This window comes from Trichosurus vulpecula, chromosome 7 (assembly GCF_011100635.1).
Source record: "Trichosurus vulpecula isolate mTriVul1 chromosome 7, mTriVul1.pri, whole genome shotgun sequence".
Taxonomy (NCBI): Eukaryota; Metazoa; Chordata; class Mammalia; order Diprotodontia; family Phalangeridae; genus Trichosurus; species Trichosurus vulpecula.
Window position 1 is genome coordinate 180,764,797 of NC_050579.1, and position 72,089 is coordinate 180,836,885.

Here is a 72,089-nt window from a genome sequence, read left to right on the forward strand (position 1 = left end):
GCCTTTGGTGTCCATCTTCACCAAGCTCTCACCTGTGGATCTAAGAAGTGGCCACATCCCAGTTAAACCATCTCAGCAGATTGGCTAAACCAAGTTGAAGGTAACCAACAGGCCTCAAATCCATTGGTGAATTAGAGGGATGTCTACCCCAAGCATGTGAAGATTTCTCCTGACAGAATGGGCAGATGAGAATTTTTCCCCCCAAATGCCATGAAGATGACTGAAGCAGGAGGTATGGAGCACCTAGAACTTGGTCAGACATCAAAAATGCCAAGGTCATATACTGCATCCTGGGTCATCACCAGACATCCTGACTTTTATTTTGCCACTGGACTTCAACAACTTTGGAAGAGTGACTGAGGCTGATGATGGTACAATTCTGCCTTGCTTAAATCCAATTCATATACAAATGAAGACATCACCCCATAATGCCACTGGTACTCTTTGAAAATGAAGGACAAATAATAATATTCTCTTTACTGGTATGTTTTTCGGGTATGAAATACCTTATATTTTCTTCTATCAGTTCAAATTTTGATGTTGTCTCAATATATCTTATTTTTCATGAAGTCATTATCTTCTATTTGGCCCATTCTAATTTTTAGGGAGTCTGTTACTTGGATAAGGTTTTGTATTTCCTGTGCTAAGTTGTTAATCCCTTTTTGAAGGCTTTAATCTGTAGCTCTCATTTTTTTTCTTCTAGTACTCTCATTTCTTGTATTATGTCATTTTAAGTATGAAGAAAAAATACTTGCTTCATTTATCACAGGAATTCAAATTGATCTTGTACCCAGGTTGTGTTTCTTTTCTGTGTAGGCATTTTAGAGTAATTCTTCTCTTCTGAGTTTCTGATGGACATTCTTGGTACTACATTAACTGTTTATCATTATCATTGGTGTTTACTCATTCTTCCAGCTTGTCTTCCTGGATTAGAACTTTGTGTTAGGGCCAGTGCTCTGGACTTGTAGATGAACTGTTGTGGCCTTTTGTGATCATAAACTGCCTTACCTAATGTCCTGCTGCTATATTTAAAGAGAATTGTATACTGAATTCTTTAAAGTTCCTAGAAGCAACTCATGTTAGGGAAACGGAATTTCAGTAGCCCCCGAAGAGTTTCCTGATCAAACACAATTGATGCCTTCTGAAATTTCCAGCCTCCAGACCCTGGTTTCTGTCTAAGCAATACAACTACACACTTATCTCTTGGTAGAGCTCCAAAAGAAAGTTACTAGTCCCAAGTCCTGTCAGCTAGCTAGAAGTTTCTGCATGGCCAAAATCATTCTGTCTGCTTATCCTTGTTCTTTGTCCAGGGGCTGAATTTATGATCCCTTCTCAAGGAGAGAGGATTTGAGGTTCTGTTCTGGTTCCTGGGCTATCTGCTATACTTTCTTCAGGGTTAGACCAGAGACATTGCAGTTCTCATTCCTTGTCCATCTATATTCCACAGCTCTTGTCCTGGTCACCTTACTTTATATAATAGTTGTATTCTTCTAGAGACATGAGGCTTTTTAAAATTTTTTCCTTGGGTTTTCAAATCTCTACTCCATTTGGAGCTCCTGTTAGATGTTGGTTGAAATAATTACTAGCAGAACTGAGTTCTACTGCTTTTTCCTACTTTTCCATCTTGACTGGTCCTCTCTCTTTACTGGTGTAATCACAGTGTCAGGAAACAACAAAGAAAACATATGAAACATTGGGCATAGGCCTATAGCAAATATATGAAAAGACATGGCACAAAAGTGGCACAAAATAGGCTAACACATTATTCTGACATGTATTATTGGACAGAAATCCAAACTAATGAGACCTCATACGCATTTTAGTATCAGATTAAATTTCTATTATGTATTTTTTTCAAATATGAATGATTCAGTAACTTTCAATAAACACTTGTAAAGCCCTTAGTAAGCATCATTGAATAAAATGCCCAATTGATGTCATCTCAAATGTACTTCAGTATAATTTTAAATTTGTGTTCCTTCTTATGTGTTTTTAAATATATGTGATTTAATTCAATTCGACAAACCCTAATTAAGCACCTACTATTGCAACTAGTTTACTTTTAGAAAAGGAACAGATTCTAATTATAAGAAGCTTTTTTATTAAAAAAAAAGTCTTTTTACCTATAAAACATCCTCAGTAGTATGCAGCTTCCATTGTAAGGCTCTCATGCTCTTTGCTTTACTTTTTGGGTAACTGTTAATTTTAATAGATCCAAGATCATTATGTCTTATGATTTGTAAAAATACACAATGACCAGGACAATGCTATCATTAAGGATAAGGAATAAGGCTTTGGTAGTAGTGAATCATTTATGGCCACTGAAATAAGTGAGTAGTTTCCCCAATGTAATCCAAGTGAACCTCTCATTTCTACTCAATTTTAGGTCCAACTCATTTTTCTTGTAAGTTGTCTTTTCAAATGTATGACATAGTGTGGACAAAATATGTTTTTATCACCTTTTTTTTAACTGTCAAGAAGGTTAGAAAAATGTCTTTCAGGACATAGTATACTTTATTAAGTCCTACATCAAAGTTCTCAAAAACATTCGGATTGTCACTAAGAATGAGAGTATTCAGGAACTCCCAAACACTCATCAATAGGAACTATTTTTTTTTACATCTAAACTCTGAATGGAATATTTACCTCACACCATAGATGGGCATATATTTCCCTGTATCACATTTCTCTTGATGCATCAACTAACTGTTCACCTCTTGGAAACATTTTAATAGTCTCTAAGTATTTTCAAAATTGTGAAAATTCTAGAATGAATTTCTTCTTTATGTAATATATGATCAGATCCAAGTGCCATGACCAATATATCTCTATTAACAACACTGACAAATTCTCAGAAGATATATTGGAATGGAAGTACCTGAGGATTCATTCATTGGCTGTGGATTAATTCTACTTCCTGCCTTCCCATATTTCCTTCAGGTGTCAACTAAAGTCCTGCCTTCTGCAAGAAATCTTTCTTTATCGTTTTTAATGCTCATATTTTCCTTCCTTGAGAGAAGGGATTATTTTGAGCCTTTCTTTGTATCCCTAGCACTTAGTGCAGCATTTGACACATAGTAGGTATTTATGAATTACTATTTGACTTGACTTAACAGAACCAAAGCTATAAACAAGTTCAAATCATAGTTGCTGCTATGGGGTCAGAGCAGGAGATGGTTTCCAGGTTAGTTAAGCAGATAAGATAAATTTCAGTTCAAGGTAATGTTGTAAATCGGATGGATCTGGGTTCATATCCTGCTTCTGATGTTTATAAGCTGTGTGAACTTGGTCACCAAAATGAAACTCCCTAAACCTCAATATTTTTTTCATATGTAATATAGTAATAACAACATCTACCTCACAGAATATGTTGTGAGGATCAAATGAAATGGTTCATATTAAGATCATTGTAAACTTCAAATGTAAAGTACAAATTTCAAAATATGACAGTATTATTAATTAGATGTAGCAGTATTATTGGCAGCAACAGAATTGTGGTAGTGGTGGTATTGTAATTGTGGTATCTTAATACGACATGTGGCACATAGAAGTTCCTAATAAATTCTTGTTTTTTACATCTATCCAGGTGGTAGTGAAAGGGGTGATGGTCATTCCAGTGGTAAATGGGTGGCAAAGCTAATCAATATCCTATGAATTCAGAGGGAAACAATTTAAAAATCAAAATACAGAGAAAGGTTTCATGTTGATTTAAAAAGTCAGTAGAATAAATGAAGTTTTTGCTTACTGAAAGCTATTTGTCTAAGCCTTAGACTCTAAGGTGTAGCAATTAGAGTGTAAAGCAGATGATGGAACATAACAATGCAAGGGAAAGTGATTATATATAAAGCATTCTATTCAGTTACTATAAGAGGCTCTGTCTTCCAGCCATAGGAATGATAGGTCATCACCTTAAGGGGAACATCTTCTGGGGATCTTCCTCATAAATACTCAGGATGAGCAGAGCCAACCAGCAGAGGCATCTTCGAGAAACTCAACCATGGGGTTTATAATTTTTGTTGTGTTATAGTAACTTAGAATGTTCACAGATCATAGATATATTTAGTCATCTACTTCCTCATTGTATAATTGAAAAAAACTGATACCCAAGGAGGTTCACTGATTTGTCCAAGGTTAGAAAAGAAAAAATTTTGCCATGAATTATGGGTAAGTATAGTATTTTAAGAGAATCAAATGGCATCATTCTTTCAAAATCTAAAAAAAAAATAACCGTGGTTCTATAATAGTTTATGAGTCAACAGCATCCCATTTCCTTTGGTCAGGCACTTTACTTCTTCTCATGCTTTCATGTAGCATTGGCTCCTAATCATAAATGTTAGTGAGAAAAAGACTCAGCCCAGGCTTCCTTACTGTCATTTAATAAAATTAAACCAATCAATCTGTAAATCTTGCCTTCCATTTTATATTAGCTCTGTGAGCATCCAGGCTGTTCTTCTGAAATGTATCTTGGGACTATGATGAGTGTATGGATCCTTCAGGTTTTATCAGTCTTGATCTTAACATACTTAATCCATACAGTGCCAGAACATGGAAAATACTTTCATTAACCACATTATGGGACCAGTGGGGAGAGAGTGGAAGGTTTTCCTTTGTGTGAATGACTGGAGTTTTCTGAATTCCTATCTTATGAACACAGTGATAATGCTGTGGCTCATAAGTGCATGCTATGTAGTCCCATGTTTAGGTTGCAACTCAGAGCTATTTAGTTGCTATGGTGACAGGAACGATAAAGCCTTATTGGAAGAAGATAACATCTTATTTGGGAATTTTTTTTGGTGAAGTGGGAGAAAATAATCCATGTTTCCCCTACAAGACATGATATTGGGTTACTTCTATTTTGATTAGCAAGTTTTTCTTTGCGATCTGGATTGTTGTGGAGAGATTTTTTATTACTCAACTACCTAAGACTTTATGAGGGATTTATTAAGCTTTAGATAGCCTAATCTTCATCTACTGGGAATTTTTGCAGCTAGCTAAGTATAAGAATTATTACATAAGAAGAAAAAGCAAATTTAATATCAAAGAACAAACATCCTAGATTCAAACATAGGGCATTATAATACATATATGCATATGTATGTATATGTATACATATTAAACATATACAGATAATATATGCATACATATGTATGTATATATATATATAATTCCATCAACAGAAATATTTAATAATACTCTATCAGCAGTTCAGAAAGCTTCAGGTACTACAAAAATAAGTGAGTCATGAAGGCTTATTTCCTTTTAATTCTATGATTCCAGCTGGAACAAGGTGTGATTGGAGAATGGTTTAATTGTTCATAGACATCTGTCTTTGAATTCAATTGAAAAATAATATCCTGGGCATAAAATGGCCTCCAGGATTTTTGACATTTTTATATCTTTCACAATCAAGGCATTGTCAGAAAGTCAGGTAGTAGAGCTCTTAAAAACTTATGGATACATTTAAAGGGGAAAAGAATAAAAACTTGGTCATATATCAATATGCACAGCTGGAAAGCAGATGTTCAATTGAATGCACTCAGTACTTAGAGAAAGCTATTAAAACTGTTACTTACTCAAATGAGAAATTCCCGTAATTTATCGTTCTCGTATTTTTTCACTTCCTTCTTTCCCCCTCTTTTAAAACAGACTTTTGATGTGTATTTTTTATTATTTTGAAGCCAATTATCATGGAAGTTGAACTTAGTGCAATGCAGTAAATGATGGCTAAGGAAAGCCCAAGGCTGCTGTCAATCAAATTAGCCAAGTGACTTATGAGTTGTTTACTGTACTGTGAAATGAAGTGATAAATGTGTGTCAACCAGTAAAATGGGGCATTTAGTATTTGATATACCACCCTTAAATAGGTTTGCATCAGCCTTATTGCTTCTCATAGTAGCTACATACAATGTTAACTAGTTATTTTGTTTTATTTCTTATCAAAGGAGACATGAGGTATTAGGCTTTAAAAAGTATGGGTGAAGTTGTTTTTAACTTGTGCATGGTCTCCCCTCACTTAGCTGGAAAGGTATACACCAGAGTGTAATGGACATGTGTATTTCCCAGGCATTTTCATCTGCTTCAGGATCAGTGGCAAGATACAATTAGCTTCCTTGAGATCTTCTGATTCAGCCAAAACAATTTGGACAGATGATTGCTGATTCAAATAATTAGCATTCTCATGAAGTAGGGAAAGCGAGTTCTTTATAAAGCAGGAGCCACAACCCATACTATGTTGGAAAATTTAAAAATATTTTGGTATAATAATTTTACATGACAGAGTTGTTTTAAGTTCATGTCTCTTGACTTCTTAGCCTGTGATTTACTAAGGGGAATTCTTTAAGGGTCACAATGGAGAGCAAGGCTGCCCTGTAGTGCTAGCAACACTTAATGAACTGCTCAAATGAGTTTGCAAAGAAAAATTCAAGCTTGGGAAGTCCCACTTAAGCTTTAGTACTGTGTCCACTTTCCAGAGGGATCAAGATGACTTTTCTCACAGTCTCTTATTAAAAACAAAAATTAAATGATTGTGAATCAGTGCTCTATGAGTCTAGCTAGCCCATCTCCCAGAAGACATTATTAGATAATTACATTTTTTGACAAAAGAGTTGCATAGTAATTCACAGTACAAAATCTGGCAAGGGAATATAATAGATACATGAAATATGCATCAATACAAATATAAATACACATATATGTATTTTACACAGACATGAGATATTAAGAGCTATTAAGACTCATTGGTGCAAATAGCTCATGGGGATTAAGCTGCATGAAGCTGCTTTATGTTCAGAAGAAAACTAAATCTCTGTTCACCTTTGTGAATACTTATGCTTCCATTATAAAATTGAACTATTATTTTTAATTTGTGGTGCTGCATGAGCTTGCAAATAATTACTAAAGGGAAGTCCCCAAAGATTTTTTTCCTGATTGAAAAAAGCCCAGAAAGATGCAATTGCTTGCCTGGATATATCAGGAAATGCAGAAGCATAATAAGTTTCATCCTTGTAACATTTTATCATCTCTCACCTAATATTTGCCATTGTCCTATCACTAACTCTCACCCCAACTGATTCTCGGAATTTTTTTATCTTCAAGGCAACCCCATCCAGGTTCAGAGAGTTCCTTTCTCACTCTTTATGAGCTACCAAGTTATGTCTCCATCCTATTACTACTCTGTCTCCCAATTATTTAAATTGGCAGGTTTTCTGACATAGGAAAGGAGACAAAATAAGCACTAAAACTATCTTTCTTTAGATTATTACTCACAAAGTGCAAACCATGCCTTTTCTGATGAGTATAATAGAATTGCCTTCTACTATTATGTTAAAAAATTCTTAGAGCAATGGCACTGGTATAAAATCAAATGAGACAAATAAACATGACAAAGCTAGACCCCTATCTCTCTACTGGCTCTTCAAAAACAGATACTTGAAGGAAAGTTTCATATTTTCTCACACGCTACCATTGGGGATCATTTTTTTCAATTGCACAGAAAAATAGTAAAGAAAAATATTCAATTTTATATTTTATGAATTTATTTCTAGTGTCTTAGCTAAATTACAAATTAAATAGATATGATTATCATGCTACTATTCAAAATTCATCACAAGTTCAGTTAGAATTTGATTATCAGAATTCTCCTTTTTTCCTCCCTTCTCTTTCCCCCCTTTCTTCCTCTACTGTCTCCTTTGCTTTCTCTTCTTCCATTCCCTTTCTTGATCACACCCACAAAATACGTATGTTTGCCTTCAAATAGCTACATTTCATTCCATGGGAGTGACAAGAGAGGCACTGAGGTAAATCTGATGTAAGGATGGTTTTAACCAGGAAGACATAAGTTTAAATAAAACCATAGACACATACTAGCATTTGACTCTGGGTAAGACATTTAGCATCCAAGTTCTCCAGGCAACTCTCTAAGACTATAAGTTATAGCGAAGGTGTTGAGATAGTTGTAAGGGGAGGTTCCTCATGGAGGGATCCCTTTGGTAATGTAATCATAGTTTGTTTTTTAAAGGAGCAAGAACAGTTTTTTTTTTAATTCTTTTTAAAGGAGAGAGATCAGAGTTTGAATGCTGCATTTATATTCCTGGAGTACAAAATAAGTAAAAGAATACTTTAGAGACTCCCAAAATTAATCTTGTTCCTGAGGTATTATCTTCATTCAATCCTAATGCAATATTTATTTTTTATTCTTAAACAAAAACATGCTTCTGGGGGAAAATATACTTAAATGGCTCACTTTTTCTGTATGCAATTATATAGTTTGCTTAGAGGATCACTGGTATTTTTAAATCATTAATTTCTGGTATTCTGGATATAATGCAAACATTTTACTTTCAAAGAGTTTTTTTGGGGGAGAAACAGTTTGGAACTTAATTTTTATCCTATAATTCATTAAAGGGGTACTGAAATAAAAAAGGAAGAGGAAATATATTCAAACACTTGACCTAATAATTACTAGCATAGTGAAATGGTACATTAGGTAAGGCAGTGACTCTGAGATTAGAGGACCTGCATTTAAATCTCACCTATGTGACCTTGAACAAGTCACTTGACATTGGAGCCAAGATGGCAGCAGAACTGAAAGAAGTACAACTTGCCAACTCAGCTCCTCTTCAAAGATTTTTAAAAAAACACACAAGATTCAATCTAATTTGTTAAATCCTCAGAAAAAGAAAAGAAAACTCCGTGAGCCTTATTTCTAACCCAGGTCAGCACAGAAAGACACAGAGAAAGATCGGTGGATATGGAGACAGGGCTTGGTCAGAGCACAGGTATATGGAGCATTCTGTTTGCAAGGAACTGAAAAAGGCCAGGAATAAGTTCCAGACCTCTACAGAGATAACAACATTGTACAGGATGCAGAAGCAGGTGTCAATTGACATCTTTGTAATTCACTACCAAGTTCTGGATCAAATATCGAGAGTAGACAAAAAATCGCAAATGAACCCAGGTGTAGCATTTCAGATTGAGTAGCCGTTAAGTCTTTGAATGTGTGCTATAGCAAAAAGCTATTTCAGAAACAAGTAGTACTTTTCTGGTTCTAACCCCAGGAGCAGAACAAGGTCTCAGCTCTAGGCTCTGTTGTTGTCATGGTTGTTCAGTCATTTCAGTCCTCTTTAACTCTCTATGACCTCACTTGGGGTTTTCTTGGTAAAAATACTGGAGTGGTTTGCCATTTCCTTCTCCAACTCTTTTTACATATGAGGAAACTGAGGGAAACAGAGTTAGGTGCCTTGTCAGGATTGCATGGCCACTAAGTGTCTGAAGTTGGATTTGAATGGGAGATTCCTGACTCTAAGCCCATCATTGTATTCACTGTGTCACTAATCAGCCTGAAAGAAATAATTCAGGTACCAAAGAGCTACTGTAAGTATCGTATAAGACTTTGAAACTATCCCCATAAAGATGTGGAGATCAGTCAACAACAACAACAATTTTTATACACACACACACATATACATATCTATCTCTATCTCTATCTATACCTACACACATATGTATGTATGTATGAATGTATGTGTATGTATATATATATATGTATGTATATAATTGCAAACAAGAATAACAGCAAAAAAAACTGAGTGCAGTCTTACAGGGGATAAAATGGATCTTTAATTAAACAAAAGACTTGCAAGCATTCCTGCTGAAAAGACTAGAACTGTGTAGAGAGTTGGAAATATGAGCACAAGAATCAAGAGAGACACAACAAAATAAACATGAGAGAACAATCATAAGAGACTAAACAAAGATAAACTTTTTTATATTCTCATTTGGGGAGAAGATATGTGTATATTCTCAGAATTCTGTAATCATCAGGAATCATAGAGATAATCGAAATAGATAGACTACCTGGGTATGGTTCTACTGAGTTTTCGTGACCTTAAAAGAAGACAGGAAGAGGAATAATTAAGTGGAGAATTAGGGAGAAGAGGAAAGATGGGGTAAATTGTATCAGAAAATTGAAGTACACAAGAAGATTATATAAAGAAGAAATAAGGAGAAGCATAATGGGTGACACTTGAACATCGCTCTTATCTGAACTTGTGAAAGATGGGAAGAATACACACAAAGGATTGGGTACACATTTCACTGATTAGGAAAATCAAAGAAAAAGGGGAGAGATGGAAAGGAGTAATGAGATGGGGTAGGTTAAAGAAGTCATTAGTTTTAAGCAATGCAAACTTTTAAAATGGTCCCAAGGAAAAGCAAAGAAAAGAAAATTTCTTACAAAAATTTCTTATTTTTATCTAGCGGAAAAGGAAAAGACAGCCTTTGTGTTTCCAGTAGTACTTTACCAATCTGAGCACATGCTTCTGGGGAATTCTTCCCTATTGCCATCACTATTTTAGTTTGTGAATGAAAAACTTGATAGGGGATATAAAATACTTAATGATTTTGTTGTTTCTACATGTTTTTATTATATTTAGAAATGTTTTGAAGGAGTAAGAGAGAAGACCGGCAAAAGGGTTAAGTTGGGGAGAAGCCACTGCTCTCAAAGCTGTCCATCAAGAAGACCCAGTTCAATACACCTCCATCAAATATTGGGTTATACTGGATCTCATCAAACAATGACTACAAATCCAGAAAAGAGAAGATAGAAGACAGTTGCTTTGAATATCAGTCTTTATCTAATGATGTTGATAGGCCAAAGACAATTCTACAATGTGATAGAAACTAGCAGAAATTTGTGAAGAATTACACCACAATCACAAGATTTTATCCCCATTGGGAGTATAAAGATAAGAATTCAATGTTTAAATATTTTGTGTCATTTGTAAGAACAGTCAGCCCTGAACTCTAGAGTATGGTTCTAGATTACTGGTAGGAGAAATATGAAAAAGAATATTATCACTTAATTAACTGTTGATTTTAACAAATCCAAGGAAGCCCTTTGTCTAATACATTGATTTCAGCATAGAGAATGTCTGCATATACATATACATATACATATACATATACATATACATATACATATACATATACATATACGCCTATACCTATACATATGCATATACACATACACTTGAATAGACTTATACACATACATATACACATACACTCATGTACATATCCATATCCACATCCACATACATGCATATATATGCATACATGTGTGTACACATAGACATATACACATACATATATACATGCATAAGAAGATACAGATACACATACATGCATATACATATACACACATAGATAGATATAGGTAAATATATAGATATAGAGACACAGAGATATGTAGATATATATAGATGTATAGATATATAAATATATAGACAAATAAACATATACATATGCATATACATACATACACATATACACATATTCATATATACATACACCCATATACATACATATGCACATATATACATGTACATATACAGATATGTGTATGTATATAAGTGTGTATGCACATATATGCATGTGTGCATATATACACATGTATATGTACATACATATATACATGAATGTACACTGTGTGCACATGTACATCTATATGCACACACATGTACACACACATATATGCACCCACATCTACATCTGCATATGTATATGCATATATATGGACATATATACATCAACATATATTCACACGCATATACAAATATATGTGCACACATATATACATATATGTATATATCTATATCTACGTCTCTATATCTATATCCATATCTATATATCTATATCAGTATCTATATCTGTATCTATATACCTATCCATCTATCTATCTATATCTAGATAGACATACAGATAGATGGATAGATAGATAGATAGATAGATAGATAGATAGATATACCAGGACAGGGAAATGTACCTGATTTTTATTTCATTCTTCTTTAGAGGACTTAGTGACAATGAGATTCATTATACTATCTTAAGTTATTGTTTTGTGCTTCAAAGTGGTCTCTTTATTGATAAATTTTATGTATAGAATATTAGTCTAACTAATGAAAGAAAATAATCCTTTGAGATAGTCTGATTAATACTAAATTGAATGTAACCAAAAAGAGATGATATTGGCAATGGCTATGAACACAATATGCAATATGGACCAGGGTTACAAGACAACATATTTTCAGATGCTCTATGCCATGGTCCCCATGCATTGGAAAACTTGGTACATATTTTTAAGGTTTTTCAAAATGTCTTAACTATGTTTACCTTCCATGTTTATCTAACTGTTGAAAAATTCAAAGAATAATTTTTTTCCTGCCTTATATCTGCTTTCATGTTAAACTTTTAAAAAACTAATTACATGACCTTCAGACTAGAGAGTATCTTTCTTATGTTATTATTTTACCATCAGTTTAAATAACTTGCTTTAAAGTAAGTTAGAAAATATAGTTATATTCCATTCAAAGAGTATTAAATGCTAAAAACTATTTTTCATTGACTAAAATATATTTAATTCAAAGCGAAAATTCTAATACCATCTTTTTCATCTTATTTTCTCCTTCTCTAAATAGAAATGAATTTCCCTGTTCTTATCATCATCTACACTTTTTGCTTAGCGCAATATTATTAATCCATTTAAATTTTGTTGTTTTTAATTTTTTATTTTACAAATGGATTTATGAGTCAACCAGTCAGTCAACAAACATTAGTAAACATTTATCACATTTCTTTTTTGGAGAAAGTGAGATATGACAGACTTCCATTCCCAACTATTAATTTTTAGATTAATTAATAAGTGGATAATAAAGCACTTGGCCAGATAAACTCCCCTCTTCTCAAAAAAATCTTATTTGAAAGACAAAACTTAAATTAGGACTATCAAGGATTTTTAGGTGATGACTATTTCATAAAAAATATGCAAATTAATAAAAAAACTTACAAATAGGAATGTTAATTACAAAACATGTATTACTATAAATTAGAGAGATCAAACAATCTATCATTAGCCTAGTAGATCCTAATTTGAAATAAGGATACATCAACCACTTTGCCAAAAATGAGAGAGAGAGGGAGGAGGATGAGGAGGGGGAGGGGGAGGAGGAGGGGGAAGAAGAAGAAGAAGAAGAAGAAGAAGAAGAAGAAGAAGAAGAAGAAGAAGAAGAAGAAGAAGAAGAAGAAGAAGAAGAAGAAGAAGAAGGCCCTTAAAAAGGGTATATATACTCTGAGAGTAGCCTTAAGCTCTCAGAACTGCAAGCTCTCAGAACTGTGGGAGGAGAGGACACAGGCAAGCAGACAGCTAGGATTTGTGAGGGAGTGTTTACAGGAAGGCCCCAGCAGAGGAGAAGTTTATGGGATGGCTTGGCTCCCTGCTGTGATATTGTGTTTTAAATTCCTTGCTGTTATGATAAAGTGGGTTTACTGGCTTTGGGATATAATTGCTGCTATGCTGAATTGGAGTTATTAGTTTTGGGATTTGATCCTCTGGTGTCTGAATAAATGTTTTATTTCTTCTGCCTTCTTCAATACAGAACTATAAAGGCATATTCATGGTCACCATCGGTATTGTGACACTTGCCTTACAGATACATTGGGAAGTGAAAAAATTCTCATCTTTGCTCCTCTGACTACCAGGAAGAATCTAAAAGCTCTCCACCATGCTTGAAGTACTCTTCATCTCATTGCTACTTTGTAGCTCCCCTGGCTTTTTGCATCTCAGCAAAAATCTCACATTCCATAAAAAGCTTTTCCCAGTTCTTCTGGATCTTAGTACTACCCTCTGAGACAGCCAAAAATTTATTGTTTATATAATTTCTCTGTATATCTCCCCCATTAGATTATAAGCTCCTTGACATCAGAGATCAGCCTTTCTTTGTGTCCCCAGTGCTGAGCATAAGTTGTGGAACATAGTAGACCATTAATAAATGCTGGTTGACTGTGTTTCCATATATCTTTCATGTTACTTTTGCCTAGACATATAATGTACAATTACTTTCTCATTATAAAAGTTTCTCTAACTTGCTGCTCAGTACCCATTGGATTGGAGGCAAGATTTCATTTTGTAACTTCTGATTGCTGTACAAATGGTAGGGTAGAGAGGAGAGAAGTGGCAGTGTCATATCCCATTATATGAGAAAAAAAAGCCAATTCCATTTTTATCAAGGTATTTCAACTCTGTTAAGAAGAAGAAAAGTTCTCCCCTAACCCAAGCCCATGACAGTGAAATCTTTTGTTCTGCTTAGAGCAAAATCTTCCTCCCTGCTCTCTACCACCACCACTACCACTACCACTACACACACACACACACACACACACACACACACACACACACACACACACACCATTCCAAATACAAAAGAGACAACGAGTTGTCAATTGAGAATTACAATATTGCCAAGAATGGTTGAGAAGGCAGATACCTAACATTTGCCCCAAGACTAGAATGAATGAGTAGCATAAGTAGAACTTAGGGATGTTCAGAATAAAATACCTTATTTTATTGCTTTTTAAAGAGAGGAAAAAGAAGGTAGACAGTAGAGGAAATGGAAATGAATGGAATACAAAATGTGATTTGTTTTTATTACATATCGTTGTTGTTGCTGGATAATTTTCTACAGTTTTGTCATCAAAATGGTGATTTTATGAGTTAAAGGTAGCTATTCCATGGTGAAGACCTGGAATCCTTGTTCTACCAGGGAAGGTATTCAGATATGTAATTTGGAGAAGATAAAATTGGTAGGTTGATGGTGGAAGGGGTCATGATGGACTATCACATGGAGGAAGGGTTAGACTTGTTCTACTTGGTCTAAAAAGGAAGAGCTTCCCTTGGATAGTAGATGGAGATTGCAAAGAGACAAATTGTTGCTTATTATTGAGAAAAACAAAATAGGAAAAAAATAATTTATTAACAATTAGAACTATCTAAAATTAAAATGAGCTGCCTCCAGAGGTGATGAATTCCTCCCTCTTGGAGGTCTTCAAGCAGAGGCTGAATCATCACTTGTGGGAATGTCAAAATAGGGATTACTTTTGGGAATAAGATGGATGAGATGAATGGTAGGTTCTCTTATATCTCTAAATTTTGCAATTCTACAATTAATTACATCTTATTTGAAATAGTCACATTCCTCTATAACTTTATTTTTTTCACAAAGGAGGGTTATAGTTATAAAGCTGTTGCATATGATAAGGGGTACATAGATTCTATCATCATCATCATCATCATTATTATGACTATGAAATTTAGACATAAGCATTCTGAATTTATTCATCCCTTTTTTCTCCTATCAAACATTGTCACTTGGAAGAATGGGGTATCAGATCACTCTGAAGCCTTATATTTCATAGTGAAAGAATATTTTTCTCCTCTGAAAGATCACCAAAAGTTTAGCTTTTAAAAAGAACAAATCTCATTTCTATGTGAGAACCACATCCTCCCCACTCTAGACACTTTGCCAGCCATGGAGCCCATACTGAGCTAGTCAATTCTTCTCTTGTCTTGAAGAAAATAAAGAAGACATACTGATATGCAAATATACTGCGGGGATCTGGCCCCTGACATATTGAAGGCCTTGACATTAATAACTTCATAACTATAACTTGCTGCTCCATTTGCGAAAACATATCCAGCTAAAACTTCTATTCCCTGAACTTATAAGTCTAAGCAATACTGCCTTATTACCTGTGTCTATACACACAAACAAATCAACCATCCTAATTAGTAAGTCAGTCAAACTGCTAGTCAATTTCATGGTCCTACCTTGGTTAAATTATTTTAGATTGACTTGACTGCAAATATGGTCTCATCAGACCACAACTGGTTTTAGTTTTATATTTCCAAATATCTGAAAAATCAGTCTCACCATACCATTTTAAGTCAGAAACAATAGTAAAACCAATTTTGTATGAAAATATGACATCAAATTCACATTTAGCTTAATGCATTTGCTTAAAAATATCACCACACTCCTTGCATATCAGGCTGAAATATCTGCTTCTGTTTTTTTAAATGCATATTTAACTATGGAAATTAATTTCTCATTTTAAAAATCCTATAGTTCCTATTATAATTCTTAGAGCAAAATTTTATATTTCTATACCAAGAGGTCTCCACTATCTATATATTTCTACTACATGTGTAATCTTTCTTTACCTACTGACTGTCTCTTTGGAGATCTGGAACAGAATTTCTTATAGGTATCTCAAACTCAACAAGTCAAAAACAGACCTCATTACATTTTCCCCCAAATCCTCCTCTCTTCAGGTTCCCTATTACTGTTGACGTCACTATGCTTTCAATCATCCTTGTTGCAACCTCTGTATTATACTCAATTCCAATCTCATACTCACTTCACATATACCATGTGTTGTCATGTCTTGTCACTTCTCATTTTCACCTTTAAAATATCACTTGTATTCATTCTCTTCTCTCCATTTACACATCCATCACTCTTTTGCAAGCTCTCATCTCATAGCTGCCCTATATATAAAAATGAAAAATTCTAATTGGTCTCCATTCCTCTAGTCTGTTCCCTCATTCATTCTACATTCAGCTGCTGAAATGATTTTTCTAAAGCACATATCTAACCATATTGTTCTCCATTCCCCCAAACTTCTATTCAGTAATTCTGGTAGTGTCTATGGCTTCCAGAATCAATTTTTAAAATAATGCTTAGCATCTAAAATCCTTTGCAACCTTTCCTTTCCTATCTTTCGTGTCTTCTTATACTTTACTCCCCTCTATACACTTTGTAATTCAGCAACACTTCCCTTCTTGCTGTTACTTAAGCTTATGACAGTCCTCTCCCAGTTCTATACCTTTTACCAGCAAAGCTCTCATTCATCTCTACTGCCCAACTTCTTTTAAGACTCAACTCTAATTCTACCATCTTCAGGAAACCTTTCCCAGTCTCAACCACTTCTAGTGCATTTCCTCAGTCACTGTCTTCCATCTACTCTGTATGTATATTGTATTACAAAATTGTGTGTTGTCTTCCCCATTACAACACAAGTTTCTTGAGTTTTTGGTTTATTTTTGCCTTTCTATACATACAAACACACATATACATCCATAAATACACATATATAAAATATGTGTGTAATAGTTGTGTCTGGAAATTGGTACATGATAATTTGTACATACTTATAAATATGTGAAATGTAAATGCATCAAATAAAACATATGCATAAATATTAAATGTGCATACAAACATATGTATTCAAGAAGATAGAAAAATAGTTTTAGGCAAACAGAGATAGTGCCTTACTGATATTTTGCACTATTATAACCACTTTGACCTAAGTGTCAGAGAGTGCTTTTCATCATCCTTAATTATATATCCATGTATGAGATCCCTTTGTTTATGCAAATAATGAAGTCAGTGGTAGACCTTGGAATTAGGACCATTATGTCTACATACAACAGAACCACAAATTGTATCTATACATAACAGAACCACAAGAAAATTGTTCCCATGACAACTTTTAATTAACAAGTGGCTAGAAATCTATAGAAGGTGTTTTTTGCATATATCATAGATCTCTTTAAAACTTTGGTGCAGGTTTTGGACCTCTCAGAATCATGTTTTAAATAACAGAAGTAGGGCAGTGGAGAGATGACTAGCATTTATTAACTGTCCACTATGTGTCAGTCAATGTGCTAAATACTTAAAAATTCTAGTTAGAGAATAATAAAAATATTTTTTATTTGTTTTCCCCCAAACAATTTATTGGACCCTAGAAAATTTGTCCAGGATCCATGGTTCCCAGTTGAAGAAACTCAAGTCCATAAAGAGAACATTTAGGTTTCTAATAGTTATTCAGATCATTGTGGTTTGATAAAGGTCAGGTGGTTTAATGAAAATTTAGAGTTTCATAAGATATGAAAGTGTTACAATAATGTGTGTATATGAGAAAAACTACAATTTCACTTAATAGATCACTATTCTTTGAATTGGAAAATTATGAAAACAGTATTTTGCCTCATTATGTGACAAAATAGGGAGGCAGTGTGGAATAGATGGCCAGCCTCAAAACTGGAAAGACATAGGTTCAAGTGACACCTCTCTGTGACCCTGGGAAAGCTGCTTACTCTCTCAAGAAACTAAGCCTAAAAGTTGCAGAGATGTTGACCTTCAATTGTAGGTGGAGTTTCCTCAAATAGGATTTCTCTAGGGAAATCATAGATCTTGTCCCTATTCCTATCCTATATCATAAAATAAGTAATGGATGTTGCTTAACTTGAATGGGAAACATAAGTCTGCCAAATGATCATTTTAAAATTTTTCCTTATGTCTACCTTCAAAGGGTCTCAGAAAGTATTTGATAACTAATTCCTGTTAACGTGAAAGATGCTTTCTAGTTCTGCATATGCAATTTAAATACTCTAACAAAATGCTTAAAATAATAGATCTTCCCTAAGATTCCTTAGAAATAATTTTCCAGAAGCTGTACTACAGTTATAATGAGAAATCAATTTTGGTCAGTGTAATAGTAATTAAGGTGGGACTTTTTTTGCTGTACACCTTTAATGATTCTGGCCTTTGAATGGGGCAGATAAAGCGGGTTGTTTTTGTATTTCTCAGCACTGAGACAATTGGGAGCCATTGATTTGTATGTGATGTGATATTGGGGGTGGGGAACTTTTCCATGCCCAGCCTGGGTGAGGTCGAGGCCCTTTTGGGGCCCTGAACAGGAAATATAAGCGCAAAGGTTAGCATTCTGGCTTGGAGCTCTGAGCCACAGCAGGAGTGGCATGTGACTCTGGGCCAGCCGTTATAATGAGCTCCCTGGCGGTACACCCATATGTTGAATTGTATTTGTTCTGTAATTCAGGGTGCTGGTTTTTTCCCCTGAACTAAGCAAATGATATTTGTATGCTGGATTAAGGTAAGATTGTTAAACCCTTAACGTTGCTTTCCTTAAGTAAGCAGATCAAAAGGACTTGTGTTGGCAGCTTTCTGGGTGATGGTTGTTGGTGGATCTTACACCCCCAAAGAAGCTGCTAGCTGGATTGTTGATATAGTCAGTGATGGAACACCTGTACAACTTATCACTTAACCAGAGTAGAAAGTAAGACCACATAAATGACATCCTCTCTCCTTTTAAGAGTTGTACAAAAAGTATTTATAATTATAGAAAGTGTGAGTTTCTGATGAATGAGACAAAATCTTTTTCACAGTAAAGATAACATATATCTCTCCAAGTTAAGCTAAATAGATTCGTGGCTTAGTGAGTCTTTGAGTGAATTCAGAAGGACCTAGAAAAACAAACTTAACATTAGAGGAAAGCTGATCTTTAAGAAAAAATGGCCTGATTTTTTTTACATATCTCGCTTCATGGTCCCTAGTGCTGCTTGTATAAGAACTCCCATTGTTTGTCTGTAGTTATTTCAATGTATCCAGAAGTCCTCCAGCAAATTTCAAAGGAAACATAATTTTATAAATTTATAATTGTATCCAAATAATTTAGATGCAGCTTTCTCCATAGAGCCTTCCCTGTTTCCATACTCTACAAGCAAGCTTTTGCCTTCTGTTCTCATGCTGTGCTTTTGACTTCCATTTCCCTAATGAACTAATCCTATTTTTTTATTAGTGTCGTTTATCCTTTATTTTCAAAGAAGACCAATGATATCATGGGTTTGGGTAAAAGAAAAAAAGTGGATGATGGATGATGCCTTGACTTTCATGTGAATTAGATTTAATTGAGGCAGAGTTGCATAAAATCTTGTTCTTCCAGAGTCATAAAGGCCCAGTGGCAGGACAAAAATCAAAATGACTGGCAATGGCCTGGGATTCAATAGATGATGATGTTGGTGTCTTTGATGTTTGACCAAGCTGTAAGGGCTTCACAGTGCCTGCTTCAGCTGCTTTCATGGCCAATGGAACAAATTGTTCTTATCTGTCCATTCCATTTGGGGAATTATTCACATAGTCGGGGTGGACATCCCCCTAATTCACCAACAGTTTTGAGATTTGTCAGTTACCTTCAACCTGGTTTATCCTGCTCCCTGAGATGGTTTTACCTGAAATGGCCACTGTGTATGCTGCATCTTCTTGGAGCCACAGATAAGATTTTGAGAGACACCAAAGGTGGAAGAGTAGCTTTGAAAAGGGCTTGGTAAGCCCCCACACCAGAGGTGCCAGTCCTCTCTGCACATCCAATAGACTCTATCTTGTATTATACTACTCTATATATATATATGCCTTTTCCCTCTATTCGACTGTAAATTCTCTGATAGCAGGAATTAGCATTGTTTTATCTAAAATTCTTATCTCTCCTACTCCCTAGTACAGTGGTCTTCACAGAAGATGGGCTTAATAAAATCAGGGACAGGAACTATATGTGCATGACTTCATTGATGAAGGGAGTGGCCAGAAGAGGGAACTGTCACTAAAAATCTGCACATTCTTTGCAATTTGTAGTCCTGGTAAGTTGTACAGCACAAAAAAGTTAAATTACTATCCCAGGGTCTCACAATCAGTATGTATCAAAGGTGAGACTTGACTTCTTGCTTTACTAGGTCTGCAGAGAGCCTTCTACCCAATATGCAACTCTGCCTCTCAAAAATAAGTATCAAATCAAACTGACACTTAGAGAGGAAATAGATCACATCAAACGTGGTTGGGAAGCGCTACATAGAGGATGTATGGATTTTGAAAGACAGTAATTGTTAAAGGTAGAAAGTATAGAAGAAGCTATTCTAGTATAATTGAGTGATGTAATAAAAATTTATTTTCGTGTTATGGAACATGAAAATACCCCTTCATATTTCAAATCAACCTCCAAGAGTTTCCATGGGGCTAAAATTACACAGAGGTAAATGTGAACTCATTTGAAAAATATAAAACCCTATTTTAAATTCAGTTATTATTAATGAACAAATAAAACAAAAATAGATTTATAAAAAATATAAACTCTTGCATGGTCATTCATTTTTAAAGTGTCACATTAGCAATTCTTTTAAATTGGAAATGTCCTTATGTATTTAAATTTTGTTCAGTTTTAAAAACTTAGATATCTTTATACCTTCAGTGTTTAGAACAATGCCTAGAATATAATAGGAGCTTAATAAATGCTTGCTGACATTCCTTAGGTTTTTAAGAACAGGACTATTGCATAAAATGAAGTCCACCAACAGGGAATAATTATCACATGAAGACAGGGGAAATAGTTTAGTTTCTAGTTTCATAGATCTTTTGGGGGTGTATATCTTAGAATTTAATGAAGCATGATACATAAAACATGCTTCAAAGTTTTGACCAGTTGGAAACCTCATTAGCACTTGATTTTTTGCCCTAAGGCATAATAACCTTAGCTTCTCAAATGAGGGGGAAAAACATGTAAGGGGTGGAGCAATGAAGGAGTGCAGGGGTGAAGCATTGGGCAATGAGGAGTGCATGATGAGTGGTCCAATCTAACATGAAATATAAATTACAAGCTAATATGATAGGAAGTTGGCTACTGACCTGTATTTCTTCCCCTTTGAAGATCATTACCCAGCACAATAATCTCTGGATCTAAAGCATTAGCAGTCATTTGTTCACTAAATTAGTGTGGATTTCTAGTTAGATATCATTTAAAATTTCATTTTGGAAATTTATTGTCAAAATTTAAGTAGCTTAAATACTTCTATATCTCTTTATATCTGTCTCTATAAATTGTATATTGTGTGTGTGTGTGTGTGTGTATGTGTGTGTAGGAAGAGAGAATAAGAGAGACAAAGACAAAGAGACAGAGACACAGAGAGAAAAAAACAGAGACAGAGAGGTTTGTTAGGTTTGAAATGTATTTATATATTGTTTATTAGTGCTAATAAAATATAAAAAAGGGAAAAAAGCAAAAAACAAAGTTTGCCAAAGAAAATTATTGCAATTGGCCCTCTAAACCTTGAGTCAAATTCAGCCCACTGTCCTGGGGCAAGATACATTAGCGCATCTGCACCAAAGGTGCAAAAGCACCAAGAGGGGAATAAAATAAATTAATCCAATATTAATCCATCAAATGAATATCTATATTCACAGCTGAAAGTAACACCAAGCAAGCAAACAACAAAAACTTTGAAGACATTATTATATGTAGGGACAAAATGTATCAAGTGAGAGTACATCACTCCAAATTAAGAAATAAATCTATACCATGCCAAGCCAGAATCAAGGGTTCTTCTTTTAAAACCTGTTTGCTGGGCAAAGGTGTGAAGGTAAACTTTCCATTCATATTATTTTACTTTAGACTGCATACAACTTTCACACACAGAGATGATGAAACACCCAGAGCTGATGAAAAATTAATAAGGAGTTTGAGTGGCTAGGGCAAAGAAGTCAAAAGAAGCAGGTGTCTGTGAATATGCCTTCACTCTCCAGTCAAGTCTTCTGAGAATCTCAATAATATTTTATTTCAGCATAATTATTTTCCATTTATGGTTAAACTGAGTTTGCTGTTATTGCTCTCATAGGGCACCATTCAGAAGTGTGTGTGTGTGTGTGTGTGTGTATGTGTTGTGTGTCTGTCTGTGTGTATGTGTGTCTGTGTCTGTGTACATATCTGTATGTGTATAGATAGGTGAGAGATAGAAGGTAGATAGATAATTTGGCATGGTCAATACTAATAGAAAACTAAAAGAAAATTTATTCTTTCTCCAAGAAATTTGAATAGATGTAAGTAGACGATGAAGGAGCATTTAAATCTGTCCCTTTTCTATCATATTCATTTTCTGTAGCACATATGTACCATAGAGAGGTATTTTCAGAAAAAAAAAATTAAGCTTCTTCTAAGTTTAGATGTCTTTTATCAACTTCAGATTGCTATTTTTTTTCTTGGATAAAATATATCTTTCACAATCTAAATAATATTCATTTCTTGGTTATAATTCTCTCCCAGAAAAGAGATGTGAACCATTGTTCCTTTTGAGTTTATGCAAAAGCTGCTTAGTGTTCTAAGGGTTAAGAGTCAGCTGACCTATAATCTCCCTTATAGGTGAATATTTGCAACACAATCCTCTCTACTAATAAACGAGCATCTGCCTTCTTACACATTACGGCAGAATCTTATTTTTTTTTTCCCAAAACCATCAGAAGCTTCTTCCCTATATTGTAATCTTCACTTCATTAGAAACATTGCTGGCCCAAATATAATTTATGTTTTTCTCTCCTCCAAAAATGGCTTGTATGAAATTTGAGTATGGTCTTAAAGCTTTATTTTTTCCCACTTTGTCTCCATGTATTTGTCTTCCCTTTCAGATTTAACAGTATAGCCTATATTCAGACCAATAGTGTAAGGTTTTCCAGAAAAATAATCAGTTATTATTCAGGAGCAAGGGGAAAATCTTTTTGGCATAGCTCAAGAATGAAACTACTTTTACTCTGGAAATGTAAAGCACATTCTAATCACATATTAATTTTAGCTCAAATAATCCCAAACCTCAGAAAATTGGAGTCATTTGTTCTTGGCTTTAGAAGATGTTTTTCAACTCATTATAGGAATATAGACTATAGCAGCAACATGCTAAGCCCAACAAGAGCTGGGCTTGAAATCAGGAAGACCTAGGTTCAGATCCCACCCTCTGCCACTTTTTAGCTTTCTAACCCCTAGGTAAGTCATGAAATTCCCTAGGATTGGTGTGCCAAATCATAGAGGGGTGGTAATATGCATTAATTGAAGTTCCCTAAAATTTAGATTTGTCTGATATTCTGGTAATTTAAAGGACTTTAAATAATAAGTCCCATGTGCAAAAGCCATTGCTACTTCGAAAGTTCTTCAGTTTCATCATTCTGTTTTCCTCTTTTTGGTCCTTTTTATCTTTCTCTAATTTTCCAAGGTAATTTGAGTTACACTTGTAGAAACAGTTGATCAGATTTTTAAACCCAGAAAGGTATAATTGTAGAACCCAAATATGACCTAGAACCTAACATCTGCCTCCTTCCAGCTTTTGTGGGGCCATAGATTAAAGAGGGGAAGTGGCAGTGTCACCAGAAGAGCTGAAGGTAGAGCAAAAGAAGTTGAGCCAGCCAATGGGCATTGACTTGCTACCTTTGGCTGGAGAATCCTTGCAAAACCAGAGTCAACATTGTACTCTCTGGGATCATGGTGAACAGTCCTTTGTGCCTTAGAGAAAACTGTCAAATTCTTGGAAGATTCCACAAATATCCTACTCTGCCCATGTAGAAATGTTCCAATGGTATAAAGTCTTGAGTTCTTCAATTAACTTCCCATGGCAGTGCTAAGGATTAACTCAATCTCTCCGACGTTGTTTGTACAATACAAAAGTTAATCATGTGCTACCTCATAATGATATTGTGTGGATTTCCTAGTTACCAAAAAGCAATGAGAATAAGTCACAGTGTGACCACACTTTAGCTCTCACCCTTGTATGCTAGTGTCAGCTTTCAATAAACATAATTTGGTTAGCAATACCCCTTAATTATGCTCTGTACTTCAAAGATTCAAAGTTTCCTTTTTGGGGGTCTCCCCTCTACTGATGCAGTTCACAAACCAACACAAGCCTTAGTAGATAGCTTCATAAATTGTTGTACCCTCTTCTTCCCTCCCTTCTCCCAAAGAATGTATGCAATGGTCAACCTTCTAGTATTTTGTCTCTCAGCTTAGTTAGGCTGGTTTCTAAGCAACAGACACACAGTCTGTCTCCAGACTCATTTTTGGAGCCTTTTTAGCTTGTTATGGCTAGAGGTTGGACTCTGTTGGCATGGCCTTTGAGGGTCTAAGATCTTCATCATATCATGATAAAGCATTAGAGTAGGCCCTTAGAGAATCAGTTATATTCTGTATTATATATTTAATTCAGTTTACTGGTGCTCATAGATAACCTGCAATAAAATGTTTTTTTTTCAGATTTTCTTTTCCTCTATAAAATAAAATACTTTCCTGTCTTTCAATCTTTTCCCCATAATTTATATTTCTGCAAATTGGGCAATTGGTCCTTACTAACTTTTTCAGTGCAGCTCTCCTGCTGGGATGAGAATCATGCTGAGAGAGTGGAATAGCTTACAAACCACTTATTTCACACCATACACCTTGTTAGAAAAATTATAACTATAAATCAATGAAATAGGTTGATTCCCCACTGTCAAAAAAACTGCTAAAACTACTAATGCTTTCTCTCCCAAGTTGAAAATTAATCTTACAAATCCAAGTGGAATATTTTCAGGAATGCAATAACTCTGTGGATGCTTTTCAATAGTAATATTTGAAATACAGGGAAGACAACTATGAGAGAGGCACACATACATGTAAAACTTGCTGGACTATGTAAACAAGTCTCATTTATTCAAATATTTAGAAATTTGGGGTGTTGCTTCTGGAAGAGGTGGTAGTTACTGATGTTATTAATACTTGTTAATATTTTTATTGTTTTCAGGGGTGGAGGTAATCGAAAACAAACACTTTTGAAAGGGGACAGGGCCAAGGGAGAAAATTCAATAAAGGGGGATAGGTTAGGAAGAGCAAAATATAGTTAGTGTTTCACAACATGAGTATTGTGGAAGGGTTCTACATAATGATATGCATGTGGCCTATGTTGAATTGCTTGACTTCTTAGGGAGGGTGGGTGGGAAGGGAAGAGGGGAGAGAATTTGGAACTCAAAGTTTTAAAAACAGATGTTCAAAAACAAAAAAAAAAAGTTTTTGCATGCAACTAGAAAATAAGATACACAGGCAATGGGGTGCAGAAATGTATCTTGCCCTACAAGAAAGGAAGGGAAAAGGGGATGGGAGGAGAGTGGGGTGACAGAAGGGAAGGCTGACTGGGGAACAGGGCAACCAGAATATATGCCATCTTGGAGTGGGGGGAGGGTAGAAATGGGGAGAAAATTTGTAATTCAAACTCTAGTGAAAATCAATGCTGAAAATTAAATAAATAAAAAAATATTTATATTGTTTTCATTATTGCTTTCATTATTTTTGTATTAAGATGAGATAAAGTCAGTATGATATAATTGAAAGAGCACTGACTACAAACATAAGACCTGGGTTCAAATCCTATATCTGTTACGTGTGTGACTTTGACCAATTAAATTTATTACTCTAGGACGCAATTTCTTCATCTGTAAAATGAGGTTATTGAAATACATGACCTCTAAGGTATCTTCTAGCTCTGAATTTATGTTCCAATGATCCTAAGGAATGAAACTGCAAGGCACAGAGAAAAGATGAGTATCAGGGGATAAAAAAAATCAGCATCATCAGGACAAGACTTTAAGAAATTCCCCATTAAAGTAAGGGCCATGGCCAGCTAGTATTTAAAGTTCTGGTTTCAACAGATTTCCAATTAAAGTAATAGTCTGTTCATATTAGCAAGCCATGGACTGGGGGAAATCACATTATCAGTTTTGTCTTACGCTCTGGTGTAGTCGAATATATAAGTAGAATGTGATAAATTCAATAAAAATGATGGACACAAAATGTAGAGAGGAGGGAAAAAAAACCTAAAACACTTTTTACATATCCTTTTGGGGGAGCAGTGACTGTGGAGGGCCAATATTTGTGATTTCATAGTTGTAGACAACTCCCAGAATGGAAACTCCCTCCATAGATGCAAATGATAAAATTATCCATAAGTTATACCCTTATATAGCTGGGCACTACAGAGTTAAAAACTAATATTTACAGAGATCATGTATCAGATGTAGGAATTGATCCTAGGTTTTCCTGACCCCAAGATCATCTATGTATCCATTATGTGAAATTAACTTTCTTACATTTGTATATGCATATGGACTGTTCCCACACTTTGAAATGAAAAGTCATGAAACAGAACATTAAACAATTCAGTTACAAATAACGTATTTACCCTTCAAACCTAGTCCTAGCCTTCTCCTCCAGGACTAGCCCCAGAGCCAGCTCCTTTGGCCCAGGGGTTACCTTTCCTCTCCTGCAGGCCATGTCAGGCAGTCAGGGGACCCCAGAGAGGCAGACGGTGCTCTGAGGTTGAGTATGGCAGTACCCTTGCTTAGATAGACACATGCTTCTTGAGAAAGGCCGTGTGCCTGCAGCCATGGCCACCATGAGGGCCTCTTCTATGAGGACTGTGGAGGTGCATCCCACCCTTAGGAGGTGGAGGACCCTACTTGAAATAACCTGGATACCTACAACTGATCTTCCTCCTTCTGAAAGGAAGTTGTGTCCTTGTTGCTCCTCTTGCTGCTTCTAGGAGCCGCTGCCCTGACCATGGGCTATGTTGGGTCTCCTAAGTTGGAGGGCATCGGAGCAGGAGAGTTTCTGGTTTTGGACCAGCGAGCAGCTCAGCACAACAAGGCTCTAGGCACTTGCTGCCTAGCAGGCAGAGCTCTTTGTGCTATTGCTGCGATCCTGCTCAGTACCTGCATGCTCTTGGTCCTGTTGACCCAGCTCAAGTCAGCACCCAAGGCAAAGCCTGTGGACAAGGAGGATGAAGAAGTGCAGCAGCACACCCATCGTATGCCAGAGGCCCCAGAGCTGCCTGGAATCTGGATCTCATGAACTCACTCTGCCACTGAAGAATTACTTGTTTTTGGAGGAGGAAACCAAGGACCAGGCTGAGGAAGAGATTTTCCTATCTCAAAGAGAGTTGGTAGCAGAAGGGGAAAATAAACCCAGGTCACCTGATTCCCAATGCAGTGCTATTTTCAATGAACTAGCCCCCAGGGGTGGAGAGCTAGGTTTTCTGGATGGAGACATGAGTGTATCCCTGGAAGAAATAGACATCTCCATGCTCTGCCCACCCAAGCCAGATTCTCAAGTATCCCCATCCTGGGTCCACCAGCAAGAAGTGTCATTTCTCCCATCATCAACAGGGGGCAACTTGTGCCCAGGACTGACATAGGGAGGGAGTTGGAGTTCATCCTGCTTATCTGAAAAGCTACCTGGATACCAGGGTCTCAGCTCCACTGGTGTATGGGGTCACTGGCCTAACCCCACTTTTGCCTGACCCCACAGCCCTCTCTGTTACCTACTTCCCCTGTCTTCTCCCTCAATAAAAAGTCAGGATGGATCTTAAAAAAAGTATTGTAAAGATTTAGAGGGGTTGTTTTTAAATGTTCTAAAATTTATTTTATTTTTGCTTTTGTTTTGGTTTATGTAAAGATCTATGCACATCCGAATGAAAAGTTATTATCATACAAACCTACTCTTCTGCTAAACTTCCCTATTTTTGTCAGAGTACCACCATCCTTCCAGATATGCAAATTTATAACCTTGATTTCGTCTCTTTTGGTCTCCCTCATACAGTGTATATACTTTCGTTTTTTAGCTTTGTATCTATAATACATAGCACAATACCTGTCTTAAAGTCCACAACTTAATAAATGCTTGTTGATTTATTAATTCCTTACTAGGCATTCCCTTTTCCCTCAAGTATTGTCACCATATAGGATTTCCTGCCAAAAGTCTCTCCCATATTCAACCCATCGTCCACATAGATACGAAGATAACTTTCCTAAAACATTTGTAATTTAGTCATTTTTCAGTCATGTCCAACTCTTTTTGATCCCACTTGGGATTTTCTTAACAAAGATACTGGAATCATTTGCCATTTGCTTCTCCAGCTCATTTTACAGATGAGGAACTGAGGCAAATAGGGTTAAGTGCCATGCCCAGGGTCACATAGCTAGTAAGTGTCTTAGGCAAGATTTGGACTCAGGAAGATAGTCTCCCTCACTTCCTGGAACCCTATCAACCTAAATGCCCCTCCTAAAGCATAGGTCTGACTATATTAACAACTTCTGCCCCACTCAATAAAGTGTAACTATTCTTTATATGTTCAGAATAAAATAGAGACCAGTCTATATGCATTCAAAGTTCTTTCAATCAACCTTTCTAGGGTCATTATAACTTATTCCCCCTCCAACCTGGCCTACTTGTTGATCATCATAGATAATACTTCTTCTTGCTTCTCTGTGCCTTTGCAGTAGCCTGTGTGCCTCTTGGACCACTCCTCAATTTCCACACTTGGAGTTTCTAGTTATTTTCAAGACTCATGTTACCATCTAAAGCATACCTCTTGTGGTCCCCTCCACCAGAGTAGTACTCTCCCCACTCTTCAAGGTTAGTTTGTATATACCTACTTGACACATGTACATGTTACCCACTCCTCTGATGCCACGCCCCCACACACAAAGAGTATTTTGAAGGCACATGCAGTTTTGTTTTTAATATTTGTATCTGCTGTACATAGCTTATTGCCTGTTTTAGGGTCCATTCTTAATAAGTGGTTATTGACTGATTGATTCTTTACCTGGCAGCCAGCTCTCATTCCATGCTGCCACTCCGTTAAGGAGTTAAACTGCTACATGCATATTATTCTACATCGTTAACATTTCTATTCTACCTTCAAAAAACCCATATTGCTCCATTCTCTAGAGGGGAATTTCCCCTCAGCAGGAACGTGCACACAGCCTGAGGATTCTGTCACTTTGCCAACCACAAAAACAGCAAGGATGAGAGCATGAATGTTCCAGGTCCTATAGTGCCCCAGGTAAGATTGCCATTGAAGAATGTCAGCATTAGCAGCTTTGCCTGCATGTATAAGAAGTCTTTGTCCTACATCTCATGGAGGGCAACTAACAGAAAATCAGCTTCCTTGTAACCTGAATTTGCCTACCTGTGATATAACTTAGCATGAAAGCGACTTCCAAGTGGGTTCAAATTAACTTTCCTGTTCCCTACATGTAAACCTATCAATCAGTCAAAAGCATTTATTAAGTATACTTTTTGTCAAACACTGTGCTAAGTGCTGGGGATTCAAAGGTGAAAACAACCCATGTCCTCAAGGAGCTCACAATCTGATAGAGGAAATGACATACCAATAGCTATGTATAAACAAGATAGAGATAGGTGGAGGGGGGGGAAGCTATGTATATACACAAGTTTTATATATATGTATAATATATACAAGTTATCCATACATGCAAGTTTATATGTTACCTATACACATGCAAGTTTTATATACTTACATATATACATGTTATACACACATATATACAAGTTATACACACATTTAATAACTTGGACATAATCTTATAGGGAGGACATCAGTATTAAGGGGGATGAGACTTCATATAGAATCTGAGATTGTAGCTGAAACTGGAAGGAAGGAAAGGAAACTAGGAAGTAGAGACAAGGAAGGAGAGAATTAAAGGAATGCAACAGCCACTGAAAATGCATGAAGTCAGGAGATAAAGTGTTTTGTGCAAGATAAAGCAAGAAGGGTAATGTCACTGGACTGCAGAATATGTGGGAGGGAGAAAAGCATAAGAAACCTAGCAAAGTATGAATGGGACAAGTTATGAAACTCTTTAAAAACCAGATGATTTTCTATTTGAACCTGGTGAGACCAGGGAGATCCTGTAGTTTATTGGAAAGGGATTGACATGGTGAGACCAATATTTTAAGAAAATGTTTTTTGAAAGACTAGTGGAGGATGGACTAGATGGCAGTGAAAGTGACTAGCAGACTATTGCAACAATCTAGGTATGAGATGATGAAGGCCTGAAGCAGGTGCTAGCAGTGTCAGAGGACAGAGAGGCATTAGTACAAAAGAGGTCATAGAGTTATAATTGATAGGATTTGGCACCAGATTGTATTTGGGGACTGAAAGGCATTGACAAGTCAGGGATGGTACCTAGTTTGCAAACCTCGGTGACTAGGAGTATGGTAATACCTTTGACAGTATTAGGTAAATTTGTGAAAAAAAAATAGGTTTTAAGGAAAAAGTGTGTTCTGTTTTGTACATGTTGAGTTTAAGACATCTATCACACATCCAGCATAATATGTTTAATAGATGATTGGTGATGTGAGTGAAGGTGAGGAGAGAGGATACGGTTAGGAAGACCACCTGCTCTGTTCTATTTGAGCTAATGTCTGTTGAGAACAAACTGGAGCTTTATCTTCAAATCACAGGGTCATAGATTTAGAACTGGAAGGGACCTCAGAAGCCCCTCAATCTAACTTGCTAATTTTACTAATAGGCAAACCTAAGCCCAGCAGTTTAAATAACTTGTTCAAGATCGTAAAGATAGTAAGCATCAAAGGCAAGATTTCAGCCTAGGCTGTCTGGCTCCAAAACCAATTTTTACCACTTTTGTGCTGCCTCCCTATAGTATAATCAACGTAAGGAGAAAGATGGAATAACTCTTGAGGGCTGAGGCATCTATTCAATTGTTTACTACATTAATCAGTTAACCATGTACTTGACAGATCATACTGCTAGAGATAGGTTAGGGTTCGGTAGCCTTCTAAATGATTGTTGAGAAAGTAGTAGCTAGTTGAATAGCTACGTGAAAGCTATTTGCCTATAGTGAGCTCACATCAGTTCAAGAAATACTGACCAAGTTGACAGAAAAGAAAAGAAACACACTAGAACTTTTCCAAGAACTTTTAGGCTGTATCTTCAGTAGATGGGAATGAACTGAATCTAATCCCTCTAAACTATAGAGAAGGTTGAAGGAAGAATGTGCAATAGGTGTGGCTTAGGAAGTAGGGGAACAGAGGTATTCTGGGCTAGCTTGTTAAAGGCAGATTTACCCTAGTACAGGGCAAATACTAGTCACAACAAAATTGTACTTAATTCAAACTGCCCTCATTGTAGATCCTTTTCCTTAGGCATTCCAGACAAACTGACTCTCATTGAAGCCTTCAGGTAGACATCCACCTCCTTCTTCTTCGTGTATTTTTTTCCCTCATAGATTACATTAACTGCTAAATCTAATAATGTTTTCAAAATTGTCATCCCTGAGCTCTCTAACTCTTTGTAGCATGTCACCTTATTGTCAACCTTAGACTGTTTATGTTCTCTTTTCTGGGTTTTGTGATGCGCTCTCTCTCTCTCTCTCTCTCTCTCTCTCTCTCTCTCTCTCTCTCTCTCTGTCTGTCTCTGTCTGTCTCTATTTGTCTGTCTATCTGTCTCTTTTGCTGATCTTTATCTTTACCATACCCCTTATGTGTATCTTTCAAGTCTCTGTCATAGACCTTCTTCTCTTCTCTCTCTATTCTATCTCATTTAATGATCGCATCAGCTTCCATGGATTCAATTAAGGTCTCTATGCAAATTTTTCTGGGATCTATCATCTAATCCCAGTATCTCTTCTGAATTTCTATACCTCATCCCCAACTGTCTCTTGGATATTTCAAATGGAATGTTTTCCAGGCATCTTAAACATAATATATCTAATAATATTTTCCCTAAAATATTGCCCTTTCATAAACTTTCTTATTAATGTTGAAAACTTCACCATGTTTTAGTCATCCAGATTTGAAATATCAAGATCATCATTGACTCAACACTTGCCCTATCTCTGTGTATCCAACCAATTGCTAAATCCTGCCATTTGTACTTTCAAAAATTCCTTACTCAACATTCCTTTCTCTTTACTCACAAAGTCAATATCCTAGGTCATATTTTCACATCTCTTTCCAGGTGAAAATAGCCTTCTAATTGGTTTCTCTGTCTCAAGTCTCTCACCAAATAAATCTATCTTCTACTATTAAAAAATATTTAGATGTCCACTGAGCATGCCTTTTTGAGTTGTCGTATTTTCCAGAAACACAACCTGGAGTATGCAGGAGGCTCTGAAGCACCCGCCCCCCAAGCTGAGCTGACATAATTTGTTTGCATCCCAACCCAGACTCCCTCTTTGCCTTTGGGAGTCAAAACAGGTTAGTTAGTCTGTTCCAGACTGACAAACTATGTGTGCAGCTTGGACCCTTGTAGATAAGCAGACTATCACATATATATTCATAGTCTAGCAGTTCCCAAGGGAAAAGAATGCTCTTTTTACCATCCTACTTACTCATGTTCCTTCTACCTTTCTTTTACCTTCACTCCTCCCCTTGGGGGAATTAATCCCTTCTCCACCCCAACTGTTCCCTTCCTCCTCCTATGCCACTCCCATTTGAGAGGGGATTGCCTTCCACTCCTTCCCTACTCATAAATATGCAAGCTTCTGACTGCATTGTGAACTCCTTTGTATTTTGTATAGGAGTTCCACATGCATGTTCATTTCTCTTGTAATAAATTTAGTTGCAACACATGTCTTATAGACTTGTTATTTCTTTTTTTTTTTTGGTTAATAAAGTTTTCATCTAGGAAACCAACTCAAGGAAGTGAAAATTCAATCACCTGACCATATTCCTCACTAAAGTTTTAATATATAATCTCTTGATAACATCATTGATAACTAGTTTGATCAATTGGGTCATGGTCATTGATTCATCAAAATTAAGTAGCCAATTAGCAGGCTATATTGAATGCACTACAAATTAGACTGTGCTGAAATAGTTAAACCAATAATTCAAAAATCCAGATTGATAACACAGCTACATTTAGTGAAGTAGAATGTAGTGTTGTTCTGTGATTCACATCCATATGAGTTTGACAGAGAGAATGGTTAGTATTACAAAGATGCACTATTATTATATTTTGAAATTGGGATCAATGGGAAGGGCCACAGAATTCACCAAAACTGTATACCTTCTTTTCCTCCTCTATTAAATATCAAACTTAGTACATTGTCCATTTGCACTACTTCATACCTGATAAGGAACAATATAATCTATATCTTATGGATCTTTAAATAAATGGGTAATAGGATTTTAGGCAAGTTGACCTACAGAAAGAAAAAAAATGAGTTTTGCTGAGCGGGAGTTATTTAATGAAAATCATCAAGTACATGGACTATTTGTCCATTTTTTAGCTGAATGACAAGGATAGAAACTCATCACAGTGACTTTTATTAGGGTGAGAAAATAATCATTAAAGATAACTATGAAGGATTGAGACACACAAACATTTCCAAAAGGAAGAATCACAAGGCATTATCTCTGGGTCTACAAAAGCCTCGACTTGAGAATACATGGACTTTGCAGCAAGCAAAGGGAAACATGGGAGGGAGATTGAGAAGGAGGGAGGCAGGTAGGGAGGGAGGGAGAGACAGAGAGACAGAGAGATAGAGAGAGAGAGAGAGAGAGAGAGAGAGAGAGAGATGAGACAGAGAGAGGGAGACAGACAGAGACAGAGACAGAGAGAGTGTATCACTTCTATAGCTTATAAAGATGATGAAGAATCTCAATGATTCTTGCTGTTCTACCCTCTCCCCCTGCCCCAACCTTAGGATGGTGGTAGAATAAATGGTAGGTCAAGAAGATAGCTGGTCACTGCAAACTGAAGGGAAAAGAAATATCTGTTTCAAGAGCAAGTCTGCTTAAACAAGGGCTCCGTCTTTCATTCCTTAGGAACATTTTGGGTCTGGTCAGATAATATGCTGTGAGCTACCTTCCTTATTCACCTTTATTTTTTAGGGTTGTTGTAACAATATTGCTAGCAGCTGTTGTGGGGGTGAAAGGCCAGCAACAAAAGCACCCAGAAAGGCTGCTAACGCATTGTTGTTACAAAATGGCATAATTGTTCAGGATCTGCAGATTAAAAGGAAAGTATGGGGTTTTGGGGGACTGAGGTAGTGGTTGGATGTGCCCCAGTTATTGGGTAACTCTTTATACTTGTGGTGTCTGTGGTTCTGTGGAGCTCCAGGAACAGCTGAAGCCTGAAGGAAAACAGGCAAGTAGCAGTAATGGGAGTGGTTTCCCAAGTGCCCAGAGCACGGGACCTGGAAGATAACCTCTCCTTCCCCCTCCCTACTCCACTAGCACTCTGGAGGAGACAGGCCTGAGCAGTGGCTATGGAAGGAAAACAAGCAGAGGCTTAGAGAAGGCAGGGATGGCCAGAGCCAGGGCTTGAGTGGATTAGTCCCGCTTCAGACTGTGCTGGATGGGTGAATGTCCTGAGATTGTATTGTATGTGGGGCCTTGAAACAGGAGTAGAGAACTGCCTTTGTACAGACTTGACAGTAGCAGTTGGTGAGGTGAGACAAAGAGCACTGAGCTGCCCAAGTACCCACCCAGCAAGAGATAAGAACTTCCTGTGAGCTGAACTTGGTGAGGTGAGAGAAAAAGTGGAGAGCCACCTATATCAGGATTCAGGCAGAAGCCAGGAGCTGCCAGTAGGAGCTGGGTGACTGAGAACCCTGGAGCTGGGAATTCAGCTCCTGGGACACTTTGGGACCCAGGGAGAGGGTGGAATTGTCCATGGTGGGTGTGTGGAAGTGCCCTGGACCCCTCAGGAGCCCACCCTGTTGGCTTTGTTGCCCAGCTGCCGCTCAGGACTGGGAAGTGGGGTGCTGGAACAATGTGGGGAGAACAGACTCCCAAGAGAACTTTATTTGGACTTTTTTGTTTGAGTTGGGATTTTGCTAATTAAAGCATGGTGGTACCTGAAGTTGCCAGGAGGAAGCTTGCAATGGCAGAGTGGGGAGGACACACCCTCAAGAAGGATTTTACTTGGACACTCTGTATTGACTAAAGAGATTGTAACTTCCTGTGACCTTGGGGTGGATACAAATATTGTATTGTAAACAAGTATTTTGAGGAATGACATTGAATTGTTTTCTTATGTTGTGAATGGTACGTTTTAGTTCCCTGACGGGATCGCAATGTATAATGCCTCTATTTGTTCCAGGATCCATTGCCATTTAGATTGTGTAAAGCCAAGGATCCTGGAAGGGGTGGAAATATTATGGTAATTAGGGTGGGGCTTTTTTACTGTTTTCTCTTTTGGAATACTGAGGTAATCAAGTACCTTTGATGAATTTTGCCTTTCAAATGTAATGGCAAGCAAAGTGGACTTTTTGTTGTCTTTTGATTCTTTCATTGAATCGAGTCTTTGACCTGCTTAAGAAAAAAGAAAGCCTAGTTTACATAGGTTTGAGTCCCATGGTTGTGACGCCCTTTGACACTGAAGAAGTGTATATATACTCAGAGGTTAGTGTTTTGCCTTTGGGGGGTACACTCATTGAAAGAGTAGTGACGAGACTCTGGGTAGCTATTGAAGCAGCCCCCCACCCCACCCCGGCTTTGAAAACCCAGATGTTGCTTCGTCTGTTTTTGATAACTATGCGTGTGATGTCTTGATCAGACAAAGCCTGTCTGTTGATTTGTTTGTAGTTTCTGTTTGTATTTGCTCTGAAGTTCAAGGTGCTGACTTTTCCCCCTGAACTAAGTGAATGATACATGTATGTTTGATTAAAGTGAGATTGTAAGCCCCTTAAAGTTGCTTTCCTTAAAAAAGCAGATCAAAGAACCTAGGCTAGCAGCCCTTCTGTGTGCTGGTATTATTGGTCTTACACAGCCACAGTAACGGCAAGCAACATTGTTGTTACAGTTGTATACAATATTATCCCTTGTATGTCCCAAGATTCCATACGTAAAAAAAAAAATGAAAGTATCCCTTTTTTCAAGGCATGACTTAGTTTTAAATCAAGGAGATCTTGCCACATTCACAAGAAAGAATCATTTACTTAATCCAGTCAACAAAATTTGTCAGGGCCCTCTCTTAATTTGACCAGAATTGAGAGGTGGTAGAAATTACTCATTTGCTCCTGTTCCTTATTAAAACATCTATAATATAATGCAATTTCTACTGATACTTGTAATATTGTCAAAGATGACTTAGGGGCAAATTAGCTTCTAATTTTAACTCTGCCTCCATCCATCCCCTCAAGTCTCTCTGTCTGTTGTTCTCTGTCTCAGACTGTCTTACCTTATTTCTCTTATCTGTGTCTCTGTGTCAGTCTATCTGTCGTGTTGTGTCTGTATCTATCTCTCCCTCTATACATATATACATACACACACCTCTTCCACAAAAACATGAAGTTATTCAATAGGTTGCAAATTACATTCTTTGACATATAGATTCTGTACAAATGCTTTCCTCCTCCTTGCCTTTCCCCCAATTATTGATTGGGTTAATCCCTTTTAAGCATTTCTGGTAAAATGAGCTAAATGTACTCTTATATGTAAAGATGTGGCTAAATGTATCTTTATTAGAAAAAGATTTGTTGGTCGGCAATCTCATTGAATTGAGACTGTGATATAGAAGCCAAACAGCTAATACAGATTTAGGCTTCAAAAGAGAGGGAAAATGTCTACTATGTTGGAAATTCTAATACCTCTGTAATCTACCCTGGTGGCCTTACGTATGAAGGCTTAGGTTCAGTTCTGAATGGCAGGTGCTAGGATAATAATGGTGAGGTATAGACTATGTAGAAATGGGCAATATGGATATAGAGGTGATGAGATTCCAGAGCCTAGGTGGATTAATTGAAGAAATTGGGAATATTTAGACAGAAGAACATTCTGATGACAAAGTGTAGGAGGATAAGGAAAGATGTGGGCCATGACAGCTATGTTCAAGATTGAAAAAGCCTTCATATGGAAGAGGTATTATTCTTCTAGATTTCATAGAACAGAATTAGGAGAAATGAGTGGAAGTTGTGAAGGAAAATTTGATAGGAATTAGAGTAGTCTAATAGTGGAAAGGGAAATACTAAATTTCGCATCATTGGACTACTTCTAGCAGAGACTTATTTGTTTGTACTAGATGGCCTCTGATGTTCCATCTCCTTAGAAGGTACTGCACACATTCTTGTGTGGAATTCTGCAAGTTTAGTATCCTACCATTAATTCAGTTTAATTAACATGGTATAATCTGCCAATGGTAGCTTTTGATTAGTTTCAAAATTAACAAAGAAACTCCTTTATCTGAATTCTGTATTGTAGATAATCCATGAGACCAGTAAACTCTAGTTCTAGATATGTCTCCCTCTTTTATGCTTTGTTTTTTCATGATGTTCAGAAGATCATTGAAATACGTTATCTTTGTCATCTATAATTTTTAACGCATGTGTGGATAACACCTTGTTTGAAAAGAACCTGTAAGATTTCATTTTTCTCCTACTGAGTCCAAAGCATACTTGAAATTAAGCAATAGTCAGACACAAGGGGATCTTAGATTCTCTTCAACCTTTGTGAAATGATGTGACTAAAGATGTAGTCTGTTACTGAAAAGCAATAGCAAGGGGCAACTAGGTGGTGCAGGGAGTAGAGCACCAGCCATGGAGTCAGGAGGACCTGAAATAAAATCCGGCCTCAGTCACCTGACACACTTAGTAGCTATGTGACTTGGGCAAGTCACTTAACCCCAAGTGCCCTGCCTTCCCCCCTCCAAAGAAAAGCAATAGCAAAAGTTTAGTTTATCTATTCTTTTCTCATGTTTCCATCAAGAATATCCTTGGTACAGATCATTATCCTAAAGATTTCATGGAATAAATTGATACTGAAATAATCAAATGTGTTGGTAATTGCTGGTATCTTCTTAGGAACTTTTTTTAAAGCAAAGAATATTATAATCTTTTTTTCATCTTCTCTCCTTTGAGCTATATTGAAAACTAATCCTCACGCACTTATAAAATTGTGTAACTTCTGGGACAAATTGATTCGGCACATGCATATACATATATACATACACATATATGTACACACACATACATATATATACATCTGTCTATATATATACATATACATATATATATATACATATATATATACATACATACATATATATATATACATATATATATATATATACACACATAATATCTTAAGTGTTATTGCCCTTTCTTTCATAGTCCATGAGGTAACATTCCTTACAATAAGGAAGATGTGTTACTAAATCCTAATAAAAATAAACCACCAAGGAAATGCCAACAGATCTGTTCAATTTTACATCTACTTGTTATATGCCTTTTAAATTTCCTTTACAAATACACCCTGGGTGATTCTACTTTTTCTATGTTTTACAACAAGCTTTATGGGAGCTAGTTTTCCCCTCGACTGCTTTTTTTAAATGTTATGTGAGGCAACAATTCTATAATCTTCCGTCTTCTCCTCTGTGATATTTTGCAAAGAAATTTGTGCTCCAAACCTGTATTGTTGCCCTTGGCTGCCATGCCTCTCTGTTTGGCAAGGAAATTTAGTATTTGCTGGCTGAGGTGGATTCTGGGCTCTTTCTTCTTCCTTGTTATGGCAACTGTTTCACATTGCTTAAATTTCTCGAAGAAATAGTGATAGAGTCATTAGAAGAAATCATTAGGAAAAGTTAGTTTTGATTGCTAGGGCAGGAGATGATCTAGTATTTCTTGGCCACCTCTTAAGTGACAGAAATCTCTAGGGATTTAACTGGCTATATTTCTTCTCATAAGATTTTTTTAAATGCAAATGCAAAAGCAAGGCAATGGTAGTGTAGTGCTACAAGATAAATTCAATATGGCTAAAAAGGGATTGTGGCAGGTGGATGAAAGCAGGGCCCAATTAAGATTTATTTGCTTTTCTAGCACAGGCACTATGCTTTTCCAAATAGAAATCTTTAGATGTTAGGGGAAATGAGGAGTATTTTGGACTCCATAAAAAAGAGCTGTGAGAAATATATATTTCCTTTCCATATTTTGTGTTTCTTTCTTCTTTATATTTAGCATTTTTAGTGCTATTTTCAAGACGCATTTTGTTTCTTTTAATTCTGTGCCATTGTTTATGCTGGATTTGTTGTTGTTTTTGCATTTACATTCCACAGAGAAATCATACTTAACAGTCTAAAATCCCAGAGCTGCATCAGGATAAAAGATGTGATTTATAAACACATAATAGTCGTTTTTGATACTTTTCATCATTAGTCAAGCTGAGAGAACAAATTGGAATTTGAGTTTCTGGTGGGCTTTCTGAAGGGATCCTTAGATAAATGTAGCCACAGATAAAAGATAATTCCAATTAAAAGATAATGGATATTACACACAATTACGGCTGTGGCCAAGTCAAAGTCTTTGAAAATAAATGTCTTTATGTGAAAAACCACAGAGTTAAATAAAATAATCACAGGGAATTTATTTTCTTCTTTCTGATCACACATCTACTCCACCTGGCCATTTCCATTTTGAGGAGGAAACAGGAATTCTGATTTAAATATATTAAAAAAAATCTATGCAGTTACTCACAGACTAAAGCAGAGACAAGAAGTTAAAATCAACATGTAATTGAGATTATAGTAGCCCCTCACAACTTAATATCTTTTTGTGTTTTATTCCAATGGAATTGAGTTTGCTAAGAAGTTCACAGCTCTCATGAAGATACACAATCAATAGGTAGTATCTAATGGTAATGGTGATGATGAATTTTTGGTTAATTAGTCATGTTCCATTTACCTAAAATAAGAAGTGGCTTGACTAGGAAGAATTCTAATAAGGTATTCAGTGGAGCCTTATGCTTTCTAAACAACATGACACCACACAAGTTCAAAGTGCTATACCTAGTAGACACAGAAACAACCAAAAAATAAGATTCTAAAGGCAGATTACAAAGTTATTAGCATGAGAAGAAACCTGTTAGTTAAGGGGGAATAACAAGGTCTCTGACTACAGAGTAATGAGTCTGGCATCAGATGATCTGGGTTCAAATACTGACTCAGCCATTTACTAACTGTAAACTTCAGCAAATCACTTACTGTCTCTGGACTCAGTTTCTTTCTCTGCAAAGTGAAGATGTTGGACTAAATTGACTTAAAGGCCTTCCAGATCAAAATGTATGATTCTAAAATCATATAAACACTGCCTCCTAATGTATTTCAAATTTGAATATCAGATAGAGATGTGGAAAAGTAAATTGGAAAAAAAAATACTAGCCTCATAGATAGGCACTGATAATCTGTGTTTGCTTAGAATAAAACAAGACTTGTAATTTTGTCTAAAACTTTGTGTTTTGCTTGAATACATGGTGTTTTCTCTTATTTTAACCCAAAATGGAAATCAGAAAGTATGTAAATGAAGGGTAGATTTGGTAATGGTCGTGGGTTTTCTTTGCATTCATTAATCTAAAAAAAAAGAAACTCCAAATAACTAAACAGACCAAAAACATTATAAAGCATCTTACAATATATATTTTTATTTCACAAGGCAAAGTGATCGTTTGGTTCTTTTGTGATATTTAGAGCATGTGAAAATGAAACAAAACAATCTTTGGTCCTTTTAGTGATCCTAGTGGAAACTGATCAAATGTACTACCCTCAGAGAAAAAAAGGTTTCATTTGCTTTGCCTGTCGGCACACCAGGTAAACCATAAGGATTTCTGTATCACAAGTGATAAGTAGTTATGTTTATTTTTGCTAGCTAATTTAATGTCTTTGTGTCTCACCCCTCAATTTCAAAATACATAGCATGAGAAGGAAGGTTTGAAATTAGAGTCTGCTATCATATCAAGATACTCCCCAAATTGGACATAAGGGACATTTCAGGAAAGGGCACAATAGGTCCCCTGGATGTTTATTACTCCCACTGCAAGGAATACAATTAAGGCCTCTTAATGTTTATTGCTCCTATTACAAAAAAATACCATTAAGACAGACATATCACCTGATGGCATCCTCATCACGCTACGCTCAATGAGCACAGATGGGAAATTATGTAGTATCCAAAGAGAGCTGGACTGCTCACAGTGTTGCATTTGATGGAGTGTGGCATGGAACTTTCCACAAACAAATTCACTAACAATTAACGTAGCAGCCTCTACTATCTTGCAAACATTGAATGGAATTCCATTCATATTTGTGCCCCCTGAGCTCAGGGAAAAAAAAAAATACGTTGCTCAGTATTTTCATGCCTAATGAGAATGAATTAAAACCCAGCTGAGACATGACCCTGAAGTATTTCCTTGCTCTTAACTGTCAAATTGACTTTTGGTAGCCTAGTGATCAACTGCATTCTAAGTGGAAATTGACATAGACTCAACTTTCTCCAAAGATATATAAAATAGAATGGGAACTGCCTGAAACACAATGCTGATGTAACCTGGTTCTGCTCCATTACCTGTAATAGTTGTCTCCAGCTCAGTGTAGCTCCCATTCCATTTCTTTAATTGCATAGATTTTGATAAGAATCAGTCCCTCCCTGACCCTGCTCCGCCCCCACCTCCACCACACACACACACACACACACACACACACACACACACACACACAGAGACACATACACACACATACACACCTTCCCTTTCTGGAATCACTGTTAACCCCAGGTACAATATAACTTCATTTCTGAAAGAAATTCCCATCGTTGGCCTTTAATAGCACTTAAATGGGCTATTAAGTCTCAAATTTTCCAAAAGAATTTGTTACCCAATGTTGTGTTCCTATAATCCCTGGCATGGTCAATGCCAAGAATGCTCTGCATCCTAAAGGGATTGCACCCCAAATCACATATAACATGAGGCACTTTTTATTCCCTTAAGATGGAAACAATATTCTAGAAGAATGACTGCCTTGGGCCCTTTTTGTTATCCCCCCATGAATCAATAAGTTCTCTTCAAGATAAAAGGAATCTGTACCTTCATGTGCACTTCCAAATATTAAACTAAGAGATGCACTGACAGGAGATCATCCATAAGTTAGTTCTCTAACCCGAATTGCCATTTCCTTTATAGCTTTTTTTTCATTATCTGCCATGGTTAGTTTATGTCTCCTATTTTCTTCCAAATCCTTCATAAACAAAATCTTTAATGATATATAGTATCACCGAATTCATTTACTATAAAGGGAGAAAAAGAACAGAAAGTTATTTGTAAATGGGAGCTGCAGATGCCTCCACCATAAGATAAAATGCCTTACTAGGCCTTCCTCATATTTTCTCATTTGGGTATGTATCAGAAGCTCCCATCAATATAGACAGTTTTATATCCTGTTTGTTTTTTTTTTCTTTTCTGAGTATGGCTCAGTATTTGGTTCATTTGAATACCTCTTCCTGGCTGTTTTGGATCACTGCCATTGCCTTCTCCCTCTTTCCTGGGTTTCCTATACCTAGAGCATATTATAAGAGGAAAGCTCACCATTCTTCTGTTCTTGCCCTCTTGCTTGCTTATGCCCACCATGAGTCTCTTCATAGCTCTCTTTGTAGCAATCACCTTTAATCCTTTAGAGGCCTTGGTGTCACATTTTTTTTCTTTTATACAATAGTAGTGGTAGAACTGTTAGTATTCCCAAGGAAAGCTTTGGATTTAAGGGAATCCTTGGGATAGTATATAAGTTTGGCAATTTTCTGAGCAGAATCCAGCCTGCTCTTCTTTTCCTGCAGTTCAACTCTTGGACTGGGTGCTGAATGAACTGTATTCTCTATAACAACTATACATACTACCGTGCAAACTCTATACAGTGTCCCTTCAGAAGCATGTTGAAATATGAGCAATAGACACTTTTCATCCACTTTTTCTTTTCTGTATGCATTAACAGGCTGAACTCCCAATTAACTACTGATCTCTTTCAAGGGGATCTGGAATGTTCTGGAGCTTGGTGCAATTAGCCCAATGTCACCATAAAACAAAACGAGAACATCTGGAGGCTTTGTACTGTATTTTTTCCATCACTGTGGCAAATGCCTTTGGTAAGTATATAACATCACTACAAGAACAATTATTTTAGAAAGTCTTTTTTTAATTATTAAGGAAAATACTTGGGATTTAAAAAATACAAAACTCTGAAATTTTCTAAAGACAGTTCAGCCTAACACATGCTACATGCAGTATTCTACGAATACATGCCGTATTCTATTAAGTCTTAATGCTTAAAATTGCAGTAATACTTTTGGGACAACATGTATAATGATGGAAGAGCTTCATAGGTTGTCCATCGAACTACATACCATAGTGTGAATAATTGACATTTTTAATCTGCTTGTTACCTTTCCCACAAGACAGTAAGACCAAAGTCTTTTACATTCCAGAGCACATGGGAAACCTGAAAATGATTTTAAAATATTAAGCTTAAAATGACACACATGGATGTATACATGTGCATGTGTACATATGTACACATATGTGTATGTATGCTAGCAATTTTTCTAGATCCATGAGTCTGTAGATTTTTCCCCAAACATTGACCATCATAACTGTCTTAAAATATATTATCGTAAATTTTTTCCATTGGGTTTATAAAGCATAAAACTATTATTGAGCACTCTAAAACACAATGTCTTAAAAGAGTTGTTCCCCAATGTTAAAGATATTCTGTCTTTCTTAACATTTTTTATTTAATATTTTTAGTTTTCAACATTGATTTCCACAAGATTTTGAGTTACAAATTTTCTACCCATTTCTACCCTCCCCCCACCCTGATGGCATAAATTCTGATTGTCCCTTCCCATGTCTGCCTTCCCTTCTATCACACCACTCCCTGCCCCAACCTTGTCCCCTTTCCCCTTACGTTCTTGTAGGGCAAGATAGATTTCTATACCCCGTTGCCTATATATCTTATTTCCCAGTTGCATGTAAAAAACACCTTTTTTAAAAAACATTTGTTTTTAGAAATTTGAGTTCCAAATTCTCTCCCTTCTTCCCTCCCCACCACCCTGCTTGAGAAGGCATGCAATTCGATATAGGCCACACATGTATCATTTTACAAAAGACTTCTGTAATAGTCATATTGTAAAAGACTAACTATATGTCCCTCCAGCCTATCCTGTCCCCCTTTATTCACTTTTCTCCCTTGACCCTATCCATTATCAAAAGTGTTTGCTTTTTACTACCTCCTTCTCCAATCTGCCCTGCCATCTATCATCCCCGCCTCTTATCCCCTTCCCCCTACTTTCCTGTAGGCTAAGATACACAATTGAGTGTGTGTTATTCCCTCCTTAAGTCAAATCTGATGAGAGCAAGATTCACTCATTCCCGTTCACCTGCCCCCTCTTCTCTTTTATTATAACTGCTTTTTCTTGCCACTTTTATTTGAGATAATTTACCCCATTCTATCTCTGCCTTTCTCCTTCTCCCAATATATTCCTCTCTCATCCCTTAATTTAATTTTATTTTTTAAATAGCATCCCTTCATATTCAACTCACCCTGTGCCCTCTGTCTATATATATATATATATATATATATATATATATATATATATATATATATATATATATATATATATATGTATGTATGTATATTCCCTTCAACTACCCTAATACTGCGAAAGGTCTCATGAGTTACAAATATCATCTTCCATGTAGTAATGTAAACAAAACAGTTCAACTTTAGTAATTCCCTTATGATTTCTCTTTTCTGTTTACCTGCTCATGATTCTCTTGATTCTTGTATTTGAAAATCAAATTTTCTATTCAGCTCTGGTCTTTTCATAGAGAATGCTTGAAAGTCCTCTATTTTATTGAAAATCCATGTTTTGCCTTGGAGTATGATACTCAGTTTTGCTGGGTAGGTGATTCTTGGTTTTAATCCTAGCTCCTTTGACCTCTGGAATATCATATTCTAAGCCCTTTGATCCCTTAATGTAGAAGCTGCTAGATCTAGTATTATCCTGATTGTGTTTCCACAATACTCAAATTGTTTCTTTCTGGCTCCTTGCAATATTTTCATCTGGGAAGTTTTCCTTGTTAATTTCTTGAAAGATGATGTCTAAGCTCTTTTTTTTATTGTGGCTGTCAAGTAGTCCAATAACTTTTCATTATCTCTCCTGGATCTATTTTCCAGGTCACTGGTTTTTCCAATGAAATATTTCACATTATTTTCCATTTTTCATTCTTTTGGTTCTGTTTTATAATTTCTAAATTTCTCATAAAGTCACTAGCTTCCACTTGCTCCATTCTAATTTTTAAGGTAGTATTTTCTTCAGTGGTCTTTTGGACCTCCTTTTCCATTTGGCTAACTCTGCTTTTCAAGGCATTCTTCTCCTCATTGGCTTTTTGGAGCTCTTTTGCCATTTGAGTTAGTCTATTTTTTAAGGTGTTATTTTCTTCAGTATTTTCTTAGGTCTCCTTTAGCAAGTCATTAACTTGTTTTTCATGGTTTTCTCCCATCACTCTCATTTCTCTTCCCAACTTTTCCTCTACTCCTCTTACTTGCTTTTCCAAATCCTTTTTGAGCTCTTCCATGGCCTGAGACCAGTTCATATTTTTCTTGGAGGCTTTTGATGCAGGATCTTTGACTTTGTTGACTTCTTCTGGCTGTATGTTTTGATCTTCTTTGTCATCAAAGAAAGATTCTACAGTCTGAGTCCTTTTATACTGCTTGTTCATTTTCCTAGACAGTTACTTGACTTTTGAGCTTTTTGTCAGGTTATGACTACTTTCAGAGTGGAGAGTGCTTTGTTCCAAGCTTCAGGGGTTTTGTACTGCTGTTTTCAGAGCTAGATGATGTTCCTCTCCTGATCTGTGAGTTCAGGCACTCTTTTCTGCTATCTAACCACTAGGGGGCCTCCCTCTCTACAGCCACTGCAAAGCTCTTCCTCTACCAAGAACCACCAGCCAGGACCATGATCCAGATCCAAGCAGAGCAAAGCAAGAGAACCTCACCTCTGAGCCAGCAAAAAAATCTCTGCACTCCTGCTCTGATCAGCTGCTTGATTCTTCCCACTGTGTGGGCAAAGGCTGGGAAGCAACCTCTGCTGCTGCTGCTATTGCTGCTGCTGTTGGTGCTGCTGCAGCCACCCCAGGGCAGCGGCCAGACCACACACTCCCCTCACCCGGATCCAGCAGTTTTCCACTGACCTGCTCTGTTGCCTTTGGCATTTGTGGGTTAAGAAGTCTGGTAACTCCCACAGTTCAGTGATTCAGGCCTCTTCCTGGTCTACTCTGGCTGGTCTGTCCTGGCATGGCCCACATTGGGCTGCTCTCCATTCCCAGAATGGTGTGATAGACCCTTCCCAGCGACCATTCAAGCAATCTTGGGCTGGAGAGTTGTTTCCCTCTGTTATTTTATGGGTTTTGTAGCTCTAGAATTTGTTTAGAGTCATTTTTACAGGTGTTTGGAGGGATTTGGGAGAGAGCTTAAGCTAGTCCCTGTTCCCACTCTTCTTTCTCTACAAGCAATGCTGCCTTTACCTTGTTTCAATTGACCTTATCTAGGTATTATGGGATTTGGGATAGGGAGAGGGAATGGTATGATCAAATCAATCCACACTGTTATTGGAAGGACTAATGGTCCTCAACCTTTATGGCATAATTAGAGTAGATGCATATGAACCCAAATAGGTTTCTCTAATTGATAGGTTTAAAGGCTGTGTAAGAAAATAAGTTGAAACTTTTCCTGGAACTGTGAGAAGAGCTATCTTTTGACAGAGTACTCAGCAAAATAGTCTAACAGTCCTACCTGGGAATCTTCCCTTAGGGTCAAATCTCCTAAGCTCTCCTTACTTTTATAGTTTCTTTTTCTCCCATTTTTAAAATTACAGGTCAAATACAAACTTCATGTTTTGTTTTTGCTTCAGAATGGCTCCAATGGCAGTAGTAACAGGGATTCACTCCGGTAATTGGGAGACAGAAAGGGCAAGTAAGGGATGAAGGAGTATAGTGACTGAAATTAATAATTGAGGGAAGTATGTAAATCTGATACTTAACATTTGGGGACCTTCTGTGTATAAACATAATTGATAAATACAAGGACTCAAATGTGTTCATCATTACACAAATATAAGGGCAGGAAAACTCTTATTCACAACATTCCTTGATGCCTCCAACAACTGATACAACTGACCAGAGTCTTTGTACACATACAGCCATAAACAAAATTTGTCTTAGAGGAATAAAACACAAGATGGGTGTGAATAAAATATAACTAATATCTGAAAATGCCACTTAAACTCTGGTTAGTTACCATCATGATTTCGAAGTAGAAGATTTATTTGAGAGATCACAAACTTGTTTTTGCCTTGTTGACATTCCAAAGATACCAAAGAAACATATAGAATGGGCATTAAATTTCCTCACTCCTGATAGACAACCCATGCACTTTCTTTTCCATTTATACATCTCTCTGGTAACATCCTTTACTCTACTTGTTTTGTACAATACTTTGTCTTTTGGGTGGTTTTCAACTTCAGTTATTTGGAGATTGTAGTAGTCTATAGAGAATAATCAGCAGAATAATTCTTTTGGAAATAAGGGCTTCATGTTGATGCACTGAGGTTACTAAAACTTTGCACAATAACTTGGAGGAAATCCAGCCCATCCAACTGCACAACACAATCTGAACAACAGATATTCATCCATTTGTATTTATCTGTGTGGATAGTTGGACTCAATTCTTTCATGGGATTATATTTTGAGAGGCTCTGAAATGTTTCAACATAATATTATTAGAACTTGAACCCTTCCTCCCCAAATTTTGTGGATCCTTCCCTTCATGTAAGAAGACATGGAAAAGAATCATTCAGGATGAGAAAGTTATAAGCCACATTACTGGAGACTGTACTCAGATTGATTATATTATATACCCACAAAATTATAAAAGTAACATATGCAGACATACCACTAGGCATACCAATGGCAATATCCCTAGTTTATAGATGATTATAGTCAGAAAAATAAATATTGATAGTAATTTATTAGTAGGCTTCTGTTTCATGCTACACATGTCATATTTCAATAACACGATGCTATGAGTATAAATATCAATACCTTAGCTCTTTTATATTTGAGTAAAAAGATCACAAGACAACATGTTTGAGAACAACAACAAAACTTATTACCCTGAAGCTGACCTGGTATTGAGTTTTTCCCCACTTAGGCTATTCTTCAGATGATAGAAATGCAATGCAGTCTGTCATTAGTATTACCTAGAGTCTTTCCAGTCTAGTCGCAGGAGTTGTTGGATCTTGCTTTCTATTTCTATAGCCTTTAAAATCTAAGCATCATCTCCATCTGACAAAAATGGGCTAGAGTAAGGTTTGAGTAAAGCTGCTTGTTTAATTAGCACTATAAAATCATGTGGCCCATTTTTGTTTTCACTAAAAAGAAGTATTTGAATGTCGAATGAATAAATCAGCACCTACTCTGTATATATTTTATATTGACTTATCTCGGCAGATTTCAATTCCTTCCCAATAGAATGTCATCTCCCTGAAGTCAGGGACTATTTCTATTTTGTTATGGTTTCCCCACACTCAGCACAGTGTCTGACACATGGATGCTTACTAAATGCTTGTGGAATGAACAACTGAATCACTGTCAATTATTTAAAAAAAAATAACCACAGTGAACAAGTGAATAGAAACATGATGGAGCTTAGAGAAACAGTCCATAGAGACAACAAAGGAACCTCAGAAAAGTTCAAGTTAAGCAAACTTTCTCTTTCCTTTCATGCAGTCCTCCAACATCTGCCCTCAAAGCACTCAGTACTTAACATAAATGGGAAGAGCCAAGGAAAAAGAAAGTCATGTCATCAGCAGACGGGTAGTCCCATAGCAGTGCTACAACTGTAAAGGAGGTCAGTTTATATCTGGACTCTGGGCAAAGACACTTCAAAACAGATTTTTTCTGTGATTCCTGTGAGACTACTGCCAGAGTTCATTTTCTTTTTCATAAATGATGATAACTTTATCTATTTTGTGTCCCTCATCATTGCCTAGTCTTACTACTCACTTTTCCACTTATATTTTTGTAAATTTTTCCATGTCTGTCTAATTTTTCTACATATTATATTCCATATAAATAGCCATGGAGCATTTCCTCTCCTTGCATTGTATTTGATGTTTTCTTGCTTGCCATCCTGTTTACAAACTCATTTTTGAGTTCCTAGAGATTCAACAGAAGAGGGCTCTCCTTTACTTCATGAGTTCAAGGTTTTGGCACATTCTCATGTCTGCTCCCACCAGTTTTGAGAATTTCTATTTTTGGATAGTAATTTTTAGCACTGGTATTACCACTGTAATCAATATTGATAGCCTCATAATGTTGGAGGAATCATTCTACTTTAAACTATTTGGGTTCAAAATCAACATTATCCATCAGACACATTTAGTAAACACTCATCTGAGAACTGTTCAGAGATAAGCATATTCCCCAAGGTTCATCTGGAAAACTTCATGAACTACAACTGTTCACCCTCATTAGGCTTGGGATGTGGATGGGATGTGGGTGAAGGAGAGAGGGAACCCTCACTGAAGTCTACCAATATTTAAAGAAGCAGATATCTTCATTTTATTTCAAAGACTGCAGACAGGGAAGAGAGAGAAATGGTATGTAAGAATGTCACATAAGAGCACAGTTTCAGAGTTTTCAATGACATTAGAGGTCATATAGATCAACCCCCTTATTTTACTTATGAGGAAACTGATACTTATTGAGGTTAAATAACTTGTCCAAAGTCATTTAGGTAGTAATCAATCAATAAATAAACTGATAAATATTCATTAAGTGACATAAATGTGCCAGGCACTGTGCTAAGCACTGAAGATGCAAAAAGAGGCCAAAGACAGACCCTGAGCTGAAAGAGCTTATATTCAAATGGGGAGACATTTTGCAAACAAATAGAAACAAATGAAGCTATATACAGAATGAATTGGAAATAATTAACAGAGTCATAGGAATTAGGGGTTAGGGAAGGTGGCCAGTAGAAGGCAGGATTTTAATTGAAACTTAAAGGAACTTAGGGAGGTAAGTAGAGAGATTTGGGAGGGAGAACATTTCAGCATAAGGGACGGAGAATACCTGGAGCTGAGAAATGGAGTATCTTGTTCATGGAATAACCAGGAAGCAACTGTCACTGGATCTTGGATCAAACAGTATATTTTAGGGAGAAAGGTATAAGCAGACTGGCAAGGTAGGAGAAGGCTAACTTATGAAGGATTTTGAATGCCAGACAGAGCATTTTCTATTAGTAGCTGGAGGCAATAGAAAGCCACTGCAGTTTATTGAGTAGGGAAGTGACATGATCAGAATTAAGTTTTAGGAAAATTACTTTAGTGACTGACTAGAGAATGGATTAGAGGGGGAAAGACTTGACACAGGCAGTCCCACAAAAATCCTATTGCAATAATCAAGGCATGACATAATGAAGGTCTACAATAAAGTGGTGGCACAGTCAGAGGGGAGAAGAGGGAATATTGGAGAGATGTTGCAAAGGTGAAATCTATAGGCCTTGGCAACAGATTGGATATGGGGGCAGGGAGCAGACGAGTGACTGTGAAGAATCCAGGATGACTCCTAGGTTGTGACAGAGACTGGGAGGATAGTGTTGCCCTCTACAGTATCAAGGAAGGTAAGAGGTAGAGGGTTTGGGGAAAGGATAATAAGTTCTATTTAGTAAGTTACAGAATTGGAATTTGAACTCTGGTGTTCTGATTCCAGATCCAACACTCCTTCCACTCTGCCACTTTGCCTCCCTTCTTGAGTGTTGCCATTACTAAATTAAATTTATTTTGAGGTCAGAAGTAGGAATAGTCCATTTAAAATATGTGGACCAGCTCTATCAGCTCAAAATGCTTGGTGTTTCCTGTGTAGTTAGCCCTGTGGAGTAAAATGTCCTCAACAAGGGGGTAGAGCCAAGATGGTGGCTGGAAGGCAGGGACTTGCTTAAACTCTCCCCCAGGTCCCTCCAAATACCTGTAAAAATGGCCCTGAACAAATTCTAGAGTTGCAGAACCCACAAAATAGCAGAGGGAAGTAGAGCTCCAGCCCAGGAAAGCCTGGATGGTCACTGGGAAGGGTATGTCACAGGGAGCTGGGAGTGGAGCAGAGCATGGCCCAGCATGGGCCACTCCAGGACCAACCAGACTGGGAGCCAGGCAGAACAGGTGGTAAGGCCTTGAATCCCTGCGGCAGTTACCAGACTTCTCAACCCACAAACACCAAAGACAACAGAGAAGGTTAGTAGGAAAAACTGCTGGAGTGGAGTAAGAGGAGTGCATGGAAGTGGTGAAGCTCTGGGGCTGCTTCCAGAACTCCAGCTGTGGTTGCTTTGGGCCCCAGTGGGAGAAATTAAGTGGAAAATCAAAGTAGGAGTGCAGAGCCTGCTTGGATGTAGGTCATGGTCCAGACTGGTGGTTCTTGGGGGAGGACAAGTACTGGTGTGGCAGAGCTTGCTGTGTAGTAGTAGTTCTGAAAACAACAGCACAGCCCCTAAAGCTTGGGACAAAGTACTCTCTACTCTACAAACAATCATACTCTGAAAAAAGCTCAAGGGTCAAGTAGTTGGCTGGGAACATGAACAGGCAGTGAAAACAGACTCGGATTCAGACTCAGACTTTGGAATCTTTTTTTGGTGACAAAGAAGCTCAAAACATGCAGTCAGAAGAAGTCAACAAAGTCAAAGTGCCTACATCAAAAGCCTCCGAGAAAAATATGTATTGGTCTCAGGCCATGGAAGAGCTCAAAAAGGATTTGGAAAAGCAAGTAAGAGAACTAGAGGAAAAGTTGGGAAGATAAATGAGAGTGATGCAAGAAAATCATGATAAACAGGTCAATGACTTGCTAAAGGAGACCCAAAAAAATACTGAAGAAAATAACACCTTAAAAAATAGACTAAGTTAAATGGCAAAAGAGCTCCAAAAAGCCAATGAAGAGAAGAATGCCTTGAAAGGCAGAATTAGCCAAAGGGAAAAGGAAGTCCAAAAGACCACTGAAGAAAATACCTTAAAAATTAGATTGGAGCAAGTGGAAGCTAGTTACTTTATGAGAAATCAAGATATTTTAAAACAGAACCAAAGAATGAAAAAATGGAACACAACATGAAATATCTCATTGGAAAAACCACTGACCTTGAAAATAGATCCAGGAGACACAATTTAAAAATTATTGGACTACCTGAAAGCCATGATCAAAAAAAGAGCCTAGACATCATCTTTCAAGAAATTATCAAGGAAAATTGCCCTGATATTCTAGAGCCAAAGGGTAAAATAGAAATTGAAAGAATCCACTGATTGCCTCCTGAAAAGAATCCCAAAAATAAAACTCCTAGGAATATTATAGCCAAATTCCAGAATTCCCAGGTCAAGGAGAAAACATTGCAAGCAGCCAGAAAAAAACAATTTGAGTATTGTGGAAACACAATCAGGATAACACAAGATCTAGCAGCTTCTACATTAAGGGATTGAAGGACTTGGAATATGATATTCTGGAGGTCAAATGAGTTAGTATTAAAACCAAGAATCAATCACCTATCCAGCAAAACTGAGTATCATACTCCAAGGCAAAATATGGATTTTCAATCAAATAGAGGACTTTCAAGCTTTCTCAGTGAGAAGACCAGAGCTGAATAGAAAATTTGACTTTCAAACACAAGAATCAAGAGAAGCATGAAAAGGTAAACAACAAAGAGAAATCATAAGGCACTTACTAAAATGGAACTGTTTTCTTACATTCCTACATGGAAAGATGATGTGTGTAATTCATGAGACCTTTCTCAGTGTTAGGGTAGTTGAAGGGAATATACATATATATAGATGGAGGGCACAGGGTGTTTGAACAATCTGGCTAGCAGCTTCTGTGGGGGTATAAGATTCACCCACAGCCAGCACCCAGAAAGCTGCCAACAGCACAGGTTCTTTTGATCTGCTTAATTAAGGAAAGCAAGGTGAAGGGGTTGACAAGCTTACTTTTAATTCAGCATACCAATATCATTCAGTTTGTTCAGGGGAAAAAACCAGCACCCTGAACTTCAAAACAAAATGCAAACAAATTACAAACATCAACAGACAGACTTTGTCTGATTCAAATCCCAACACATAGTTACCAGAGTTCAACAAAGTCTCAGCATCCAGGTTTACAAGCTGAAGGGCTCCTTAGGTATAGCTGCCCGGAGTCTCCTCATCAACACTATCTCCAGAGCCCCACACAAATGGCTCTGTCCTCCCTTCTTATAGGGCTTCAAACATCATCAAACATCATCTGAATCACCAGAGCTCAGGTTCTGGCGATTGGTTCTTTAGTTGGCCCCTCCCCTTAGGACTCTGGGACGTTCACATCTACATGGATTAGGTTAACACCTAATGGGGTTTGGGCCTGGGGCTTAGCACCTAGTAAGGCTCACTAAATTACTCAAAGAAAAACAAAGGCTATTTTGCTTATCAACACACAGGGTGAGTTGAATATGAAGGGATGATAACTAAAAAAAAATTAAATTAAAGGATGAGAGAGGAATATATTGAGAGAGGTAGAAAGGGAGAGATAGAATGAGGTAAATTATCTCAAATAAAAGTGGCAAGAAAAAGCAGTTCATTGGAAGGGAAGAGAGGGCAGGTGAGGGGAAATGAGTGAATCTTGCTCTCATTGGATTTGACTTGAGGAGGGAATAACATACACACTCAATTGGGTATCTTACCCCACATGAAAGTAGGGAGAAGAGGATAAAAAGGGGAGGGGACGATGGAAAGGAGGGCAGATAGGAGGAAGAAGTAAACAAAAGCAAACACTTATCTTGCCCTACAAGAAAGTAAGGAAAAAAAGCATGTCGGAGGAAGGGGGAGTGGGGTGACAGAAGGCAGGGCTGACTGGGAAATGGGGCAATAAAAATATATGCCATCTTAGAGTGGGGGGGAGGGTAGAAATGGGGAGAAAATTTGTACCTCAAAATCTTGTGCAAATCAATCCTGAAAACCAAAAAATATTAAATAATAAAGTATGGAATTAAAAAAAATACTTAGATATTGGTATTAAAAGACTACAGTGGGTGGGGAATAAAAACTCACACTGTAAGTTATTTCAGAAAAGTTATCAGAAAAATTGGACTTAGTTTTCATACATCTGATATTTGTTTGATAAGTTATAAGTCTCTAATAAACAAACTGGAAATCAAAAAAAATATCCTCATCAAGAAATCATCAGATACACTCCACCCCCAAGATAAGATTATATATAAACATATATGTGTATATATACAGACATATATGTATATATGTGTGTGTGTGCATTCAACATAAAAACTAGAAAATGGACTTTAATTTTTTTTTCAGTGCAATGTACCAAAGACCTACAGATCTATTTAGTCACGTTATGAATAACTTACTGAAAAGCAAAGATTTAACCCTGAAATCCCTTTCTCTATCTCTGGTATACTCATGGTTAGATATTACTGATCCTAATCAGTCATATCACCTGAATGAATACCTTATTTCCCACTTGGCTTAAATTTTATTCACAAAGATTTTAATAGGTAGCTGTGTTTGTTGTTTGAGGGAGATATTAAATGATGTTTCATCAATCTCACACTCTTCAAATTGGCAAATATGACAAAAACTGGAAACAATCAGTGTTGGTGAGACTTCAAGAAGGCAGGCACAATAATAAATTATTGGTGGGATGTGAATAGGTATGACAATTCTTTTAAAAAATCATGAACAGAGGTAGAAAACAGTTTTTACCCTTTGACCCAGAGACCAGACCACTAATTTTCTACTCCAAGGAGATGAGAGACAGAAAGGAAGGTCTCCTATATGACATAACCAAAATAGCAATTTTTATTTAAACAAAACAATGGAAACAAAGTGGGTACTCGTCAATTGGGAAATGAATAGACTATGAATGTCCTCCATAACACTACTCTACTTGTACCTTTTTTGCATATATTTTGTATACATCTATTTCTGTATATGTTATCTCCTCTGATAGAATGTCAGCTCCTTGGAAGGAGGAACAGTTTTATTTTTGTCTCCTTATTGCTAGCACCTAGCACAGTGTTTGTCACAGAGCAGGCACTGGATAAATGTGTGTTGCTTGATTTATTGATTGGTTCATGAATGTATTAGAATATCATTATGCCATAAGAAATTATTACTCTGAGGGATACAGACATCTGGGAAGACTTTTTTGAACTGATGGAGTATGAAGTAAGCAGATTAAGAGAAAATATATGAGTACAACAATTTTAAGAGAACAATAAAATGGATTAATTGCTATGAAGTTATAATGATCAAATTTGGCTCCTGGAGAGGAAAAGAAAAAAGTATTTATAAAGTGCCAGTCACTGTAAGCACTTTACAAATATCTTATTTGAGTTTCACAACAATCCTGGGTGGTAGATGCTATTTTAATCTTCATTTTGCAGTTGAAGAAACTGAGGTAGACAGCAGTTAAGTAATTTGACCAGAGTCATGCAATTAGTAAGCTGAGTTTGGATTTGAACCCAGGTTTTCCTGACTACAAATCCAGAATTCTATCCACTCAGCCAGTGAGCTGATTGTGGGAGGAAGAAGTATTTTCCCTGGTCTAGAGATGTGGAATTCATGATCTTATTACTTCCCATGGTTTTAACCATCATCTCTAGGCAGATGGCTCCAACACACACACACACACACACACACACACACACACACACACACACACACACACACATATATATATGTATGTATGTATTTATATACACACACATATATGTATGTATGTATGTATGTATGTATGTATGTATGTATGTATGTATATACAGACTATGGATCTTTGCTAAGCTTGAATGAGACATCATTTATTACCTATCAGACATTTTGACAGATTCTGTAAGGATTTCAAATCCAATAATGTCCAAAAAAGAACTAGTGAACTTTCCATCCTTCCTCACTCATCTTCTGAACTCCCCAATTTCTGTTGTGGGTCAATCTGCCTAATACTAATGCAATGTCAAGAACATACTTGATTCCTCATTCTCCCTCAATTCTTTTTTAATTGGTTTTCAAGTCTTTTCAATTTTACCTTTATAGGCATATGGAAAGACAGGAACTCTAGTCTACTTTTGGTGGAAAAATGAATTCAAAAACACATTCTGGAAAGCAATTTGGAATTAAGCAAATATAGTATCTAAAATGTCCTTTGACCCAGAGATTTCAGTGCTAGTTATGTACTCCAAGAAGGACACTGACAAAAACAAAGGCTCCATATAAAAAAAATATTTATGGCAGCAATTCTTTGGTATGAAAAAACCTGGAAACAAGGTAGATGCCCATAAATTAGGAGATGGGAAAACAAAATGTGGTAAAGAAATACAATATATACTTAATAAATTCTAGCAAATTGTTTGTATCTGGGACAAAATTAAAACTCATACTTTATAGCTTTTATCACTCTTTACAACCTTCTCTCAACCAGTCTTTCCAGAATTGTAGTTAACCACTCCTATGCACCACCTGATGCAGCTAAATTAGCCTTCTCTTGTTCTTCACACATGATATACCATGTTCCATCTTATGCCTTTACCTTGGCTGTCCATAGTAACTCACTGAAGTAGTTCATTGAAGATGTAGCTCAAGCACCATTCTCTATGTGAAGCATTTCCTGATTCTCCAAAATTCTAGAGCTCTTCTTCACAAGATTTGTTGTATATTACTAATGCATTTTGATTACATTTATTTTCATTCTGCATATACCTAAATATGTTTTTGATGCCCTATCCCCAGAATTAGAATGTAAAATCCTTACAAATTGAGATTGTTTCATTTGTCATATTTGTATCTCAAGAACATAGCACTGTGCTTGGCACATAATAGGTACTTAATAAATATATACAGATTAATTAATTGCATTAGCTCTAATGATTTCCAATTATAACTAGGATACAAATTCTACTGTCTGTAACTTAAAGCCCTTTACAACATCATTCCAATCTACATTTGAAATTATAAGGTACATTATTTTCTTTGATGCATTTTGTTCCAACCAGCCAACTCATCCTTCTAGCTGTTCCTCGCACATGACACTTCCATCTCTCTTCTGTATGCATACACCCGTGGATGAAATGAACTCACACATGTTAGAATGACTGGAATCCTTCACAACTCAACAGAAAAGCCACATTCTATTGGAGGATTTTTTTCTATTTTCATCAAAATATTATTGTCTAGCTTTCAAAGTATTTATCTTTACAGATTATGTATATGCATTTAAATATGGATTTTCCCTCAGTAGAATCTAAGCTCCTTGAGAGCAAGTGTTTACTATCCTCAAGAGAAATGATTTCCTATTTTCCTTCTTTTATCCCACTTTCTGAAGATAAGGTAGCCTTCCTCCTCACCAGGGTAAGTCACCTAAATGTACCCTTAAACCCAACTACTCCTGTTTTTTTCAGCAGATTAGCCCATAATCCTCCCTCCCCCCCCCCTCTCTCTCTCTCTCTCTCCCTCTTTCCCTCACCCACTCTTCCCTCTCTCCCTCCCTTCCTTCCTCTCTCCTTTCTCCTTCTTTCCCTTCCCCTCTCTCTCATCTTCAGTCTTTTCCTATCTGCTAATTCCTTCATGCAAAATTACCTAGTATTGTTTTGTATAGATCTTGTATATGCTTTTAGATTTACATATTTTCTATGCTAATAAAATGTAAGCTTCTGGAGGACAAACGTAGTTTCATTTTTGTCTTTCTATTCCTAGCATGAAGACTAGCATCCAGGAAATGATTTCAAAATACTTGTTTATTGATTGAATGCTACATATGTTTTCATGCCCATTTGCTGTGTCTATTGGTTTTGCTTGACCTCTTTTTTTCCCTCTGTTACAAGGCAAGACTTGGCATTTGGGATGGGGATCAGTATATCTCTAAATGACTGATAAAAAAGAAAAGGCATTGGTATTTTTAAATTTGGCATAGAAAATTACATTCTCTCAAAATTCAAGCTTTTTCTTTGACAATCAAATTTTCTACATTCTGGGTGGCTGAACACAAAAAGATGCAGAGCCTACTGTGGACAGAGTTGAGTACAGATTGTCAGACCAGCTGAGATTGGCAGACATTCAATCAAGATTGCTAAAGCAGTATAGAGAAACTACTTTTTCGGGTTCATATACCTTGGACCTAGTATAATGTCCTGTACATATAAGCAAATATGGGAAAGAATGGTGATTTCATCAGACTGTAGAGCTATCGGTATGGTCCCTAGTAGTATGGAGATAGCAACTGTCCACAATCTATGCATTATTTGAGGAGCTTGAGTTAGTTGCTTGAAGTACATAGAGGTTGAATAATTATTATTTCATTTGATCTTTCCTACAGCCTTTGGAGTTAGGTGATATTATTATCCTTATTTTACAGATGAGGAAACTGAGATAAATAGAGGTTAAGTTATTTGCCCAAGGCCACACACCTAGTAAGTATCAGGAATTTGATTTGGAATCAGATTTTCCTGACTCCAAATGCAATGCTCTATCTTACCATGTAGTAATAGTAGCCATCATTATTTTCTCCTTATGTTCTTGAGAATATTTTCTATCTTCTGAGGAAACGAATAGACAATCTATGTACTGACAAAGATTGTGGGGTCAATATAACAGGGACAGTTATGTAGATAATGCCATTTATATTAGTGTTAGTCCCTTTCATTTGTTGTATGGCGATGTACTTTGCTTTAAGTTTTGGTTTATTTATGTTGCAATAGAATCATGGAGAACATTAAATACGGAAGGTATATATATATATATATATATATATATATATATATACACACACACACACACATATATGCATATCTATATATGTGTGTGCACATATATGTATATGTACATATATACATACACATAGAAATGAAGAGATGGGTAGATAGATAGACAGATGGACAGACAGTTGTTCAAGGTTGCTGTTGTTCTTTTGGCCCATATGTGTCTTTCTAGATGTGGCCCACAGGGTGGCAAAAATAGGCACCTGTAGCATCTCCTACCTTTCTGCATCCTTCTCCAAGGAAGCCTTTGATTCTTACCAGGAGGGGAAACGGGATATCTGAGACCAGAAGATGGCCACTCTACTTTCCTCAGAGGGAAGGGCTATTAGGCTAAAATATCTATCTGCTCCCTTGAACTTTATTAGTCTAGGGGAAATGATATTTAGGTTCAAGATAAACTCCTAATTGCTTTTCCTTGGTGGGAAAAAAAAGGGCTCCAAGCTCTGCAGACATAATACATATCTCTTCCCACCTAATGCAACTTTCACAATGGATATTCAAAGTAAATAACATATAAACCCATTTATTCAAGTTGATAGCAAAACAGAAATCAAAGAAAGTATACATACAGAGGAGAATATATACCAGATAATACAGGTTTAATGAGCTGTCCCTTTGGAATTAAAATAAGTCAGCTCACTCAAGAGAGAGAACCATATCTTACTCAAAGAGAAATTCTTGGAAGTCTTCAGTGTAGCAGGCTAGGAACTGGTACATGACTAAGGTTCTACATGTTGGTTGCTTCCCAGAGTCCTTCTCTCTTTTCAGTGATTGAAAAGAGGTTGGAATCGTATCCCCTCAGTTCTCTCTTCATACGCGTGCGCGCGCACACACACACACACACACACACACACACACACACACACAAATACACATATAATGAATGTGTTACAAACAAGAATATTTATTACCAAATCGAAGGTTTTTTTTCCTTTTACCCCATAAGTAAGATGACATTTCTCTCTCCAGTAGTACCACAAGAAGTCAATATTTCAGAAATGCCTAAAGTCTCTCTGTGTCACAATTTCAACGATTTTTAGAAGAAATGAAGTTATTACTTTTGTTAGTATTCTCTCCATTTGTCATTGAGTCTCTTTTAAAAGTCATCCCTGGAATCAAATGTAAATTAGTGAGAAATAAAAAAAGTGATCAGGAAAAATGAAATATATTTTCCCCATTGGGAATTTATGGGTAATATATTTTTTTTGCTTTTTTTGGCAGGACAATTGGGGTTAAGTGACTTGCCCAAGGTCACACAGCTAGTACATGTGTCAAGTGTCTGAGGCCGGATTTGAACTCAGGTCCTCCTGACTCCAGGGCCGGTGCTCTACTCACTGCACCACCTAGCTGCCCCAGTAATATATTTTGTAATGTGTTTGTTGATACCTTCATTCTGTTTTGCTCTGCTCAGAATTAATCTTGCAGGAAAAAAATGCTTAATAGCTTAAGATTGCAAGGCTGTCTCTACTCCATTCAATTAATGTACATTTATTAAGCACCTACTATGTGCCCAACATGGGCAAAGAGGAAGAAGTGAGCCCCTGCCTTTAAGTAGCTTGCAATGTAACGGGGGAAGACCACACAAAAAAATGAAGCTGAAAGGTGAGGAGAAGGAGGTACTCAATGTGGAAACATGATGGAGTTCAAACCAAAGTAGTGTAGAGATGTAGGAAAACAAAAGATGGGTGGCCTAAGAGCCTTCTTTAACAGGAGGCTTTGCTCTGCACTCTAATCTGAAAGGTAGAGGGTACTGACAGTACTGATGAAGTGAGTACCAAGGCTGATTCAATTTTATAATATTATGGAATCTGGTCAAAAGGAGTGCAGATGACTCATTAGATTAGAATTTTAGTAGATTGAATGAAAATGTATTTTATTTATAGATTTGAATTAAAATAATATATTATTGGAACTGAAGAGGACTTAGATTGTTTAGTTAATCTTTATTTTACAAATTGCTATCTATAAATAATTAATGACTTGCCCAAGATTATATTTGGAGCTATTGGCTGAGGTAGGACTAGAATCTACATCTTCTGAAGTCTAGTTGTGTCTTTTTTCTACCAAGGAAACTTTTTGGAAATGATGCTAATCTTTTAAAGAAAACAACTACTTAAACACAATGAACTTTTGAAATTTTTTTTCTTTGCCACCAACAGTTGAAGGAGGGTAAATGCATTGCAATTACCTCTGTAACCAATCTTACCAAGATTTATTTATATTCTCATGTCTAAGTGAAAAGATTTAAAATTTCAAGATAATTCCTACGTAACTAGTTGGGAATTTTGGAAAGGATCATGTCTCTTGAATTTCTCTTCAATCACTTTATTACCCATTGTTCAAGTTGTTCTGTAGGGAAGTTCTTTTGTAGTACCACTTACACTCACCTCACGATAGTTAAAAAAAAATTGTTTTTAAAAAAAGTTTTGCATTTTACGGACACCAAAAGATTTGGAAAGCAAAGTCACGTCAGGACCACTGGAAAGGACCAAAACTTAGAAACAACTACAAGGAAAGTGAATAGAAGACAAAGAAAAAATTCTAGATTGAGAAATTGGTTCCTCTTACCTCAGCAAATAGCATTGTCAATTTAGGTAAATCTAGCTAGCTGAGAATTGCTTGTATTTATAAAATATTTCTAATGAAAAGGGCAACAGGTTATCATTTATCGTTTACAGCATAGAACTGAGCTCCATGATCTGCATTTGTTGTTCCAAGAAGTCATATGGGTAGTTATACCATCAGGCCTGTCATAAAAACCAGCAGCACTGATTTAATTCTTCAGTGTGTTACTTAATTACCTTTTTAATTAGTATAAAATGTCTTTTCACCCTCTCTTATTTGAATACCACCATCCCTGCTTTCAGGGCCAAGTTATAAATACACTGGAGTGAATAGAACTCTCCTTCCCCCCACCACTTTCCCCCACTGTGTCAGCTGCTCCCGTGTGTTCAGCTGTCAGTACCAGTGCTGGCGGAGCTGCTCAGAGGGCTCCCTAATAACTTGGGGAATCTGTGCCACTCATTGCTGAAGTTGACAGCTAAAGAAAGCTCAGGGGAAAAGGATGTACAAGAAGAGCAGAAAGAAGAGATGAGGTAGATTCTTTGTTATGTAAGTATAAAATGGCTGTGAAAACAGCCATGTTCTTGTTGAGCAAGTGATGATGCTGTGGACCAGGAAATGTATGAGTTAAATAAAACAGAACTCAGGTTAAAAAGTTGTAGAGAATGTAATCTATCAAGAGCACATGCCACTATCCCTCTGAGAAAAAGAGTCAGGATTTTGAGGTTTAATGAAGACAGTCTTTCTCTTTGGGGTTTGGGATACTGAATGGGGATAAAAAAGAGTTCCAGTTGGGGAAGGATCACTCTACCCTGACACCAACATCCTGCAGATATATTTCCCAACAGCTGGTCAGTAACAGAGTTTTACAGAACATGTTTTTTTTTCCTACATAAGTGTTTATTTCTTAAAACTCATAGACTTAAAACACTGACTTCTTCTTCCTACTCTTCCTGTCACCATCCATACCTCCTTTCTTCCTGGTTCCTTGGCCTAGATCTCTCCTTACTTAACCCTACTCCACCAAAAGCCGACATACTGAGACTGCATGGGGCAGAATAGTACACTGTTGGGGGTTTGATTTTCTTTTAAATCATTTTGTAGTACAGTTCAGTTTCAGAAACATGGTTGTAAACAGCTGTTTATTTGGTTGGAAGTCATTATCAATAGTAGCTCTTCCAAACTGGGATTTGCCAGAGAATATCCAGAAATACCTAATTTTAGAGCTAATATGAAGTTTAAGTATCATCTAAAGTCCTTATTTTATGTTATTTTTGCTGTTGTAGTTGTTACATGTTGATACTTTGATTTTTCCATTATTTTCAAAGTACATTTCCTCCTTCCCAAGTCACCACTGAGACTTCCCTTGTAACAGAGAAGTAAATAGTTAAGCAAAAGTTATCTTTTGCTTGTCTCCATAGTTACTTAGGTTGTGGCCCATTTTTGTGTACTGCTTAACTATTTCTGGGGTTACATTAATACAACATTGCTACAGATGGTGCTGAAGGATAATGACGTTACTTGGGGACAGGGAAGGTCAGTTTTAAGCAGAGCTTTGAAAACAAAAGAGGACGAGAACCAACTAACACATTGACTGCATCTGATGATATGTATAACATTACACATGCAGCGTCTTCCATCTTTTCAAAAAAAGGAAGGAAGTGCATATCCTCATCTGTTCCAGGGGAACCAAGATTGGACATTATAATTACATATTCTTCAGTTTATTTTGATTCTTCTCATCATTTACATTGTAATAATCATGTTTTTTTTTCTGCTTCCCTTATTTACTCTGCGTGCATCCATATTAGTCTTTCTGTTTCTCTGCATTCTTTGTATTTGGTATTTTTCACTGTGTGAGAATATCTCATTAAATTGATATTCCACAAATTTTTTAACCATTCTTCAGTGATAGAAACAAAAGATTAGAGCTGGTTGAGACATTAGAGGGCATTAAGTCCAAAACCCTCTTTTTTTACAGCTAAGGAAAAGGAGGCACAGAGGGGTTAAATTACTTGTCCAGGATCACATGCCTAATATACATATTGGGTAAGATTCGAATGTAGGTCTTCTTGACATCAAAAGCAGGACCCAATTCATTGCGTATTGTTGCTTCCTTGTTGGCATCTATTTTCTTTCCAGATTTTTGTTACCATGAAAGTTTTGCTATAGACATTTTAGCGTACATGAGTCCTTTCTGACTTGTACCTCATTGGGATATATGTATAGCAATGAGATCTTTTGGTTAAAATCATACTCCGTTTATAAGTGAAGAAAAAGGCCTAGACAGAAAAATTCAAAGAATTGTAAAAGATTACATAGTTAATTAGTAGAAATTAAACTCCAACCCAAATATACTGATTCTCAGTTGAGCACTTTTGTATTATTCCATGCTGCCTCTTTTACTCTAAGCAATTTTCCAGTGTACTTTCTTAATCATAGCCTACAGCTGGGGTCCCAGTACATAATACTTCATTTAAGATGCTATAATGGAGATTTTATTGTTCCAAAAAGAGACATGTAGTCCTTATATTTGTTGAGGTTGAAATTTGAATGAGTAGGCTCTGAAGTAAGGTTTGTAGCTGTGTAAGTGGATGGAAGGAGTCATATAGGAGAGATATTATAGAGGTAGATGGCAAAAATGGCTATATGTAGTGACAGAATGGAAGGAACTAAGGTTACCATTGAATTTGTGAATCTGAGGAGTAAAAACAAATGTCTTGAATAGCATCTTATATACAAGTACAACCTTGTGAACTACGTATTTAAGTACTGAGGGTGCATGGGTTATTGCAATTTATAAAGGCAGACTAGATCATAAGCATGTTAGAATACTTCAAGAGAATGCTCCATTTGGAGAAGCCCAAGAACTAACTTATATCCCTCTGATTCTGTATTTACTGAGGTTATGGTCCATTCTTATATACTGCACAGCTATTTATGGGGTTTCATAGGTATAGCAGTCCTACAAATAGTGCCACAGGAAAATGACATTAGTCAGAAAGTGAGACTCAGACTTCAGCAGTTTTGAAAGTGGAAGAAGATATAGACTGTGAGAATAGAGTTGGGAATACTGTTCTGGGAAACACTGGCCAAGAACTACCATTGCAAAGAGGTAAGATAACAACAATATGAGAGAGAAGGTCACAGCAGAGGGGAAGCATTTTTGTCAATTTAGAATCCGAAAAGTGCATGTAATATGAAAAACAGTATTGGCTTTGAACATGACAATAGGATACTTACAGAGCTCATTATTTGAGAAGAAATGGTACGATGTAAGACAGTAATGCATGAATCTGAACTGTGACTCAGATGGAATGAAATGATGCTTCAGGTTGGTTTATAATATATTGGAATTTTTATTTAATCTAAAGAACCATGTCTAGAACTGGCATTAAATAAGCCATAAAGCAGAGGTTTAGGACTTAACAGACACAAAAATTGACCTCTTCTTCCAAAAGATGGTCTCTCTAGGTTAGAGTGAGGCAAATGCACAAAGAAGCTTAATCCATAATCAATTCTGAGAATAAATAGGTCCCCAGGGTGCACTGCACCACAATGGATGCACATCTATTGCTATCCACTTTTTCCCTTCTGCACACACTACAGACAGTACTGACAGCCCCTTTCTTGCACGATGACTCTCTTCCTGGACTTTGTGGGCATTGGCAAAGCTCCAGGAGGGAATTAGACCGGTTGAACAAGCCTAACTCCTCTACTGGATGGATATTCACACTGCATCAATACACCAATGAGACTCAGTTTTATTTTCAAGAGCTCATCACTTACAAGGAGTTTTGCAGATCAGATCAGTTGGAAATAAGTAATACTAAGGAAAATAAATGCTCAAAGTAGCAAGAAGGATAAATAATTCAACCCAATTCAAAAAAATCAATAGTGCCTACTGTGCACAAGACCAGGCAGCATGCAGAGTAGATAGAGGGTCAGTGTTCCCTCTATCTGTGTTCCCCCTAGTTCTAAATTGGATCATAGTATATTAGGCATTCAGGTAGATACTAATAATGAATAAAGCAACATTTTAAATACATAAATGTGTTATCTGAAGAGAGATAAAACACAAACATATAATTATGAAAAGAGAATGTTATATCATATATGAATTAAAGAGTTATAAAATGGGAGGTCTGAGTGAGGGAAGTTATCACTGACCAAAGATACTGAGGAAGTTTTCATGGAGTACTTGGTATTTGCACTTTATTTTAAAAGGATGTCTACAAAATCTAAAAGAAAAGAGGTAGAGGTAGAGCATTCAAGGCATAAGGAAGGAAAAGTGTGAAAAGTAAAGGAGTCAGAAGATGACAGACTATTTAGGGAGATATATGTATATATATGTCATTCCAATTTTGCTTGAGTAAAGATTTTAGAGAAGAGAGGACTATTAGATAAAGCAAAATTTGAATCTTTTTGAAAAGTAATTGTAAGTCACTGAAAAATTTTCCAGCAACGAGGAAAAGAGGAATCTATGTGTAAGGAAGATTACTTTGTGGACATAATAAGAAAGGGCAGAATGAAGGAGTAATATTGGAGGCAAGAAGATCCATAAATGGAGAAGAACAGTAATTCAGGTAATGGTAATGAGGGCTCATACTAGGGTTATGAAAGTGAGAGTGGAGGGGGTGCTGATTCTAAGGGATATTGCAAAGGTGAATTAGCAACTGATCAGATATAAAAATAAAATAAAATAGAGTGATTGTTTCATTCTTTGTATTTGTATCCTCATCACCTAGCTCAGTGTCTGGCATATTGTAGGCACTTAAGAAACAGTAGTTGGGGGCAGCTAGATTGCACAGAGAGTAGAGCGCTGGCCCTGGAGTCAGGAGGACGTAAGTTCTAATTCAGCCTCAGACACCTGACATACCTATTAGCTGTGTGACCTTGGGCAAGTCACTTAACCCCAATTGCCTTTCCTTCCTCCCTCAAAAAAAAAAAGAAACAGTTGTTGACTGATAAGCAAAGGAGAAAATATGGATAGTGATATTAAAACAGAAGCAATGAAAGAAGGACAGAGTTAGAGAAGAAAATAACTTTGGTATTAAACATGTAGTTTAAGGGGTAAATGTGACATCCAGGTGCAGACAGCCTTTAGGCACTTGAGGATATTTCTCTGAAATTAAGAAAGATCAGGACTGGAGATACACATTGAAAGTCATTGTAATAGTAGGGGCAGTTTAAGCGATAGGAATGAATAGAAAATAACAATAGTTACTGTGTAAAGAAACAAAAGAAGAGAGAAAGCAACAGAAGCTCCAAGACTACTTTAAGAGGGTCAATAGAGCATAAGGAGCTACTGAAGGAGCCAGAGGAGAATTAGTTTGGTGGAGAAATGAATACTCCTACAAGAATTGTGTCAAGGGCACTGAAACTCGGAATGAGCTGATACTGGTAGGAAAAGATAACGACAACAAAAATAACATCTAAAGCTATATTCATGGAGAAAGATGATTAAAGAAAGGATAAGGCCACAGTTCACAGTGGCTAGAATTATGATAACACTCTATGGAGAGAAATCTTAGGTATTCAACACGTTTATCAAAGGGGGAAAATTCAAGATTGGAAAGGATATTATTTCTTTTAGATATCTTCCCTTCATCTTCAACTCACCCTGTGTGCCTGCTCTCTCTCTCTCTCTCTCTCTCTCTCTCTCTCTCTCTCTCTCTCTGTGTATGTATATATATATATATATATATATATATATATATATATACACATACATACATATATACATACATACACATATTAACTTATACATATATATACATAAACATATATATATATATATATATATATATGCATATTCCCTTCAGCTACCCTAATACTGAGGTCTCATGAATCATACATGTCATCTTTCCATGTAGGAATGTAAACAAAACAGTTCAACTTTAGTAAGTCCCTTGCAATTTCTTTTTCTTGTTCTTTTTCTTGATTACCTTTTCATGCTTTTCTTGATTCTTGTGTTTGAAAGTCAAATATTCTATTCAGCTCTGGTCTTTTCACTGAGAAAGCTTTAAAGTCCTCTATTTTATTGAAAAGTCCATATTTTGCCTTGGAGCATGATACTCAGTTTTGCTGGGTAGGTGATTCTTGGTTTTAATCCTAGCTCCATTGACCTCCGGAATATCGTATTCCAAGCCTTTTGATCTCTTAATGTAGAAGCTGCCAGATCTTGGATTATTCTGATTGTGTTTCCACAATACTCAAATTGTTTCTTTCTGGATGCTTACAATATTTTCTCCTTGATCTGGGAGCTCTGGAATTTGGCAACAATATTCCTAGGAGATTTCTTTTTAGGATCTATTTGAGGAGGCGATCGATGGATTATTTCAATTTCTATTTTGCCCTGTGGCTCTAGAATATCAGGGCAGTTCTCCTTGATAATTTCTTGAAAGATGATATCTAGGCTCTTTTTTTGATCATGGCTTTCAGGTAGTCCAATAATTTTTAAATTATCTCTCCTGGATCTATTTTCCAGGTCAGTGGTTTAAAATCAAATTAGAGAGGAATATATTGAGAGAGGGGGATAGGGAAAGATAGAATGGGGTAAACTATCTCGCATAAAAGTGGCAAGAAAAAGCAGTTCTGTAGGAAGAGAAGAGAAGGCAGGTGAGGGGGGGAATGAGTGAATCTTGCTCTCATCAGATTTGACCTGAGGAGGGAATACCATACATACTCAATTGGGTATCTTACTCCACAGGAAAGAAGAAGGAAGAAGATAAAAAAGGGGGATGATAGAAGGGAGGGCAGGTAGGGGTGGAGGTAATCAAAAACAATCACTTTCGAAAGGGGACAGGGTCAAGGGAGAAATTCAATAAAGGGGAATAGGTTAGGAAGGAACAAAATATAGTTAGTCTTTCACAACATGAGTACTGTGGAAGGGTTATACATAATGATATGCATGCAGCCTATGTTGAATTGCTCAACTTCTTAGGGAGGGTGGGTGGGAAGGGAAGAGGGGAGAGAATTTGAACTCAAAGTTTTAAAAACAGATGTTCAAAAACAAAACAAAAAAAAGTTTTTGCATGCAACTAGAAAATAAGATACACAGGCAATGGGGCATAGAAATTTATCTTGCCCTACAAGAAAGGAAGGGAAAAGGGGATGGGAGGGGAGTGGGATGACAGAAGGGAGGGCTGACTGGGGAACAGGGCAACCAGAATATACGCCATCCTGGAGTTGGGGGGAGGGTAGAAATGGGGAGAAAATTTGTAATTCAAACTCTTGTGAAAATCAATGCTGAAAACTAAATATATTAAATAAATAAATAAATTTTTAAAAAAGGGGCTGGCTAGGTGGCGCAGCGAGTAGAGCACTGGCCTTGGAGTCAGGAGGACCTGAGTTCAAATCCTACCACAGACACTTGACACACTTACTAGCTGTGTGACCTTGGGCAAGTCACTTAACCCCAATTGCCCTGCCTTCCCCCCTCAAAAAAAAAAAAAAGATTGGAAAGGATAGAACAAAAATCGCTGGTCAGGAGTTGAAAGTTAAGATTATTAAGGCAGTAACTACAGAGCACCATTTTTTGTCCTAGATAGGTTAGATGCTAGATGAAGTCCACAGAAGAGAAAAAAAGCTGTCAGACAAAATTACTGAGACACTGTCAGTGATCTTTGAAAAACTGGGAATGGGCGAGACTGCATGGGAAAAGTTGCATAAGACTGAATGGGAGAGGTTGCATAAGATTGAATGTAAGCATGGGAGAAGGACAAATTTTCCAAAAAAAGGAAAAAGAATGTCATCTGAAAATCGAATATGCCAGTGAGTTTGACTTCTACCCCTAATACAATCCCAAAGCATTTATTATAAAGTTGATTGGTGAACATCTACAAAAGTGAGGCATAAAGCCAAAGTGGTTTTATTGAGAAGAGGTCATGCCAGACTAACCTCATTTCCTTTTTTTTTTTTTGGCAAGGTTACTAAAAACATAGATTAGGCATTCCTGGTTGTTTTTGTTCTTGAAGGGACCAAAATAACATTACTATGTTGGAGTCAAATTAGAGTGTGTCTGACTATGGTTTATCAAACCAATATGAACGTAGAATGCTCTGCCATAGGTCAGATACAAATAGTCCATGGGAACATTTGGAGTGCAAGGGATCCTATGAATAGAGCAGATAGGTGGTAGTGTGGATAGAACATTGGCCTTGAAGTCAGGAAGAACTGAGATCAGGTATTGCCTCAGGCAGTTACTAACTTTATAGGCCTGTATAAACCATGTAAATTCTCAATCTTAATTTCTTTATCTGAAAAATGGAGAAACCAATAAAATATCAACCTTAGAGGGTTTCATTAACATAATCATTATTGCATATTGTTTACCTAGATATTTCCAAAGCATTTGTCAAAGTCTTTTTATGTTATCCTGTTCCATAGAATGAAGACAGGTAGACTAGAATACAATACAATTATGAGTATTAAGAACTGAATAAATGGCTGCACCCAAAGAATTTCCACAAAGGGTTCAATGTCAACTTCGAAAGAAATCCTTGGTGGGATTTTATAGGAATCTATCCTGTGTTATTTATTATATTTGCAAAGGACATAAACCTAGGATGGATAGCCAGCACATATTGTGACAGAGTCAGAATCTAAAAAGATTTTGACATGGTAAAAGGTTGGACTGAATCTAATAAGAAAAAAAAGAACAATAAGATAAAAGTAAAGCCTTGAACTTGGGTTAAATAAAACAACTCCAAAATTATAAAATGAATGAAGAAGTTGACTAGAGAAGTAGTTTGCCTAAAGAAGGTAAGTGGGTTAGAGTTGCCTGCAATCTCAATGAATAAATGGTATGATAGTGTAACATCTATCTATCTATCTATCTATCTATCTGTCTGTCTGTCTGTCTATCAAATTAACCTGTCTATATTATAGATGGAGACTGGAAATTGGAAAGAGATATTTCATTGTTATAGGGAAATACCAAATAAGTGAATTATTTATACCAATCAAAGTCTGTGCATTCCTTATCACCTTTGGTCTTAGAAAGTGTATCAGTAAGGCAAGATTCATGACCTCAAGGATGATCATGAACATGCCCAAATGGTTCAGGATCACAAAGTATGAGAAACTCCCTATGTAGAAGGCAGAGGAAGTATAACATTCATTTAGACTCCAGTGGATAAAATCCTGAGACAGGCTACTCCACTTCGTTATAGTAATTATTATATTCCCAAACCAGTAAGCCCACCTCAAGGTAGGAACAAGGAAATTATAACACAGTATTATAGCAAAGAACCAAGTCATCCTGCAACCTTTCCCCCACTAGGGCCTTCCTGTAAACGATTATTGAGGAATCCTAACTCTCTGCTCAGCTCTGTTGATGCTGGCTCTCTCAATGTCTGCTCTTCAGCGCCCTCTTGATGTCTGCTGCCTCAATGTCTTCTTGATGTCTGCTTCTCAATTCTGCTTCTTTGCAGTTATGCTTCTCTTCAGTTCTGTCCCTCTTCAAATCTGGTTTTCTCAGACTCTGGGCTCTCCTGATATACAGATCTAGCTGGTGGCTGAATGGCTAGATCTCAGGTCTCTGATTGGCTGAATTCATGATTGACTAGAACTCAGTGCACATACCATTGGCTCTGGTCTTAGCAACTCCCCTTAGGGCCCTGAGGGCTTCACACCCAAATCAGCTTAGTACCTGGTAAGTAGAAGCTTTAAACCTACTTACAAACAAAGATATAATCAAGCTTTCCCACCTAGGCCCACCTGAGGCCTATTGAATGGGTGGGGAAGATCTATGATTACATTAATATTACAGAAAGTTGCCTACAACAAGGCCATTTCTCAGTGTAACCTGAACCAGATTAAAATGTAATTGGGAAATATTTAACTAACTAAATAAAAATATAATAAAACAAAGACAACATGATATATTGTTTACTAGCTCAAAATGTGGCCTAAAGGGGTCATTACGTATGGTTTGGTGACCATTTGAGTTTGACTCTACAGGCCTAGAACACTGAGAAGTTTAGTAATTTGCTCAGGATGACAATTAGTATTTGTCAGCAGTAGGAGTTAAGACTGTGAAGTAAGAGCCTCTGTTCTGCTAGGTGAGCAATGGATAAGGACACCCTTTCCCAGAGGGAGCTTTGGGTGTGGTTCCTGAAATAGGAGGTTGATAAGAAAGCAATCCATGGCCATCCAATGGGGTTCTAGCAAGACTAGATTGGGAAATTCAGCAACAGGGTGCCAGGAAGCCTGAAATATCCTCTAAAGCTCATGTACCATTTGGATCTATCAGAGGAGGTTACAAAGGGCATTCCCTGGGGGGAAAGATTGCTATAAGCTCAACATCTTCTTTTCAGCAACCTCTACACAGGTTAATATGGGTAGGATCCTGGAAATATTTCAGATATTTGATGGGTAAAATATATATTTTTGTCTAGGAACAGAGATGAAGGAAGCTGCAATATTTTGTTTCAAGCTTCCTTTATAACCCCCTTCCCGCAATGTTAATTATGAGGGAGGCAGATGTACTCAGCAGCTTAGAGAGTACTACAGGCAGTACAACTGACATCATGTCCATCTCTACAGATGCTCATGACCTTATCAATATTGTTGACCACTAGCTAACCCT